The sequence below is a fragment of the Mytilus trossulus genome, chromosome 9, assembly GCF_036588685.1.
Source record: "Mytilus trossulus isolate FHL-02 chromosome 9, PNRI_Mtr1.1.1.hap1, whole genome shotgun sequence".
In the NCBI taxonomy this organism is placed as follows: domain Eukaryota; kingdom Metazoa; phylum Mollusca; class Bivalvia; order Mytilida; family Mytilidae; genus Mytilus; species Mytilus trossulus.
Window position 1 is genome coordinate 53,452,066 of NC_086381.1, and position 72,089 is coordinate 53,524,154.

At 32.5% G+C, this 72,089-nt stretch overlaps 1 protein-coding gene and 1 long non-coding RNA gene across 4 annotated transcripts; one reads left to right on the forward strand and one right to left on the reverse strand.

Moving 5' to 3' along the window:
- Nucleotides 1-1,962: 1,962 nt before the first annotated feature.
- On the reverse strand, nt 1,963-4,610 carry LOC134683123 (uncharacterized). Its single transcript, XR_010100953.1, has 2 exons — nt 4,239-4,610; nt 1,963-2,792 (listed from the first exon to the last, which is right to left on the reverse strand). It is a non-coding gene; the product is annotated as an uncharacterized LOC134683123 (long non-coding RNA).
- Nucleotides 4,611-4,678: 68 nt separating this feature from the next.
- LOC134683122 (TNF receptor-associated factor 6-like) lies at nt 4,679-42,799 on the forward strand. Of its 3 annotated transcripts, none has more exons than XM_063542236.1 (7): nt 4,679-4,810; nt 28,174-28,484; nt 28,906-29,065; nt 29,379-29,540; nt 31,293-31,367; nt 34,793-34,870; nt 41,611-42,799. In XM_063542236.1, exons 2-7 carry the CDS (start codon nt 28,258-28,260, stop codon nt 42,712-42,714), a joined length of 1,806 nt encoding a protein of 601 aa, XP_063398306.1. In that variant the 5' UTR covers nt 4,679-4,810; nt 28,174-28,257; the 3' UTR covers nt 42,715-42,799. The 3 variants fall into 3 exon arrangements, with proteins under 3 accessions (XP_063398306.1, XP_063398308.1, XP_063398309.1); XM_063542238.1 differs by lacking the exon at nt 4,679-4,810 and adding an exon at nt 4,924-5,018; XM_063542239.1 differs by lacking the exon at nt 4,679-4,810 and adding an exon at nt 23,144-23,247.
- The last annotated feature ends 29,290 nt before the right edge of the window (nt 42,800-72,089 follow it).

The following is a 72,089-nucleotide window of genomic DNA, read 5'->3' on the forward strand; positions in this document are numbered from 1 at the left end:
TGATGATGATGGTTAAATAATAATAATAATAATAATAATAATAATAATAATAATAATAATAATAATAATAAAAATAGCAATAACAATAAAAGTAACTATTTACGTCTCGCGTACCAAATTCAAACCTGTTATTTTTGCTGATTTTTAATACAATATCAAACCATATGCATTGTAAAGCAAAGCCATCGTCTATTCAAGAAGGTTGTAACCGAAAATGTCACCTAATGATCGGACAGAAACCATAATTGAAGAGCAAAATAAATTTAGCATTCAATAGAAAAATGATGCATAAATTACACGTCGCCTTTGAAGCCAACAGCAATGCCAGAGTATTGCAGATCTTTTAATATTTACCAAGAGATTTCTGAGCTAAAGTTCGTTCGATACTGATAGCTACCAAGAGTGCAACGAAAGCTGTTGAATAGTCATGGCCGAGATGCCAAGTGGTGACGTCATTTCTCTATATTTGTGTATAAGGACGAGATTTGATTGGGTAACTTTGACATTCCAGTGAAACGTGTTACAACACAAGTCCAGTACGAAAAAACACCGTAGGCAATGTTAAAGGCCTGGACCTTTGTATCGATTAGGTACAGTTGTATTCATGTACTTAATAACGACTTTAATATATGGATGCAGTTTTTCAACCGATTTACTAAGCCTCTCATTCTACGATATCGATGTCAATTGGATTATCAGTGTTGCTTTTTAAATGGTTTATAAAAACAAGTTTATTTGTAAGAATGGGCGTGAATGAATGACCAACAACAACAAAGACTTCCATTGCACAGTCTCGTCTCCTATTAGCAAAGGAATCCAAAAACAAAAAAATGTATGGATATATTTGATGAGGAGGAACTTAATCGGAAGATCGAAAGTTTGGCTTCAGTCAAGTCCGTAAATAAAGGAATTGAGCAATCAACAGAGACAGGTTGTGTTAAAATCCAACTGACATCACAATGAACGCAAAATATTGTGGTCTGAACATTTAAACACAATTTGGGAAATTGTATGCAATGTTTTACATTCAAAGATGATGGTGATATCGTGATGAATATATTTAGCATCACTTTGCAGATATCACATGAAACTTGCATCGACAAGATAGTTCCATGTTTTAGTTGTTTACATTTTTGACAACTCAATACTACAATATGTGTTATTTTCTATATCAACTTACTGAATCCATTTATTATGGTAAAATTATTGAAATATATGGAACTGAATATTACAATGGTTTGGCACCATCAACAATCAGAGTTATAGCCTAAACTAAAATCAAATTTGGTGTTAGTTACTAGAGCACACCATCATCAATTAAAGTTGCTATTTGGCATTTTTAAATAATAAAGCAAACAGACAACTCAATTCAGATGAAGGAGAATGCAGAGAAATGTGATAAAATGATATCTCATATAAAAATGGATGTAATGGAAGTTTACACAAAAGAGGCTGCCGGGTAAAGTAAATCAATTAAGTTTAATTTCCTCTTTTTACATTTTTATCCAAACATGCTTTACTAGTACTTCTACTACTTGGATGAAAAACATAAAGCAGTTTTGATGTGTACATAAATATCATTGTTAACAAAATTATATACTACTTCCAAAACTTTATCATAAAAAGGAATATCCTCTTGTTGTGCTAACTGTTTAACTTGAAATATATTTTTTGAAAAAGAACATCATATTTGATTAAACTTGGTAGGACAACAATATTGATCCATGAATCAAAGCAAAAGTTCCTCAGAGAATATAAAAGTTTTTTTTATTTACTAATCATCATCATTTTTATTATCCTAATTATATTGAATTTGTAAATTAGAAATGTGACATGAATAAATTATAATCAGAAAGAATAAAGTTAAAAAAGTAATTGTGTAAAATATTTTCAAATTAAATAAGAAAACGAAGCTTTCATATTCAAAATTTTGAATTATAGTGACTTGTGATTATTCATTAAAAAAAATATTTTTTTTCAGTAAATGCTTGATATTATTGGCAAATTAAGACATAAAGACATTAAAATAGAATAAGTATAATATCAAGTCTTACCTGAAAACAGGTTTGACAAATTTGTTACCTTTGGTTACCGTTAAGTTCATACTAATAAAGAGGGACAGCTCTTTTCATAATAAAACATCATTACCTAGTTATTGAGTCACACAAAAACAGTATTCTGAATAAAAACATTAATAAATATAAAATGTATTCAAAGGGAACTTTCCTGTTTATCTAGGTTTATCCTCTCTAAAAAGTTGTCATTTAAAGATGTTTGTTTTCCCTTTTTTATTAGTCAGATCATGAACACGAAGCATTTTCTCTTTTTTTTCGTTGGTAAATGTTATACTAAGCCACGCACGTTCAATAAACTAGTAATTGTTATTCATCAAGACTTTATCAATATTGTGTTCATAATTGTTATGATCTCTCTCGGCTAAAAAGAAAGCATATCTGCAAGACATGCAGTCTATCTCATATTTGAATGTATTGAACACTAGCTTTGTTAATGAATCCTGTTTCCGGTGCTCTTTCGTGAAGTCACTGAGAAAGCTGTAGTATGCTTTGAAATTGTTGGCTCAAGAAGTCCGCCATGTTTGTTTGTCATCAAAAAGGTTGTTTGACGTGACCTGGAAAATTCCCACTCAAAAAAACAAAAAACACCTTCTTCGTATGCATGTTCCTTCTAAATTTTCTTTTTGTTTCATGGCAATTTTCTTCGCTCTTGTTGTTTGCACTTCGCAAAACTGTATGCAATCCAGCTCTTCACAGAAACGATGATACAGGTCTTTTCTGAAGAAGAAGGAGGGCTAAATATGAAAACTAAAATTATTTTTTGCGATATTCTAAACGTAAGGTAATGTTGCATGTGTATGGTGTGAGCACCAAACGTAAACATATTTTGCATGTGTATGGTGTAAGCACCAAAAAAAAAAGTAAAAAAAAAAAGGTAAACATCACGCACGTGTCAGGAAAGGAAGGTGTTTTCCAAAATTTATTTAAAAACAGATCTAAATTTGGAATTTGGAGCAGGTAAAGTTTGTTATCACAGTGCATACTTATTTCCAGCAAAAGAATCGTGGATTGTCGTGATGTTTTTGTTTATGTCATGTTATTTCATTATTTATATAACGTTCAAATACAATATAAAAATATTTTATGTCATATAAGTGAGAGATTTAGCTAGCTATAACACCTGTTTAATCCACAATTTTCTACGTAGGCAAATGTCTATTCCAAAGTCAGGAACATATGAGTTGCTTTCCATGCATTCGTTTGATCTTTTGATTTTGTCATGCATTTGATATTGGACTTTCTTTTTTTTTAAATTTTCCTTGGATCTCAATATTTTGGTTATTTTACTTTTCAGTCTATAATGATATGGAATGGTGGCAGGAATGATAAGTCATTAATGATATTGGTAACTTATGCATCAAAATTATGGATCTAGTTAACAGAAGATTGATTAAGATTGATCATTTTGAAAAAATATAAATCATCGAAAGTGTAAAATTTCAAGTCTAACTCGCCTTTTAAAGTAATGTATATGTACAAATGTAATCTAAATTAATTTTGTGCAAATGCAACTAAAAAGCACGTAGCTTCTTTATTCTGAAATTAATGAAAAGACTGACCAGAATATATGTCACGTGAAAGAGTCATACAAGGGGAAGGATATCATGGTGATGTGTAATGAGCCGATACCACGAGTGGACCAGCAAAGAAATGAATTGATTAAATTGCTTGCCTAGCACCAAGTGATAAATATTAAATCGGCACACCAATTTAGAATCATATAGCATCATGCAATAACACTATTTTGCTGTGAGCGGTATGATCAGCGTACTCTCACAGACAGTATTTTGTCACATATTATAAAACATGGCACGAAAACAAGATATGAATTTAGTGTAAAAAACTAGACAACGGTGTTTGTCTGAGTGAAGCAGGAAAAATAGTAGCTCTATAAGGAGGGCGGTCACTCTGTCCCCCTAAATTCCGCCTCTAAAAAAAACCAACAGTCGATTAGTAAAACGAAGAATCTCATCAGTAGCCTCCTTACATCAAAGTTGAAAGAAAAATACCTTTGAAAGTTTCCAAACTTGAGAAAAAAGGCAGCAATAGACTGACCGTCATGACGTCCAGTGCCGAGTCTTGTCAAACATTGTATAACAGTGTCTTGACTTTAATCATTGTTTACGTTCTAACTTCACATACGACTGAATTTAAAATACATACCTAGACAAACTGAACAACAGATAAGCAGTTACTGTATTTTTCCTATGTGAAACGGATTTAAAACTGTTACTTTTGTTCAAAACATATTCCCGGAATGAAAAGACACAATACAATCTGCTATAGTAGTCTCAGTTACAATGCATTAAAATAATTACCTTTTCTGGTACATCCTGAATAACTCTGTCCAATTTTAGCGTTGGTATTTCCTATATTGCATTTCTGGTCAGTCGGCCGGTTGATGTGTATAAATCAAAAAAGCTTTAATAAAGGGGAATTTTTTGATGACGTAGGTTTTAATTTTTGAGTCATTTCATCGATTTACAAATAGAAAAAAATATTTATGACAGCATAAACTGAGGCGTCATTTCAACTGTTCATGTCCAACTGTTGTAGAGCCCGCCTGTACTCAAGAAATTCCGGAGTGCATTTGGTGACATAGTCCGGGAATTGTTTTTAATTTAGAACTTGGGAATTTCCCTTAGTAAAGCTTATTGGATAAACTGTGACTTGAAGAAGGAAGTAGCCTGTAGCAGCCGATTTCCAAGTAATTTAGCAGAAATTTTCAAATTAAGGTGAGGCCTTTAAATAAAATTTACAAATATCAAAACATGTTTGATCTGCCAATCTCGACTGAGCTTTGGTAAAGTTTGAATAACGTGTTTAACCCAAGCATGACGTAAAAATGAGGAGTGGGTTCATTGCACTTATCCATATGCAGTGTGCAAAACTAGATGACAGCCTTTAAAACATTACATTTTATAACAATATTTCTTAAAGCAGGTTAACTGTAATATGTTATACCACTTTATTTACTTAAATATATAATAGTGCAAGGTCATGTCTATTCATTGCTATTGTTTCTTTAAAAAAAAACTTGCTTGGAAATTGATAATATATGCAGAAATCCTAGAAATTCCCATTATTTTAACCACTTGATCAGTTTCACTGTCATAACAGTAATGTTTCCCAGAAAAGACAAATTATACTTGTGTATAATTAAAGAGTAAATATAACATTGAAATATTTAATAGCTGGATTTAATTTTAACCATTGTTAACTATTAAAAGGAGCAGGTGACCCACCACCACCACCTTTTGAAGAAGAAAACATGGTTAATGCAAAGACTGCTCCTTTTATCCACGTTCAGCATGATAGATTATGTTTGTTTCAAAAATTCAGTTAGTCCCCAGTTTTTGATGGGCTTCATGTTCATGGTGTTGCTAATTACTTCTCTAGTTTTCCTATAACAGTTGTGCATTTTTTGTGCTTTGGTTTGTCATTTTTCATTTTTAGCCATGCATGAAGACATTGACCTTTTCATTTTGGAATGGAATTACTAATATGATTGTATTGTTTTAACATGTTTTATTTTTATTGCATCCAGAGTTTAAATTTAGAAATGGATTTTTAAAAACATTTTTTAATGAGCATACAACCATGACAAAAGTTTTTAGTTTGCCATTGGAAAATGAAACTCCAAGGAAGGATATGACTTTATTATTAAAATAAATTTCATGGTAATTGAAACTGGAACTTACACATGTTTCATTGTTACATGTATATTTAACTCATCTAAAACAACCTTATAAAGCCATTTTATTACATGTATAATGTAAAATTTAATATTAATATGAATTGTTCTCCATGGAGGTAATTTTAAAGTAAACATCTGTTTGTTTACATCAGAAAATAGTGATACCTAAAGTAATAAACATTGGTCAGGAAGTTTAAAAATGGTGAATTTGCAATTTAAAATTTGACAAGTACAATGTAAGATTGTCTTAAAAGCAAAGATTAAGGAACAACATTCAGATTGCAATCTTGTAATTAACTGATCCATTGATCTGTCTATAGGCTTAAATGCTCAACAGCTGATCTTTGAAATTTTAAAAAAACTCAAAAGATGCAAGATGCTCAGAAACAATGCACAAATTTATTTCACTCCATATGCATGTTTTGACATTCTGCTGAAACTGGAGTTGTAATACAATACTGATTCTTTCATTCTGTTACTTCAGTCTGTGGTAAGACATCAATCATTGTCAATATTAATAGATATGAAAACTTTGTCCAACCTTCAACAATGTTCCAGAAATTTAACCAAACCAAACTTCAACATGCTTCCTTCTTTTCATAAGAAGACAGTATCAGTACAATCTACATGTAGATCAAGATTTTGAAAATTTATTGTTCTCCCCAGGGCATTTAGGCATCATGGTAATGTGATGCTATGATAACTATATTGCTTGAATGTGTCACTTTCTGAAATTAACCTCTTATTATATAGATAATGTTTTGAACACAGGGGGTAATTTTGATATTTTATTGGTAAGGGTGTGCCATTTTTGCCTCAAAAAACGTACCCATTTTAATGTAACATTCACTGAAATTCAGTACCTACAGTTATATAAATATTTAAGAAAGAATGACCTATACTTATATACAATATTTAAAATATGACCCATGCATATATAAGCACTAACTCAGCATCACTCATAATTCAAAAATATACCAGCTAAAATGATTTGATTTAATTTAATATAATAATTGACCATTAATAATGTAAGATTCACAATAGCATATTTATATATGATATGTAGATCATACCCCAAATCAATATACAGTTATCAAATGTAATTTGTAAATGCATTTAAATATAGGATGTCAGTAAAAAGGAAGGTAATTTTTATATAATATCTTGCAAAATTATCAATAATAGGAAGTTACCCCTGTGGTTATGAATGTGCTGCTATTTCTTCTAGAAACGAGAAGGTTATGAAGGTATTTCATAATTCCATATTTACCAGAAATAATCAGAAATATCTGACACTGTAATATTTTTTTCTACATTTTTTCTATATTTTCCTACATTGTACATTAGGATTCATTATTGCTTTTTTGCAGTTTTCATTTCTGGATTTATCTTCACCAGGATTTCTCAAAGCTTTCATCTACTCACATAATTTTAAAGTGAGAGACAATGAAAGGTGGCTGACTATTAATAATTAAGTTATTTAAAAAAAACCATACAATCTTGTCATGCTTGTGGACAGTTGTCTCATTGGCAATCATACCACATCTTCTTTTTGTCGAGCCTTCGACTTTAGTCGAAAAAGCGAGACTAAGCGATCCTACTTTCCGTCGTCGTCGGCGGCGGCGTCCACAAATATTCACTCTGTGGTTAAAGTTTTTGAAATTTTAATAACTTTCTTAAACTATACTGGATTTCTACCAAACTTGGACAGAAGCTTCTTTATGATCATATGATACATGTAGTATCAAGAAGTAAATTTTGTAAAAATAAAATTCCATTTTTTCCGTATTTTACTTATAAATGGACTTAGTTTTTCTGCAGGGAAACATTACATTCACTCTGTGGTTAAAGTTTTTAGAATTTTAATAACTTTCTTAAACTATCCTTGGTTTGTACCAAACTTAGACAGAAGCTTGTTTATGATGATAAGATAGTATCCAGAAGTAAATTTTGTAAAAATAAAATTCCATTTTTTCTATATTTTACTTATAAATGGACTTAGTATTTTTCTGCGGGGAAACATAATATTCACTCTGTGGTTAAAGTTTTTTAGAATTTTAATTTCTTTCTTAAACTATCCTTTGTTTGTACCAAACTTGGACAGAAGCTTGTTTATGATCATAAGATAGTATCCAGAAGTAAATTTTGTAAAAATAAAATTCCATTTTTTCTGAATTTTACTTTTAAATTGACTTAGTTTTTCTGCGGGGAAACATTACATTCACTCTGTGGTTAAAGTTTTTAAAATTTTAATAACTTTCTTTTACTATCCTGGGTTTGTACCATACTTGGACAGAAGCTTATTTATGATCATAAGATTGTTTCCAGAAGTAAATTTTGTAAAAAGATAACTCCATTTTTCTGTATTTTACTTTTTAAATGGACTTAGATTTTCTTCCAGTTAACATTACATACAGTCTGCAGTTCAAGTTTTCAAAACATTTATTAGATTCAATAACTATCCTAGATTTTTACCAAATTTGGACAGAAGCTTCTTACAATCAAAAGATAGTATCAAGAGGAATATTTTTATTGATTTTTTTCCTCATTTTTGTTGAGCCTGTGATTTACAGCAATAGTAGGCGAGACACTGGGTTCCGCGGAACTCTTACAAATTTTTTATATGAAACATATGATATTAAAGAACTGTTAATAGGTGAGCACTTATAAAAGGGTAGGTGGGGAATCCCTATAAAACCTAATGGTCTTTTTATCTTATCATGCTTATCTAGTATTCTATTCAATTTCATTTTGTTCGAACATTTATTGTATATATGTACATGTATAATACATGTTAAATTTGATTGACAAAATAACCATTTAAATTGAAACTTTTAAAAACACTTAACAACTCAAATCATTTTTCATTCAGACAGTTGCATGTTTTTTAAGTGTAGATCAGATCTGCTTACCCTTCCAGAGCACCTGAGACCACCCCTAGTTTTTGGTGGGGTTCGTGTTGTTTATTCTTTAGTTTTCTATGTTGTGTCATGTGTACTATTGTTTTTCTGTTTGTCTTTTTCATTTTTAGCCATGGCGTTGTCAGTTTGTTTTAGATTTATGAGTTTGACTGTCCCTTTGGTATCTTTCGTCCCTCTTTTAAATGTATCATATGAAAGTGCAAATTATCACCAAATTATAAACTTCCTTTTATGCCCCACCACAAATATACATTTACTATAATTTGTTCAAACTACTGTAACTATTGTTCCATTATATTAATTTTTACATATAGAAACAGTACATCATGGTACATAGAGGGGTTTTGGTATAAATTATGATTTGGTCTTATTCATTTGAAGGTACATGTACATATTTATTAGAAACTTAAGTGAACTCTCACTTGTTCAGTTCTCTTGTGTTGTTTAAGTTTTTCAGCAGCATATTGGTACTGTAACCTGCATTTTACACTCAACTGATAGGGTTAAAACCTTTGGTACATGTACTTTTTTTTTATTTTACATGTTATACATACAACCATTGATGGCCTCTTGTTGGGTTGTTTTCTCTTTGAGACATAATCCCTTTTCCCTTCTCTATTCTATACAATGTGGTATTCATAAACAATATATGCATGACATCACATATATATGTATAAGAACGTCTGAGCCAGTGACAACTCTACAACAGATTTATCCATTGGATCACCAGCAGTGATGGTGATACATGGCTGTGTACATTATGTATATACAACTCGTCTAAACATCAACCCAACAATGTTATATCTGTTAATATGCTTTTGCAAATTTTTTGTTCTTCCCATCGCCGGGATTCAAACCCATGCTACTGAGATATCATGACATTAAATCGCCTGCACTGTAGCCGTCCCGCTAGACCACACGACCACCTGGGCTTGAAATGAAATGAAGCTTTTGGTGGCCGGGTGTTTCCTTTCAACGTCAGTTTTAATCTAGCGTCGTACTACAGTACATGATATATAAGGCATGGAGATGTTATTTTTTCAGATCAGCTAAATTATCTATATAACATGTATATATATATGTTCCAGACCATTTGACCGTATGCGTATTTTGAATAAGTACGCATACGGTCCAAATACTCATACGGTCAAATGGTCTGGAACATATATACATGATATATAGATAATGGGTAAGTAGGTAGGCATTTTCTTTTTTTTTTTCAAAAAAAGAAATTGAAGTATCAGATGTTTATGAGTCTTCATGCCTATTTGATTAAAAAAAAACTTCTTCAAATCAGGACAATAAAAGAATTTGAGTAGGCAGCTTTTTTCTCGGTAGGTAGCGTTTGGGCAAACAAACCTATTATTTATTATGGCCTTGTCAGATCCTTGTAATCAAAGTGTGGACACAGGATATGTATTTCATTTAGAATAGATTTTACTGACCAGGTTCTTAAGACAGGCATTGAAATGTCAATTTTTTTTTTTAGATCTAAACATTCATTCTTGATTAGTGCTGATGTGAAATCATACCACCTTAATCCTTGAACTTTATTTTGTTAACTTTAAATAACTTTAATTCCTTCTTCATTAAACCTTTACACTGTTTTTGATAATTATCTTATGATCATCATCAATTCATTGATCAAAAACAACTGTAACCTGATTTAAAGCTCTATGTATTGTGGCCAATGTTCACACATGCCAAGAACTTTTTTGCACTAAGCATTTTTCTATTGTGACTCATGAACTCTTTGTTTGGATATGTAAACTTTCTGAGAGATCTATGTCAACACTGAATATAAATGGTCTGGTAACAGTTTGTTAGTATGAAAGTAATGTATTTTCTCGTTTGAATTGTTTTACATTGTCTTATCTGGGCCTTTTATAGCTGACTATATGTGGTATGGGCTTTGCTCATTGTTGAAGGCCGTACGGTGACCTATAATTGTCAATGTTTGTGTCATTTTGGTCGTTGGTGGATAGTTGTCTCATTAGCAATCATACCACATCTTCTTTTATATATGTAATTTTCCATATATAATCTATATTTCTACTGGTTATTAATCTAACATTGTTGGGTTGATGTTTAGACGAGTTGTATGTACTGGTTATTAATCTATTCATTTGTATGTGTCAGGTTTTGGGTTGTCTTAGTTTATCCAGAGAATGGCAAAGTCGCTATTATGGCCATGAAGGCCATCTGCCAGATCTGGTGATCTCTAGATGTTGTATCTTTGTTATCTTGTATTGTTGGACTGCTGTCATGTTGAAATTTACAGCACTTAACATTGTAATACGATTTTTATTTTGAAATGAAATGTTCTCCAGATTTCTTGATAAATGATATTGGTACTTTCTATATACATGTACAAGTTGATAGGATGTGTCGCTGGAATAGGTCACCTTTTTAAGCTTAAAAATATGTAAATACATACATGTATGTAGGTGGGGAAAACTATCAGAAATATATGATAAAGTTTTGTCTGTCATCTTTATATGGTGTTCCTGGCTGTTTTTATCAACCCTTTTTAGCTCACCTGGCCCGAAGGGCCAAGTGAGCTTTTCTCATCACTTGGCCTCGGGCGTCCGTCGTCGTCCGTCGTCCTGCGTCCGTCGTCGTTAACTTTTACAAAAATCTTCTCCTCTGAAACTGCTGGGCCAAATTAATCCAAACTTGGCCATAATCATCATTTGGGTATCTAGTTTAAAAATTGTGTGACGTGACCCCGCCAACCAACCAAGATGGCCGCCACGGCTAAAAATAGAACATGGGGGTAAAATGCAGTTTTTGGCTTATAACTCAAAAACCAAAGCATTTAGAGCAAATCTGACAGGGGTAAAAATGTTCATCAGGTCAAGATCTATCTGCCCTGAAATTTTCAGATGAATCAGACAACCTGTTGTTGGGTTGCTGCCCCTGAATTGGTAATTTTAGGGAAATTTTGCTGTTTTTGGTTATTATCTTGAATATTATTATAGATAGAGATAAACTGTTAACAACAATAATGTTCAGCAAAGTAAGATCTACAAATAAGTCACATAATCAAAGTGGTCAGTTGACCCCTTTAGGAGTTATTGCCCTTTATAGTCAATTTTTAACCATTTTTCGTAAATCTTAGTAGTCTTTTACAAAAATCTTCTTCTCTGAAACTACCAGGCCAAATTTAAACAAACTTGTTCGCAATCATCATTGGGTTATCTAGTTTAAAAAATGTGTGGCGTGACCCGGCCAACCAACCAAGATGGCCACCATGGCTAAAAATAGAACATAGGGGTAAAATGCAGTTTTTGGCTTATAACTCAAAAACCAAAGCATTTAGAGCAAATCTAACAGGGAGTAAAACTGTTTATCAGATCAAGATCTATCTGCCATGAAATTTTCAGATGGATCAGACAAACCGCTGTTTGGTTGATGCCCCTGAATTAGTCATTTTAAGGAAATTTCGCCGTTTTTTGTTATTATCTTGAATATTATTATAGATAGAGATAAACTGTAAAGAGCAACAATGTACAGCAAAGTAAGACTTAAAAATAAGTCAACATGACCTAAATGGTCAATTGACCCCATAGGGAGTTATTGCCCTTTAAAGTCAATTTTTAACAATTTTCATAAAATTTGTAAATTTTAATTAACATTTTCGACTGAAACTCTTAGGCCAAGTTCAATATAGATAGAATGTTTGTAAGCAGCAAGAATGTTCAGTAAAGTAAGATGTACAAACACATCACCATCACCAAAACACAATTTTGTCATGAATTCAAATGCGTCCTTTGTTTAATATTCACATAGACCAAGGTGAGCGACACAGGCTCTTTGGAGCCTCTAGTTTTTCTTTTGGCTTTTTGGTATTCCACTCTTACATTACATACCATTACCTACCACATAACCCAAACAGTATTGGAAAAGGTTTTATTTTCACCTGCACAATATATGCAAATGTAAACATTTTAAACATCTAAATTATATGAAAAGATTGGGGTAACAGAACCCCAGTAGCACCCAGCACCCCTATCAATTAATATAAGTATTGAAGTAGCCCTCCCCCTTGAGGTCTCATTGACAGCAATTCTGAAATGTATTATATTTTAAACAATTGTAGTATGTTGTACATGTACGTATACATATTTTTTTAAGAACATGTATTTAAGAGATATTAATCGCTTGCAGTTAAATTTATAAATGACGCTCTACTAACAGTAAAACTGTAACACGGTCAGTGTGTCATATAGCAATGTGTTACATATAATATACATGTACATGTATGTGTATTGTTTCACCTCAGATATGTGTCAGTGGAATGTGTCATTCCTTGTGTATGTTTGTGAAATACCACCACCTTTTAAAGGATGTTCATGGACAGATTAAGTTCGGTAAGGGTTAAATGCATATGAAAAACTCAGGAAATTTATTTGAAAGTTTTTTACAAAGAGATATTTAAGAATAAATGACCCCCAATCTCCACTCCAGTTGTTGTCTGCTCTATTGGTGGGTTGTTGTCTCTGACACATCACCCATTTTCATTCTCAATTTTACTTGTAAAAATACCAGCAAATCACCTTGTGTGTACTGTAAAAAGTGTTGTTTGACAAGAATAGTTAGGCCTAATGCAAGTGATGCACTTTTATGTATTTGCATTAAACATGGCAGATATACCTTTCTGGTCAAAAACTTGCAAATAGGCTAGTATATACTTCGTTAGTGAAACAGCATTTACATTGTAGATCTTAAGCTGTGGTTCCTTATGTCGTGACATCTCTGTTTTTCAGAATGATCAATTTATAAGTTAAATTAGAGTTGATTAAACTATCTACAAAAATGTTAATTGTAACCTTGATGAACTTGTATGAAACTTTATAATGATTAGTACCGGAAGGCAGTCATTTAGCTTATGGCTTCCCTTGATAAAGTACAATGAGTGAAGTAAGTGGAACTTTATCGATCTATGCTACAGACTATGGAGTTCATTAAATATAGGTTATTGGTCAAAGAACATGTGACTTTGTTTATATGGATAATGATTTTAATAGACAAGACCAGACAATATTTTATTTAAGTCTCACCTCTTCATTATATAAAACATACAAACAGTTGATAAAACAACATCATAAAAACATACAAGAGCCACTCTAAAAAGAATTATGGGAGACTATCTAAAAAGTATATCCAGTATTTACACTAAAATTAGCTATATAGAATACATTTTATAATATACATGTACATATACCTACAAAAAAATGTGGAATCATATTGTGAATTCCTTATTATTCTGACATGGGACATCAATTATTATTTTGGTTCTAGATGAACCACAAAATAACATGTTTAACTAAGTCCATATTTTTATGTAGGTTTTTGATGCTGACTTGAGAAAAACCATATAAAACCAATCAGGTATCTTCGAAAAATACAATTGTTCCTCAATCCACAAAAATTGGTACCCATGAAAATAAGGGATGACATCAAAAGATCGATGTAGGATAAAAAAACTTAAATCAAATAGTTTGGGGGTGGGGGGTGGGGGTCAACATTGCGGTAAGCTTTGTTAATCTAAAATCAAATTTACATGTATCCCTATTGGGCAATAAGTTTTTCCCAAATTAAGTTAAGAGGGGGGTGTGGGGGTCAGTGAAAAAACTATGTGAATTAAGTTTTTTATCCTTCATTGAACTTTTGATGTCATTCCTTAATGAAATTACAGTCAATGACAGTGAGTAGAGCATTTGCTATTATCTTTCTATTCTTGCATCAGACCACCCAGTGATCTATAAAGCATTTGAGGAAGAGTCTGGTCATATATGTACAAAGTCGAAGTACATGTCATTGCCTGACAACTGTTAAAGTATAATAGTACTGAATATTGATTGAAAGTTACTTTTATGAATTATCACAAATGTTATATAATATGTATAAATTGATAGTCATTTATTTGGTCGCTATTCATTGATTTTATACACAAGTTTTCAATTGAGTCTAAAAACTGTTTGACATTATAGAAACCTATACATTAGTGATAGTATACACTGATATGATATGTATAGATTTAGTTATTCAAATTACATGTAGTTTTTAAATTTTTAGGTGTTTTTTTCTGTTGTGTTACTTCCTAGTTGAGGATAATGGACAAATTTACTCCTTTTAATTCATGATATAACAGATGTCTCTGAGAATAATTTGTCTCCTGGACAATAGGTTACTGCTACGATTCTGACACAATGTATAGAAATATGGTCTGCATTATAATCCACTTTTCAAACTTAAGAAACAATTGATAGTTTTGTTATAGAAAACAATTTAAACATGACTTTTGTAAATTATCAAGATTTTCATTAAGATTTTTCATACCGACAATAAACTAGGTTATCTAGATCTGTATACTTTATCTTAGTTAACATGGTAAAATGGTAGGGAAACATCATCTGATTTTAAATTTAATGACCTTCTATTAAAAACATGTTATCAAAAACATTTTGAGGACTTCAAATGAATAAGAGTTCTGTTATAAAGGAAGATAACTCTTGAAGAAGCAAGAACATTATATTTTAACAGACAAATACTCTGAGAATTCAAAGTTACATGTATAACTCTAGAGTGATGGCATTATAAATGTATATTGAATATGGTTTAGGATGACCATGATTTAACATTAGGGCTGATTCATTCGCTGCATCCCTATTGACCTGTCCTTTATAAATATAAGTCCAGTTTATTTGTGGAGAAAACATCTTATTTTTATCTCTACATGTACTTCCTGGTTAAGTACAAAAGGTAGACAACCAATAAGATAGACTTCCTCATTGCAAAGTAAATATATACTTCATTCAATAACGTAAAATATATTACAATGACGTGTATAGCCAAAACCAGAATGTTTAAAGTCAATTTTATTAAAAATGAAGAAAATGGTTAAAAATTAATATGGATTTTTATTTGTATGTTTATTAAATTTAAGGTTTGGCAGAATTGTATATTAGCAGAAATTAAGCATGGAGATTTTTTTCAACATGTATATTATTATAAAATTATCAGTATAAATACATGTGATACAATTTGCAAGAGATCTGATTTCAAATCTAGTTATTGTAGCAATTAATTGAGAGTTTTATCATCATGATCATGTTTTGAATTTGGTAAGGAGGGAATATTGATTTAGAACAAATGGGGAATGCAATGAAGGAGTTTTGTATAAGGGTAATGCTACGTTTTTTATCATTTTTGTCAGTTTCTCAACAAATTAAAACCATGTGGATTTAATAAAGAGTTTTATATAAAGAGTATGGAAGGGACAGGAAGACTCGTCTTTCCTCCAGAATAATGCAATAACAGACAGTTTTCTATTTAGTACATCAGTTTTCTAGCATGTGAAGTTCTTAAGCAGTATGAAACTGCGTTCCTTTAAGCTAATTGATTGTTTCTTAGTTTTAATTTGATAAAGTCATTTGTTACATAATAAATCACATGAAGAAGTGTCAAATGCATCCTCAAGATTAAAGTATAAAAGGAGAGGATGTGTATTTAAATTTTTTTATAAATAACAATGTTAAAGGAAGAATGCATGTGACTTTCTGTTTTTCAATCGAACATTGATTGGTCATTTATTTGGCCAATCAAATTGTGAGTTAGATTTGTACAGGGAACTCAAAACTTCTGTTCACCTCTAGTGTTTCCTGTATTTTTTAATCAATGGATATAATACTGAATCTGCAGTATTGTATTTGTGTAAATTGCAATGAAATACAAATCACTGAAGGGGGAATTTCCTTTTAGAAATGAAATACAAATCACTGAAGGGGGAATTTCCTTTTAGAAATGAAATAATAACAATATGATAATCAGAGAGATCTTTTTCTAGCAGAAATACTTTCTTTTGTCCCCCCTGTTGACAGAATTGATATTCAGGGTCATATTGGAAGTTTTCTTGCAAAAAATAGAGATGAAAGTTCAGACTGACATACGTCAAGGCTGTTTTATAAAATTGTAGATTTTTTACAAATATTTGGAAAAGTAGGTTGTAGTGATCCGATTCCTGTTAAATTAGTTGGCTATTTAAATCACCTTTAAATGAAATATTTATTTGATTGTTTCTTTATGAGTATTTATTATGTAAAAATTGCATCACATGGCCACATTATATGGTATGATAATATCTGTCATCTGTTAGGATTTATAATGGTTACTTTCATAACTGAGTCAAGCATCTGCTACAAACAGTACAAACATTATTTTTTTTTACCAGGGTGATTCACATATATCTGTCAGTCAACAAAAATCTTTAGGATTTAAGATTCTGAAGACATTCTTGAGAGGGGGGAAAAGTGTAATTTTGTCTTTATATGTGTCTAATGACTTTTGTTGTTGTGTGTTACTTAGTGTGTCATAGTGTGTGGGCTTTATCCAGTAGTATTATCTGTTAAAGATGTTGGTGACATATTTGGGTACAATTTGTATTGTACAATGTACTGTCCAACCTTTGAAGAAAAATTCAGTCTTCTGGACCCTACTTACTGTTAGAATATTTATAAGTGCAATGACTTTTTTGGGATTGACTATACTTATTGATAACCAAAACCATTACTATGACTATTCATATATTTTTAACACTAAACCTTCCTGTAAACATAAAATTGGGAATTACCTACTGAATTTTTTTTGAGTGTAGAAACCAACTTTCTGCATGTAGCTTTAGCATTAACAAATTGATCTAAGACAGAATTGATAGTATGCAGTTGAACTGTTGAAGCTAACCTAAATTAAGGTAAACATTATCACTGTACTAGTATACATATTTTAAGGGGCCAGCTGAAGGACGCCTACAGGTGCGGGAGTTTCTTGTTACATTGAAGACCCATGCCTTGGTGGCCTTTGGCTGTAGTCTGCTATATGGTCAGGTTGTTGTCGCTTTGAAACATTCGCCATTTCTATTCTCAATTTTTTTGCAATTGTTATGGAATTTTACGTCTTTTTGAACTTTTAATGTGCATGCCTGCAATGCCACCACTGAAAAAAACTAACTACTTGTTAATGTCCAGTGTCAAATATTAGAGGCATATCAGGATAAGAACATGTAAGTTTGATATAAGTAGAAACCCTGCTTTGTACAAGACGGACATGCTGAGCCTCATTTTCAAAGTACTAGGTCACAGCCCTTAGAAAGCAGTTGTTCATTAAATATTATTTTGATTCAGAGCAGACCATGCAATCTTTTCTCATACTCCTGTATGATATTCTTTGAGTTCCCTGTTATTATTATACCTTCATGACATGTCTGCGCACTGACTAGTCTAGTGCATGGGTCGATGAAATAAATTAATCACGTTGCCTTAAAAATACACAATACATGTGCATGTAAGATGAAAATTATAATTTTGAATCAGTTCTTGGAATTAGTTTATCAATGCCACCACTAAAAGAAAACTAATTGATTTTTTAATGCCCAGTGGCAAATATTCTAGATGAAGATGTAAGTTTGATATAACTAGAAACCCTGCTTTGTACAAGACCAACATGCTGAGCCTCATTTTCAAAGTACTAGGTCACAGCCCTTAGGAAGCAGTTGTTAATTTAACATTATTTTGATTCAGAGCAGACCATGCAGTCTTTTCTTATACTCCTGTATCTGTATGATATTCTTTGAGTTCCCTGTTATTATTACCTCCATGACATGTCTGTGCACTCTGACTAGTTAAGTACATGGGTCTATGAAATAAATTCATCACATTGCCTTAAAAATACACAATGTGCATGTATGTGCACTTGTATTTACATGTATTAAAGATGAAAATTATAATTTTGAATCAGTTAATTCTTGGAATTAATTTATGAATTTCAATATTACTTGGTATTGTAATTATATGGCTGAAGATTATATGATAACATTTGACCTTTATACAGATTGTGATAAACTATCACAAATTTTGAAAAAATGTATCCTTAAACAAGGTTTATATTTGTGAATAATTGTTTTAATCTTAATAAGATTAAATTAAAATGGACATATTAAATAAGTATTTTTTTTTTATCAATAATTAAGTTATGATTTATATCCTTACAAAAAGGATAATTCAAAAGTGTTGATTTTCTCATTCTTATATCAGATTGAATGGACTGACTTTGCTTTAAATAAATGTTGAAAGTGGAAATTGTATGCTTAGAAGTCTTGAAGTTGTATTGTTTTGTATATGGATACATTGAAAGTGGATGTGAATGTTATTAAATGTAAGTTACAAGTATTTTGAATTTTAAGTGATCAAAATATAATTTCTAAGTAATTTTCACACGGTGAGCTTTTATTTGGATACTGGACTGTAATGTTTATTTCTATTTAGAGTTAATATATATATTTATCATATACTTATAGAAAAAAATGGTATAATTGTACCCCACGATAACACTTATTTGAACATATATTTATCATGTTTATTCATTAAAGTCATAAGAAACCTCAAATTAAAAAAAAATATGCATATGTTATTTTATAACTAAATGGACAGTTTTCATTATACAACTTATGTACATATACTTTTTTCTGAGGAAAGTTCTTTAATTTGTCCACATTTAGAAGAAGTTTACTTATTTTTAATTGCTTGCTTCCAGGAAGCAATTCGCCGACATATTTTCCGTATGCATAGTGACCCGAGCGTAACCCTCCTCGTAAAAATCCGGTGACCACAATATGCATGGATCTGTCGTTGAAATAAACAAATATATGATTATACATGTTAAACACGTGCTCAATACCCATGCTTATTGTGATTTGTTTACTATAAGGTGACAATCGGTAAAACTCGGCTTCAAAATATGGCATTTAATGAGCAGCCATATTTGTTAAATCATAACAAAAAGAGAGAAAAAAAATTGACGATTATATGATATATTTAATAATTTGCGAAAATAATGATAAAATCCTGCACAGAGGACTAAGTTTATGATGTATTCATGCATTGGTTCAAGAATTGGACAAACATTATTTTTCACCACTCACTCGTTTCATATGACTTTAAATTTGAAGAATTGCCTTAGCCAGCCCGTGTGATAATGACTTCAGTTATCAACTGCTTCCATTTCATATCAACTGTTTTCCTGTAATATTAGCGGCTGACTTTTTGATGTCATTCAGCCAATTCCTGAAAATATACCCCACTGGTACGTTTCTTTGTGTAAAACTTAACAAAGTCGGATACAAAAAAATGTAAGAATCAGGAAATTATATTATTAAAAAATGCAAACCAAATAGTACAACCAAACCATTTTTTTTAAAAAGTTTTGAATATAGTTTTTTGTCTGTATGTCTTGAAACAAATGATAAAAAGAATATAACATGTAATTTTTCATATCAGACCCCTTTTCAGACCATGGTCAAAAGTGTCCCTCGAGCCTGTCGGCTCTTGGGCTGATATCCTGACGTAGGGATGGTAAGGGGTCTGATATGAAAAATTATATATGTTATAATCATAAACAGTACTAGTATGTACTGTAAACCAATTTGTGGGGTGGTTGAAGTAATTATGCTTTTGAAGTTTTTGGCTATTTTAATGGTGAAATGTTTATCAGATATAAAACATGTGCTCACTGCCTTTAACTGTGTCATGTACGTGAGACTAAAGTGATGTAATGCTGAAAGTCTTTCACCCATATAGTGATCATATCAGAGACATGTATACTAAATTATATATGTCTCTAAAAATATTTTCTGAGATGAGTAAATTTTTAGCATTGAAAAAGAAAAACGTTAGGTGAACTATTATGTTTTGATATTTATACAAGTCAGTGGTCAACTTAAAAAAGAATTAAATGAAAAGAGATGCAGGGTAATATTCAAATGTGTTTTTAAATTTTGTGCACAAATAGAACTTTAATAACATTGTATGCAATATAGATTCATCCCGCTTTGCTCAAAATATGAAGTTAAGGGGGCTCCTGGGTATAAATGAATTTTTTTTTCTAATATAGGATTTCGCTATATTTTTTCATATATGAACTTTATCATATACTTAAAAGAAAAATGAAATAAAAAAATGGGGTCACCGTTCATTTAAGCTAAAATCTGCCTCTGGAAGAAGCATACATTTTTGTTCATGTCCTTTTTAGCTCACCTGGCCCGAAGGGCCAAGTGAGCTTTTCTCATCACTTGTCGTCCGTCGTCGTCCGTCGTCGTCCGTCGTCGTCCGTCGTCCTGCGTCGTTAACTTTTACAAAAATCTTCTCCTCTGAAACTGCTGGGCCAAATTAATCCAAACTTGGCCATAATCATCATTGGGGTATCTATTTTAAAAATTGTGTGGCGTGACCCTGCCAACCAACCAAGATGGCTGCCACAGCTAAAAATAGAACATAGGGGTAAAATGCAGTTTTTGGCTTATAACTCAAAAACCAAAGCATTTAGAGCAAATCTGACATGGGTAAAAATGTTCATCAGGTCAACATCTATCTGCCCTGAAATTTTCAGATGAATCGGACAATCTGTTGTTGGGTTGCTGCCCCTGAATTGGTAATTTTAGGGAAATTTTGCTGTTTTTGGTTATTATCTTGAATATTATTATAGATAGAGACAAACTGTTAACAACAATAATGTTCAGCAAAGTAAGATCTACAAATAAGTCAACATAATCAAAGTGGTCAGTTGACCCCTTTAGAAGTTATTGCCCTTTATAGTCAATTTTTAACCATTTTTCGTAAATCTTAGTAATCTTTTACAAAAATCTTCTTCTCTGAAACTACCGGGCCAAATTTAAACAAACTTGGCCGCAATCATCATTGGGGTATCTAGTTTAAAAAATGTGTGGCGTGACCTGGCCAACCAACCAAGATGGCTGCCATGGCTAAAAATAGAACATAGGGTAAAATACAGTTTTTGGCTTATAACTCAAAAACAAAAGCATTTAGAGCAAATCTAACAGGGAGTAAAATTGTTTATCAGGTCAAGATCTATCTGCCATGAAATTTTCAGATGGATCGGACAAACCACTGTTTGGTTGATGCCCCTGAATTAGTCATTTTAAGGAAATTTCGCCGTTTTTTGTTATTATCTTGAATATTGTTATAGATAAAGATAAACTGTAAAGAGCAACAATGTACAGCAAAGTAAGACTTAAAAATAAGTCAACATGACCTAAATGGTCAATTGACCCCATAAGGAGTTATTGCCCTTTAAAGTCAATTTTTAACAATTTTCATAAAATTTGTAAATTTTAATTAACATTTTCGACTGAAACTCTTAGGCCAAGTTCAATATAGATAGAATGTTTGTAAGCAGCAAGAATGTTCAGTAAAGTAAGATGTACAAACACATCACCATCACCAAAACACAATTTTGTCATGAATTCAAATGCGTCCTTTGTTTAATATTCACATAGACCAAGGTGAGCGACACAGGCTCTTTGGAGCCTCTAGTTTTCTGTTGAACTAATAGGAAAAAAGAGGAAATATCGAAATAAAAAAATAACCTAATATAAGAAATCGCTTAAATTTTACAATTATTTAGTTTATGTACAGCTTATTTGAAAACAATAATAAAAAATATAGGTCACCGATGAGTTAGAAAAGATATTTCAAATTTAAGGCCAAAAAATGGCATTTTTGCACTAAAGGGAGATAATTTGGAGCTTTTTCAATTTTTAAAGTCATCTGGGGCCAAACCAAATCATTTTTTGGGGTTGTTTTTTGTATCATATCATAAAGTAACAACTAATAGTGTAATAAACAAAATTTGTAATGAAAAAATAAAGGTTTAATTTTTTGCTAAAATTTTTGTACCCACAAGCCACCTTAAGAAGTTGTTTTATGAGAAATTTTTTATGAAAGCTTATAAAACGAAAAGAAAAAAAAAATGCCCCATTGAAATTTTCTGTGTCAGAAAAATAAAATGTCTTATTTTGCCTGCTTCAGATTCTGACAGTGCCATGAATGCACAGACACATTACTTTTAAAAAAGATGCTGCTACAAAAGTCAACAAAATGTTACTGCAATGTAATGAATAAATGTGAGATACATTTGATTGAAAACCACAAGTTCCAAAAATATTTTAAAGTGATTTAATGTAAAGTTTTTTTTTTATGGTTTCAGGACTGCCATATTTGTATAGCTTATGATCTTATTATACCTATAAATATTTTTAGAAAAGCAGATTTTTTTTTAAATTTCTTTTTTTCTGAACTAAAACAGTATAAACAAAAGAAAATATAAGTAATTATTGAATAGCATTAAAACTTACAACATTGAATGTTACATGGATGATTACTGTTATTGTTATGTTAAATTTCCTAATAGGAAGATATCTTTAAGGTCATGTTAAATGAAATTCCTCAAACTTGAATCAAATACGTAGAAGGATCCTGATATCTCCTTTTTTGTTTGAATGCACTTTTTCTGAATTCTAATGCATTTTCATAAACTGAGATTCTGGTTGCAAAAGCAATGTTTAAGTTGTACTGTAAATCAGTGAAATAAGTGCGTTATATTTAATACAAGCTATGATTAGCTCGACCTGATTGAAATTGACAACTAGGAAGTACAAATATATTATTAAACTGATGTTGGAATTTGTACAATCAATAAGGTAGTATAATATTCATTGCAATATTTCTTTTCATTTTAGCGTAATGGTGCTGTGAACAAAATATTTTTTGTCTTTGCATAAGCAATGATAAGTATTTATTGTTTTCTACAAGTTCATTAAATTAAAAAAAAAAAAAATAGAAAAAGAGGTTAATTTTATATTTTCAATATCTATCAGGAAAGTATGTATTGACATACTTTTTGCGTACATGTCCATTATTTCCGAAGTAGCCAACTGATAGATATACATAGGAATGCGATTTTAATGTGCACAACACTTGTTTTCGGGAAAAACATAAAAAAACCACAACAACATTTGTATGCTTTAGTCTGCCAAAACTGGTTACTGCAACCCTAATTTAGTACAGTTATATAAATTGGAGAGTTAATTTTTATATATAAATCTTTAATCATGATGTTTTTTTTATCAAAGAATCTTTTTTAGAATGTAATATGATTGCATAAACATGCAAATATCTTTAATTAAAAGTTATTGCATTGTACATGTTCTATGGAATGCAGATAAAAATAAAAACATGCAATGACATAATTTATAATTTTTATTTACAATGTTTTAAATGTCTTTCTTTGATTAAATGCATCTAATGTTGCATAATAAGAGAGAAAAATTTATGTAAAACAGAGCGCTTTGACATTACCCAGTCCGTTATACAGATCACTTCCTTGTTCAGCTGAAAATGATCAAACATCACAATTTGTAAGTAAAAATTTGTTACGAAACATCTTCACATAAATTGTCTTTGTTTGTAAGTAATAGCGACATGATTTCCAATGTCTTCACTCGGCATCGTCAGAGATATAGTCCAACTTAGCATGAATTAACATGTCAATATTATACACATATATATGAATATATACTTGATAAGCAGTTATACTTATAGGAACAGAATTTCCAAAATATGTATTTAGATTAAGTGGGCACTGTTGAAATTATTTTTATGCCAACACTCAAATTAAGGTTATTGAGATTGACCCCAAAATGTCATGTAACAAGTTGAGGGTGATAAATTAACTTTGTTTGGTATCATTAAAACTTTAAATTTGATAGATGAACTGACTCAGCATATTGGTTCTAATGGTGTAAACCTATTTATATAAAGCTTAGTATTTCAGACAGTTATGGGGATACTTTGTATCTTGTAAACAAATGCATGTCTCATGGTATCTGTATGAAGATTCCATTTGCCTATGTGGATTGTTTTTAACCTCATTTTCATAGTTCAGCAACTGCTTAAGAAACTTACATATAATAGTCTTTTGATACCATGATTTTCTCTAAAAAAAAAAAGCCCGCCTCTGGTGTGGCATTGTCTCGGTGTATTAAAGACTAATTGGCAGCCTTGGACTGTTTTCTGCTCTTTGGTTGGGTTGTTGTCTCTTTGACCCATTCCCCATTTCCATTCTCAATGTTAAATATATTTGGGATAAAGAATCATTACAATTTCTACATGTCTGTCAGTCAGCATTCACCTAACCTTGACCTTATTGTTATAGATCAGGTTAAGTTTCAATGGTTATGTCTGTATATAAGCAGCTTTTCAATAATGATTTGCAACATTTAACCACTTTTCTGATCTGTCAGTAACCTACTTTATGTTTGCTGATACTAATAATTTCTAATTCTTCTACATATTCTTATTATTAAATGTACTTAACTATTTTCATCACACATTTTCCCAGTACTTCAGAACAGAAAATGATTTTGTATTTGGTCAGCAACAGACAGTGATAAGTTGTAACTTATGGGCATTTTTCAGATCTCTCAGACACATACTTCCTGATTGCCAAATACTTTAATATTTCAATAAATAAATGGACTTTAAATTTTAAACCACACATTTCTCTTGTACTATTGAACAGAATAACTTCATATTCATACATGTACTTGCACCACATCTTCCTATATCTATGTGATGAGTTGTTATTTGTGGTTGCTTTTCTTATTTGTAAAATAACACACCTACTTCCTCTTTTCTACTGATACCTCAATACAAACAACTATACATGGCTTTCATTCTTGTTTGGTGTATATAATATGCCCATTTGGAAGGGTTTATTTGACCTTGACCTGTATCTCATGGTTCCATGTTCAATGCTAGGTTTTCATGATTTGATCTTTTTCTCAGATACTACAAGATTACATTATTTGGTGTATGGAATGAATGTAATGTGTACATGTCATTCTGTCAGATAGGTTTACTTTGACCTTGAACATTTTCATGGCTCATGGGGCAACCTCAAGTTTTCATGATTAGTTCAGTTTCTTGCATACAGATACTATAAGCTATGGTCAGCATCAAGTTTTCATGATTAGGTGTTTTTCTTGCATACAGATACTATAAGCTATGGTCAGCATCAAGTTTTCATGATTAGGTCTGTTTCTTGCATACAGATACTATAAGCTATGGTCAGCATCAAGTTTTCATGATTAGGTCAGTTTCTTGCAAACAGATACTATAAGGTCAGCATCAAGTTTTTATGATTAGGTGTGTTTCTTGCATACAGATACTATAAGCTATGGTCAGCATCAAGTTTTCATGATTACGTCTGTTTCTTGCATACAGATACTATAAGCTATGGTCAGCATCAAGTTTTCATGATTACGTCTATTTCTTGCATACAGCTAATATAAGCTATGGTCAGCATCAAGTTTTCATGATTAGGTGTGTTTCTTGCATACAGATACTATAAGCTATGGTCAGCATCATGTTTTCATGATTAGGTCTGTTTCTTGCATACAGATACTATAAGCTATGGTCAGCATCAAGTTTTCATGATTAGGTCTATTTCTTGCATACAGATACTATAAGCTATGGTCAGCATCAAGTTTTCATGATTAGGTCAGTTTCTTGCATACAGATACTATAAGCTATGGTCAGCATCAAGTTTTCATGATTAGGTCTGTTTCTTGCATACAGATACTATAAGCTATGGTCAGCATCAAGTTTTCATGATTAGGTCTGTTTCTTGCATACAGATACTATAAGCTATGGTCAGCATCAAGTTTTCATGATTAGGTCTGTTTCTTGCATACAGATACTATAAGCTATGGTCAGCATCAAGTTTTCATGATTAGGTCAGTTTCTTGCATACAGATACTATAAGCTATGGTCAGCATCAAGTTTTCATGATTAGGTCTGTTTCTTGCATACAGATACTATAAGCTATGGTCAGCATCAAGTTTTCATGATTAGGTCTGTTTCTTGCATACTTATAATAAGCTACACATGGTCATTTAAAATAAATGACATTTTTATTTTGCATAATATGCTGCAATTTTTTTAACATCTACAAGTCAAAACTTTTTAAATTTTTGCACTGACCTTTAATTTATATTTATAAGAAAAATTACAATGTGATGCATTTCCAAATTTGCACTTATTTCTTTTCTCAGCTAAAACATTTGGTACAAAGTCTACTATTGGTAAGCTTAACTATTTGCTTATCTTCTTCTTATACTGTTGATTTATTTATTTTAGTGGGTACCAATTTTCGTGGTTTGAGGAAAACTTGCATATTGGTGGACATTTAATTTTGTGGTTTTGGCAAAGTCTGCATACATTTCTTTAGAAAATTTATAATCCCTTCAACATGTAAATTCAGGGTTCTCGGCTGTACCCATGAAATAAAAAAAAATGGTATCCAACAAATATTAATGAATCCACAGTATTTCGTTTGTTTTAAACAATGCATGATACTTGTTATTTTCTCTCATTCAAAATCTAGAATGATGTATAATTTAGTGAGCAATCTTCTTGTAAAATTTAGTCATATCTTTAAAGGACCAAACCCGTATCATTATCAACTTCAATCAGGTTTTACTACATCATATTCCTTTTATTGAAACTTAACACGACACGGAATGAATAGTAAAGTATTCTATTTTTATATTATATAAAAAATTACAATAATTCACTGTAAATTAAGATTACTTTTTAATTGAGAACATAGTATTAGATGTATGGTAAAAGGTATTTAAGTTTTAACATGAGTAGATGAGTAGATTTGATTATTCATGCGAAAACATTGGAAGTAGTGTTATAACCCCTTTATGTACTAAGATACCTGTATTGAAAAAGGTTACAATGAGCAATGTAGTGTCGAAATCTTCAATTGGATCAAAATCAGTAGGTAGCTTTTGTGTGGTTTTATTTACAAGGGTGTGGTGTGTAAAAAAACTAGTACAAGGACGAGTACTATATATAGATATTATTAAAGAAGATGTTGTATGAGTACCAATGAGACAACTCTCAGAGGCAGATTTAGAGGTTTTTTTCAGGGGGTCCTGCCACACCCCCTTTTGTAGGAAAAATTTAGTTGATCATTATTTATGGAATCACTGAAGCATTACTGGAACTGACTCTACATACATAGTACTTGCCAGGATTTTTTTTGACTTGTCCCTACTGATTGTTCCATTACAAGTAGTTTGAACATTTTTCTTTGTCCAAGAAGTTTTTGAACAAGTCAGAAAAGTTGCTCATGAAATTTTCATGTCCCTTATTTGAATATGTAAGTAATGGGGAAAAAGAAAAAAAGCATGTTTTGATATATTAATCAAGTAAATCACTAAATGTATATTGTATCTTCAGTGTTGTCTCTTATTCATATACTATAAACCAACTTATTTTCGCGGATACTTTAATTCGCGTTTTACCCTTTCTTGACCACTTCACGGTTATTTAATTTCACGATTTTCTGAATTACTTGATGAAGTTTTATAAGGAAAAATCTAAGTTTTACATATTCGCAACGATTTAGTTTTCGCGTTATTTTTCTACTCGCGAAAGTGGCGAAAATAAATAGCTCGCGAAAATAAGTTGGTTTACAGTATATTGAAATGTTTTATATTAACATGTATACATACAGTTTAGTATCAACACTATAAGTATTTTTTATTTTTCAGAAACATCATTAAAAGAAAAGGAGTATTATGTCCCTGTGTAACCATACCTATGATTCCTAACGTAAATATGATGATCAAGGTCAGATGGCCAGTGTGTTCGACACATTAGAACCAAAGAACAACGGAGATTCTGGAAGTTACTCGTCAAATGTTAATTTTCTTACTGAACCGGAAGACGGTTATGACTTTGAATTTGTGAACTTAAAAGATGACAAATATGACTGTCCAATTTGTTTACTTATTTTACGTGACCCAGTTCAAACACCTTGTGGACACAGATTTTGTCATAAATGTATACACAGGTGGTTAAGGTAATTTTCATTTTCCACAATATACTTTTCTGTTTATAATTTGAAAGGAGTTGTCTTTCTTACATTTATTATTTTACATTATGTATAAAAAAAAATGTTATCTTTTTTTATTTTGGTAAAAAGATGTTTCTAGGCACAACATGAATTTATCCTATCTATTTATATATAAATTTTCAAATCACTTTTTGTCCCGCGTGCAATGCGTTGCAGGGGACATGGAAATTCTAGTTGTCTGTCCAGATAAGATTTGAATTTTTACCATTTTATTTTTAAATTTACTGACATTATATGACTATGCCACACTGAAATGAAATATTTTAGACCAAACCTGTAGTGTTTTATAAAAGTGTAAGGGGAAAAAAATTTAATTTGGAAAACTTCCAAATATTCTCTTGTTGCACATTTTCAATAATATTTTCAGTGAGTCTGGTGAACAACGTTGTCCTGTAGATAATACAACTGTGATAAGAGACCAAGTGTTTCCAGATAATTTTGCCAAACGTGAAATCCTAAGTTTACAAGTTAAATGTCCCAAATCCAAAGAAGGCTGTAAAGTGATAGAAGTTCTTAAGCAGTTACCTGTAAGTACAATTGTTTAAGATTAGTGTTTCAGTTATTTTATAGTTTCAATCTGAGAAGGTTTTTTTTTACATGCCAAATTTTCCTGATTTTTTGATTTTGAAAAATTTATGATTTTGGTATTTTGTTCATTTCCGTTACCAGTAACCGTCAATAATTTCAATTCATTCAAACTTCCAGTTTCGAATTTCGGTTTTCATATTTCTTGTTTCTTCAGTTTTTCCTTAGATTTGTTATATGTGAAAATTTACATTGCAATATAAAGTGTTGTTTGTTACCTCTTGAAGTCATGTTTTTTTTTATCTTTTTCTACAGAAACATTTAGAAGTGTGTGGTTATGTGCCAATTCCATGTCCTAATGAATGTAGTGATATATTACTACGTAAAGACTTACCTCATCATCTATCTCAGATCTGTACAAAACGGAAAATTGTCTGTTGTAAATGTGGTGAACAGGTGACAGCAGAAAGAGAACAGGTAATTGATAGAACAGGTGACAGAAGGGAAACATTAGTAATTGATTGAACTGGTCATGTGACAGCTGAAAGGAAACAGGTAATTGATAGAATAAGTGACAGAAGGGAAACATTAGTAATTGATTGAACAGGTCATGTGACAGCTGAAAGGGAGCAGGTAATTGATAGAACAGCTTATAGAAGGGAAACAATAAGTAATTGATTGAACAGGTCATGTGACAGCTGAAAGGGAGCAGGAAATTGAAAGAACAGCTTACAAAAGGGAAACAATAAGTAATTGATTGAACTGGTCATGTGACAGCTGAAAGGGAGCAGGTAATTGATAGAACAGGCGACAGAAGGGAAACAATAAAAAATTGATAGAACAGGTCATGTGACAGCTGAAAGGGAACAGGTAATTGATAGAACAGGTGACAACAGGGAAACAACAAGTAATTGATTGAACAGGTCATGTGACAGCTGAAAGGGAACTTGTAATTGATAGAACAGGTGCCAACAGGGAAACAACAAGTAATTGATTGAACAGGTCATGTGACAGCTGAAAGGGAACAGGTAATTGATAGAACAGGTGCCAACAGGGAAACAACAAGTAATTGATTGAACAGGTCATGTGACAGCTGAAAGGGAACAGGTAATTGATAGAACAGGTGCCAAAAGGGAAACAACAAGTAATTGATTGAACAGGTCATGTGACAGCTGAAAGGGAACAGGTAATTGATAGAACAGGTGCCAACAGGGAAACAACAAGTAATTGATTGAACAGGTCATGTGACAGCGGAAAGGGAACATGTAATTGATAGAACAGGTGACAACAGGTAAACAACAAGTAATTGATTGAACAGTTCATGTGACAGCCGAAAGGGAACATGTAATTGATACAACAGCTGAACAGGTGACAGAAGGGAAACAATAAGTAATCCAATAAATTGGAACCCACAAAAATGAATGAATCCACAGTTATGATTATGTGTCAGACATTTCCTAAAAAACGCTTCAACCAATTTGCATGAAACTATAGTGAATTCTTTATATATATTGACATGAGCTCCCTTTCCATTTTTATTAATTTTAGATTTCATGTTTCAGAGTTATTGGGTTTTATTCTTTTCAAAAAGGGGATTTTCCAGTTTTGGACAATAAATTAAAAATGCTTTGAGCAGTTTTTCTGACATTTTGGTGAATTGTTTATATTTATTATTGTATGCTCTCATTTGATTTTTATAAATTTTAGATTTGATGTTTACAAGTTATGGGATTTTATTCACAAAAAAAAGGGTTGATTTTCAAGTTTTCAACAATATCCTTAAAGTGCTTTGAGCAGTTTTTATTAAACTTTGGTGACTGATTTATATCTATTAAGATAAACTTTCTTTGGATATTCATAAATTTCTGATATGACATTGAGAAGAAGTGAAGTTTAATCTTTGAAAACATGATGTGTATATCATGCTCTCACTGTTTATTTTATTGTCATGTGGACTCAATCTACTTTTATTTAAAAAAAATATTTTCTCAAAAAGGTTGAAGGCTTAGCCAAGGCCCTCAATTTGCTGTATATATTTGTTTAACTAACTGCCATGAAAATATTAGTAATGTTGCAGTATCCATCATAAATATCAGCCGTAAAAAAAAGGATGATTTTGATTTTGGTAGCATGAAGGTTCAATGGAATTTCTGACAGTTAAAAGATATACAGACTTTTCACCCACAATTTTTTAGTTTTCTAATGAGGTTTTGTTTTTTGACTTTTTAGGAACACCTGCATAAAGAGTGTCCTATGGTGACAGTTGTATGTCAATACTGCCAGATTGAACTCTTGAGAAATCAGGCAAGTTGATCTATAGTTAGCCCATTATTTAGGAACTGATAAGTCGATCTATAATTAGCCTATTATTTGGGAACTATATTTAGCCCATCATTTGAGAACTGACAAGTTGATCTATAATTAGCCCATCATTTGGGAACTGACAAGTTGATCTTTAATTAGCCCATCATTCTGGAACTGACAAGTTGATCTATAATAAACCCATTATTTGGGAACTGACAAGTTGATCTATAATAAACCCATTATTTGGGAAATGACAAGTTGATCTATACTTAGCCCATTATTTGGGAACTGACAAGTTGATATTTTTGGGAACTGAGAAGATGGTCTTTAATTAGCACATTATTTAGGAACTGACAAGTTGATATTTTTGGGAACTGACAAGTTGATCTATAATAAACCCATTATTTGGGAACTGACAAGTTGATCTATAATAAACCCATTATTTGGGAACTGACAAGTTGATCTATAATTAGCCCATTATTTGGGAACTGACAAGTTGATCTATAATTAGCCCATTATTTGGGAACTGACAAGTTGATCTATAATTAGCCCATTATTTTGGAACTAACAAGTTGATCTAAAATTAACCCATTATTTGGGAACTGGCAAGTTGATCTATAATAAACCCATTATTTTGGGAACTGACAAGTTGATCTATAATTAGCCCATTATTTGGGAACTGACAAGTCGATCTATAATTAGCCCATTATTTGGGAACTGACAAGTTGATCTATAATTAGCCTATTATTTGGGAACTGACAAGAAAGTCTTGTTGTAGCATACTCATCTCTAGAGATGTGTCAAAAATGTGTATACTATAGTGATCCTTGGATGAATTTGGTGAAGGCAATGGGAAGGAATGGTGTTCATAAGCAGGGTTAAATGTACCTTGTAGACAATAATTCTCAGGTTTATCTAACAGAAAGGGATTTGTTCATCATTCAAGACCGTATAGTGACCTGTACAAATAAATTATAAAGCATGGTTGAAATTTTCAGTTGACTCTAATAGTGTTATTGTCCTTTGACAATGATTTTTACTGAGTTTTTGCTTTTTTATGCCCCTTGGTGTAAAGTTTTTTATCCTACATTGAACTTTTGATGTCTTCCCTTAGAGAGTTCTCTTTGTTGAATATGCACATATTTAGTCATAAAATATTGCAAAAAACAAAATGTCACCATCACACTTCAGAGTTAAACCAACACACTTCAGTGTGGACCATCACACTTTTAAGCGTGACCATCACAGTTCTAAGTACCATTGCAGTTCTGAGTACCATTGCGGTTCTTAGTCCTAAATATATACATCTCCTTTTGAGTTTGGGATTCATTTATGTTAATGGGTACTAGTTTTCCTTGATTGTGGAAACCTTGCATTTTCCTTGATGTGTGTTCTCGTGGTTCTGCCAAGAAGTCTAGACTCAGCATTATAGAAATATATCTTATATGAAACATTTAAATTTGTGATTCAACTGTACCAATTAAACCCACGAAAATGAGTTTCCAGAGAATAATAATGAATCAACAGTATCATATATAATATCTACATTTATTCAATCCAGTGTTTTAATCATACTTTTTTTGATTGAGTTAAGTCTGCCAATTGATATTTTATCGTGTGTTTTTCTGTGTTGTGATGTTATGCTATTGTTTCAGAAAAAGGGAGAAGGTTCAGATCCATTAAAACGTTTAATCCCGCTGCAAATGTTTGCATCTGTCCTAAGTCAGGAATCTGATGTAAAGAAGTTGTCGTTTGTTTATGTAATATATATACGTGCTTCTCGTTTCTCGTTTCTTGTTTTGTTTATATAGATTAGACCTTTGGTTTTCCCGTTTGAATGGTTTTACACTAGTAATTTTGGGGCCCTTTATAACTTGCTGTTCGGTGTGAGCCAAGGCTCCGTGTTGAAGGCCGTACTTTAACCTATAATGGTTTACTTTTTAAATTGTTATTTGGATGAAGAGTTGTCTCATTGGCACTCACACCACATCTTCCTATATCTATTATATCCAAATATTCAACTGATATGACTTGATTGGAGTTTAATATATATGAATAAAACCACGACACACAGGACGATCTTATATATCATATTGACAAATTGTAATAATAAGTTAATGTACAAAAGTGCATTCTTTTATAGGTCATATCACAACCTAACATCTCTCACAATTTTAACAACCAATTAGATTTTTAATGACCATTAAAGTCTATTCAAATAATGTGAATCTAACTGTGATATAATACGTTGTTGATATCGTAAAAACACTTCCTGAATTTTTAATAAACAGAAACTTTACCTAAATTTGATCTTCCTATTATATGTTAGAAATACGAGTCATATGAAACTAAATTGAAAGGTGTGCTTTCTTGATATATGATCGCTGAAAGCAAAATGTGCATTTAATGTAAATATTTGAACAATTTATGATTTAAATGAAAATATTCTAAATACAGGTAGGTAGTTTGTTTTTATATCAATAAAAAAAATCTTTTTTCATTTTTTTTGGAAATAATTTCTCATTGAAATATTTATCAATGCTTATGGCTGTTCCAGATTATATGCATTGGAAGAGGGGAGGCATTCAAATTAATTAATTGAGGGTGGTAGTATTTTCTTGAGAATTGCTATGATTGTAAAAAAAATGATTTTTAAACCCTGAGACCCCGCCCCCTCAAGTTACAGGACATTAGTTTTGGTAAATATATACAATTTTACAAAATTGTGCCACTTGTTCTTTGATCTGTTTTTTATCAAACTTTTCTTGACAGCATAAGCTATGTGTATAATGCCTTTTACTTCAGAAGGTAGAAGACCTGGATGCATTTTGACTAAAATTAATACAGACACCTTATGATAATAAGTTTCTCTGTCATATGTCCATTGTCCTTGACTTCATTGTAATGGTGAAGTGACTGCTTGGTTGAGTTTTTGGTTAAACAAAATATTCACTTATTATGAGAAACAGGATAACTCATTTTGATATATAGGTTCCTTGCAGCGTCTTCTTGTCTGTCAGGTTGGCTCACCTGACCCCAGCCTCACTTCATGCATAAACAGACTTAAAACACCTGTTTCATTGTTTTACACATGTCATTTTTGGGGCCCTTTTTATATAGTTTGCTGTTAAGTGTGAGACGCCAAGGTTCCTTGTTGTAGACCATATTTGACCTATAATTGTTAACTTTAAATGTATTGTGACTTAGATGGAGAGTTGTCTCATTGGCACTCATGCCACATCTTATTTTTATAAAGGTTAAAGTTATGTAGTCAACTCTAGTTCGGATACTAAGATATAAATTGCTGTCTAACATGTTTTGAAAACATTTCCATGGTTCAGAGGACACTGTCAATACTTTCAAGAATAATATATACCTTTTTTTAAATTAACTTGAGTTAATAATTTGAATTAATTCTATTACAGATAAATAGCCATGAAGAATTTGACTGTCAGAGAGTAATAGTTCCCTGTCAGTATCAACCCATGGGTTGCACCACAAGGGTAAGTTATAAACAGAGTTTTACTGTGTATTGCTGTGTGTTTCTTCATTCTATATTGGTTAGAGGTAAAGGAGGAGGGTTGAAATCTCACATGAAATGTTTAACCCCATCACATTTTTGCACCTGTTCTTCTGGCCTTTGTTAGTCTTGTACAATTTTAGTTCAGTTGTTTTGTAGCCTACATTTGCAGCTTTATCTGAGACATTCATTATCACTGAACTATAAAAAAGAAGATGTGGTATATGATTGCCAATGAGACAAATCTCCACAAGAGACCAAATGACACGGAAATCAACAACCATAGTCAACATACATGTTTCAGCAATGAGCAAAGCCTATACCACATGGTCAGCTATAAAAGGCCTGACATGACAATGTAAAACTAATCAAAGGAGAAAACTAATGGCCTAATTTATAAACAAAAAATGAATGAAAAACCAATATGTAACACATAAACAAAAGACAAGCACTGAATTACAGGCTCCAGACATGGAACAGGCACATACATACAGAATGGGACGGGGTTAAACATGTTAGCGGGATCCCAACCCTCCCCTAACCTGGACAGTGCTGTTACAGTACAACATAAGAACGAACTATAAAAAGCAGTTGAAAAAGGATTAACTCATCAGATAATAAAAACTACCAATGATTTCTCATCATTATGAATGTGTCTATAAGTATATTTACATAATATATATGGATACAAAAAATAGAGGGAGGTTCTCGGCAAAAGTCTCATTTTCTTAGGCAACATCAATGATATTGACTTATATCATGTCATTTAATATGTTCTCATTCTAACCAGCTGAGTCAATTGAGATGGAAAATAATCACACAAAAAGATCAATACAAAATTAAAGAAAATTGGATTAAAAAAATTATTAAATATTTAGCCCTGGGTATAAAAAAGATTTTTGTTAGGTAATACAAATTTTTAGGTTTTGATAAATTGAAATTGTCAATAACTGGAAAATAAGTAGATTTATCTTTCACTGTAAGTAAATAGACAACAGGTTGTGTTTTTTTTTATATTATCACAGCTGAATCCAGAGAATGATATATATCAAACCAACAAGGAAGTAAAATACTTCTCATTATGCTGTCATCCTTATGTCTCATCTTAATCACATTATAATTTGGAGTCTTCCTAGCGTATATCCCCATTGGGTACTAATGTTCATTGTTTTGATCAAACTGTGAAATAAAGTAATTGATACAAGAATCCAGAAACAAGGTTTTATCACTTAAAAGTAATTTCATTAGTCGTCAAATCAATGGAAAGGTACATTTCTTTCCTTGCATCAATGCTTGAAAAATTAACAGCATGGTACTGTAACTTTGAGTTGGCTATATATATTATGATTAAGGTCTTTTTAAAACTTGCAGAAATTATGAGGATGTTCAAAGGCTATGACTGCTCATGCAAGACTAAAGCCTATATTTTATGCTTTAATATTTTGTAGTACATATTTTAAAAGATAGGACAGTTTTATTTTAATTAATTGAAGACTGTTTGAGTTTGATAAAATAACAATTTGTAATGCGCTTTTTGTTTTCATAACTTGATTCATTATATGGCATGTTACAATACTAAAACATACATATATATTTCAATTTATCAGACAGAAATTTAAGATATTTTAAACATGTTAAAAGCAAAAGATATATAGAATGATAAGGTGAGATCTCATGTTCTTGTGACAATGGTCAGTTAACATTATCAAATCTCATGATGTTGTAACAATAATCTGTTTTTTTTGTGTTTTTTTTGGTCAGATGTCATGGTCTTGTAACAATGTTCTGTTTTTTTTTGGTCAGATGTCATGGTCTTGTAACAATAATCTGTTTTTTTTGGTCAGATGTCATGGTCTTGTAACAATAATCTGTTTTTTTGGTCAGATGTCATGGTCTTGTAACAATGATCTGTTTTTTTGTTTTTTTTTGGGGTCAGATGTCATGGTCTTGTAACAATGATCAGATTTTTTTTGTCAGATCTCATGGTGATGTAACAATGATCTGTTTTTTTTGGTCAGATCTCATGGTGTTGTAACAATGATCTGTTTTTTTGGGTCAGATCTCATGTGTTGTAACAATGATCTGGTTTTTTTTGTTAGATCTCATGGTGTTGTAACAGTCTTGTTACAATGATCAGGGTATTTTTTGTCAGATCTCATGGTGTTGTAACAATGATCTGGGTTTTTTTTGTCAGATCTCAGTGTTGTAACAATGATCTGGGTTTTTTTTTTGTCAGATCTCATGGTGTTGTAACAATGATCTGTTTTTTTTTTGGTCAGATCTCATGGTGTTGTAACAATGATCTGGTTTTTTTTTTGGTCAGATCTCATGGTGTTGTAACAATTATCTGGGTTTTTTTGGTCAGATCTCATGGTGTAACAATGATCTGTTTTTTTTTTGGTCAGATCTCACGGTGTTGTAACAATGATCTGTTTTTTTTGGTCAGATCTCATGGTGTTGTAACAATGATCTGGTTTTTTTTGGTCAGATCTCATGGTGTTGTAACAATGATCTGGTTTTTTTTGGTCAGATCTCATGGTGTTGTAACAATGATCTGGTTTTTTTTGGTCAGATCTCATGGTGTTGTAACAATGATCAGGTTTTATTTTGGTCAGATCTCATGGTCTTGAAACAATGATCTGTTTTTTTTGGTCAGATCTCATGGTGTTGTAACAATGATCTGGTTTTTTTTTGGTCAGATCTCATGGTGTTGTAACAATGATCTGGTTTTTTTTGGTCAGATCTCATGGTGTAACTATGATCTGGGTTTTTTTGGTCAGATCTCATGGTGTTGTAACAATGATCTGGTTTTTTTTTGGTCAGATCTCATGGTGTTTTAACAATGATCTGTTGTTTTTTTTTCAGATCTCATGGTGTTGTAACAATGATCTGGTTTTTTTTGGTCAGATCTCATGGTGTTGTAACAATGATCTGGTTTTTTGTGGTCAGATCTCATGGTGTAACTATGATCTGGTTTTTTTTGGTCAGATCTCATGGTGTTGTAACAATGATCTGGTTTTTAGCTCACCTGGCCTAAAAGGCCATGTGAGCTTTTCTCATCACTTGGCGTCCGTCGTCGTCGTCGTCCTCGTCTGTCGTTGTTAACAATTTTTCAAACATCTTCTCCTCTGAAACTACTGAATGGATTTGAATGAAACTTAGCATGATTGTTTCTTAGTATATCCTGCACAAAATGTACGCTTCGATTTTTGATCCGTCAAAAAACATGGCCGCTGTTACTTAAAATAGAACATAGGGGTCAAATGCAGTTTTTGGCTTATATCTCAAAAACGAAAGCATTTAAAGCAAATCTGACATGGGGGTAAAAATATTCATTAGGTCAATATCTATCAGCCCTGAAATTTTCAGATGAATCAAACAACCAATTGTTGGGTTGCTGCCACTTAATTGGTAATTTTAAGGAAATTTTGCAGTTTTTGGTCATTATCTTGAATATTATTATAGATAAAGATAAACTGTAAACAGCAAAAATGATCAGCAAAGTAAGATCTACAAATAAGTTAATATGACCAAAATTGTCAATTGACCCCTTAAGGGGTTATTGTCCTTTAATGACAATTTTTCACAATTTGTTCATCATATTTGCTAACTTTAAAAAAATCTTCTCCTCTGAAACTACTGAATGGATTTGGTTAAAACTTAGCATGATTGTTCCTTAGATTATCCTGCACAAAGTGTGTGCTTTGATTTTTGATCCGTCAAAGAACATGGCCGCCGTTACTTAAAATAGAACATAGGGGTCAAATGCAGTTTTTGGCTTATATCTCAAAAACGAAAGCATTTAGAGCAAATCTGACATGTGTTAAAAATGTTCATTAGGTCAATATCTACCAGCCCTGAAATTTTCAGATGAATCAAACAACTAATTGTTGGGTTGCTGCCACTTAATTGGTAATTTTAAGGAAATTTTGCAGTTTTTGGTCATTATCTTGAATATTATTATAGATAAAGATAAACTGTAAACAGCAAAAATGATCAGCTAAGTAAGATCTACAAATAAGTTAATATGACCAAAATTGTCAATTGACCCCTTAAGGGGTTATTGTCCTTTAATGACAATTTTTCACAATTTGTTCATCATATTTGCTAACTTTAAAAAATCTTCTCCTCTAAAACTACTCAACTAAATTCAACCAAACTTCAACTGAATGATCAGTAGGGTGTATAAAATAAAGTTTGTGCTTTATTTTCTATTTCGTCAAAAAACATGGCCGTCATGGCTAAAAATAGATCACAGGGTAAAATGCAGTTTTTGGCTTATATCTCAAAAACTCCACCATTTAGAGCAAATAAGACAATATGTTAAAGTATTTATTAGCTCAAGGTCTACCTGTCCTGTAATTTTCAGCCGAATTGGGTAACTGGTTTTTCAGGTATAATGCCCCTGAATTGATGATTTTAAAGAAATTTTGCAGTTTTTGGTCATTATCTTGAATACTATTATAGATACAGATCAACTGAACATTTAAATGAATTGAAAAGCCAAAATAATCATTGGTGAGAGATTTAACCAAAAAAATTAAGGTGAGCGATTCAGGCTCTTGAGAGCCTCTTGTTTTTTGTCAGATCTCATGGTGTTGTAACAATGATCTGTTTTTTTTTGGTCAGATCTCATGGTGTTGTAACAATGATCAGGTTTTTTTTTGGTCAGATCTCATGGTCTTGAAACAATGATCTGTTTTTTTTGGGTCAGATCTCATGGTATTATAACTGTTAACTTTGTCAGATCTCATGTTCTGTTGACTTTTCAAAGACCTTTGAATTTGACATAAATAACACTTAAATATGTTTATTGTTTGATGTAAAGGTCCAATCACTTTAATTCAGGAAGTAAATAGAATACATGTATTGTATTGAATGGATTACCCTTACGACTCTATCAATTTCTAATTGGCATTGTTTATCATGATATATTACAACACAATTTAAGCTGTAAGTTGACTTTTATTTTGCAATTTTAAACTCTTAGTTAATTTTGATCTAGAGTATAATGAAAGCATAATGTGCATCTGTACATTAATGCTATAGATTTTAATGCAGTTAGAAAATGTAAAGGGAGGTTGAACAGTGCTATTATTTAAAACTATTTTTAATGCATCCTTTCCCATTTTTTCAGTGGATGCTTACACGGATACAGTTTTGGTTTTGATTAAAAAAAAAAAAAACATTTATTTTGATTGTTTATATTCAGGTATCTTTGAAAATTTTGAAAACGTTTTGTATTTGAAAGTTAAAAATACTATAGTTATAATAGTTTAAAATGAATGAGGAAATTTTTCTTTAAAAGTTGATGTTTTTTTATGATCAAAGCAGAATTTTGTTTTACACATACTGTTAAAAAAAGGTCTTGTTATGGAACCTTTTGCAATGCATTGCAGTTTTAATTTTATTTAGCTTTATATAATTAATTTTTGAAAATTAAATACTATATCAGATATATAAAAAAATTAAACTTAACCTGTACTCTGATTTATGGTTGATGACCTTATGTTAACCCAAAGTTAAATATGACATTTATAACACAGGATTATAACTCTTGAACTGTAATTGTCAAATCAGCCATTGAAAATAATGTAAACTTGATAACCAGTTAACACTGGAGAAACAAAAATAAAATACATAAATAGACCTCAGGTAATGCAGTTAAATACAGTGCAAAAGTATCATCCACAAAAAATAGCAACTGATCTGTAATATTTTTTAAAAACCTGCATTTTGTTGAAGGAAGATGTGGTATAAGTGCCAATGAGACAACTCTCTATTCAAGTCACAATTTATAAAAGTAAATCAATATAGATTAAAGCATGGTCTTCAAAACAGAGCCTTTACAGAAAGCTACAAAAGACCCCAAAATAATTAGTATAAAACCATTCAAACAGGAAAATTAATGGTCTAAACAATATAAAAAAAAAACAGAAACACTTATGAACCACATCAACATACGACAACCGTTGATTTTCAGGTTCCTGACTTGATAGGACAGGTACATTTCAGAGGCAGATTAGGGGGGGGGGGGGAGGGCCCCCCTTTTTGGGAAAAAAATTGGTTGCTTATATAGGGAATCACTGAAGCTTGAATGGAGCGGGCCCCCTCTTAGGTCAGTCAATGGGCCCCCACTTATGAAAATTTCTGGATCTGCCACTGCATTTTGTACAAACAAATGCAGCATTTCAATAGGTATCAAGTTTTACCCTTACCTGAAACAATAGTGAAATATCATAACATCAGAACGACACATTATAAATCCTTGTTTTTCAAAATCCCAATAGGGAACATACTCTTTATAATTGTATCAATAAATTTATTGATACAATTTATACACTATAAATCATCAATTGAAATGGCTTAACTCAATCGAAAGTCATATAACATAACAAGTGAACATACAAGACCATACCAACTACCTACTCTAGACTCCTGTGAAAAGAAGGCACACACACAATAACAAATAATAACAAACAACATATGGTCAAGAAAGCCTGACTTGGTACAGGGCTACAGGCACATATATGGTTGGGTAAACCAGATTTAGCTGTATACAATATTCCCAAAATTTGAATAAAACAAGGGTTCAAAAGTACCCAGTGATTTTTTTTCTTCATATTTTGACTTTCAACTACTATCTTAAGAAATAAAATTGAATATAACCATTTGAAAACAAAAAATAAAATGATTATTGAATGTTATTATCTTCTTTTTTAGCTGGAGAGATGTGAAATGTCACAACATTTACAAGAATCCATACAACAGCATATGAATTTGATGTTCAACATTTTAATGCAGCTGAGCTCAGCTGTACAAAATATAGCCCCTGGAGCATTACAACATTTTACTGCAGTCCCACAATCTCATAGTTTACCTGTCACGTCATCAGAACAATCAATCACAAACTTACTAGAAACTTTACGTATAGGTGTACAGCATATAGGTGTACAGCAAGGAATGAATGTCTTATCAAACCCGACTCCAATTCCTTATTCACCTGATTCTAATGTCTCCTCCGTCGAGGGTTTCCCAGAACCTGTAGCTAGTAGTCATAGTCATGGTCTGATAGAGAGGAATATAAGTGAGCAAACACAAATTGCTCCGAGTATAAGTTATTCTTCTCAGCAATCCAATAAGGATGTAGAAGGTGGGGCTTATGTCTCTGTCCAACAAGGATATGAATTAAAGTCTCTGAAAGATCAGAATGTTACACAGGACGAAAGTTTAGCTAGACACGAACATCAAATCGATGAAATTCGTGGTAGAAATGATAATCATGAAAAAATTGTCAAGGATTTAAATAAACGGCTTAAAATGTTAGAAAGTACTATTAATGAATTTGAAGGAAGGACTTGCAGTGGAACTTATGTTTGGAAAATAAGAAATTACCGCAAATACAGGAGAGAAGCGGAAATTGGTGATACAACAGCAATTCACAGTCCACCATTTTATTCTCATTTCTATGGGTACAAGTTATGTATAAGAGCCAATTTAAATGGTGTAGATTCTGCCCGAGGAACTCATCTTTCTATTTTTATTCATTTTATGCAGGGAGATTATGACGACATTTTAGACTGGCCTTTTAATGGCAGAATAATATTGACCGTGATTGATCAAAATCCTGTATGTGAATTACGGCATCATGTTGTTGAAACTTTAATCTCTAAACCAAATTTAGCTGCATTTCAAAGACCAAATACACCTCGCAATCATAAAGGCTTTGGGTATATGGAATTTTTGCCAATTGGAATTCTGGATAATTCTACATATGTTAGAAATGATACATTGATAATCAAAGCATGTATTTTGCCAAATGGATAGTATATATAGTGTGGTTTTAGTATATTTTTAAATAAATTAAAGATCATTGATGTTTATATAAAGAGGTACACTAGCGTAAATCAAATTTATTATGTTTTTATTGTATGTTTAAATGAACATTGCCCCGGTATATTTTTATGCCCCCTGCTGCTGGGTGACAAGAGCAAAATGTTCTCCCTTGCTTGTCTGTATGTCCATTCCCTCCTACAGAACTTTAAACATTATGTATGTTACTAATCAAACACAGATCAAGCTTGAATTTGGATGGTGTCCCTTTAATCACTCTCAAGTAATTTCCCTTTATAAATGGAAAAAATGCTTCATTAGCTTTTACAAGGCTTAAAGCAGAGGCATCTGTCACAAGAACATATTTTTTTTATGTCCCGCCATAGCTTGAGGGGCAGTAAGTTTTGCCCTGGTCCAAATGTACCCAAAATTGGTTTCCCTTCTCTAACTTCAGTTTGCTTCCACCAAATTCTATGAAACTTATACACAATGCTTATAACCCCAAAATACGGATCAAGTTTGAATTTTGTTAGTTTCACTTTGACCATTCTAGAGTTATCATGAGTTATGCCTCTTAATAAAAAGAAAAATTGTAAAATATTTTTTTTCCCGTTCTATTTTAACTTAAGTTTGCCTCAACCAAATGTTATGAAACTTATGAACAATGCTTATAACCACATCACACAAATTAAGTTGAATTTTGGTGGTGTCACTTTACCATTATCAAGTAAAAAGGGGGAATCATCTGCGTCCATGGGTACACATTCTCCATTTTTATACGACCACAAAAATTACAAAAATTTTGGTCGTATATTGGTATCATGTCATCATCGTACCAACAGATGTTTTCCAGATAATAACAAAAGATGGTTTACGGATAATAACAAAAGATGGTTTACGGATAATAACAAAAGATGGTTTCCGGATAATAACAAAAGATGGTTTGGATTGATTTTGGGGATTATGGTCCCAAAAGTTTAGGAATTTAAGGCTCAAAGGGGCCCAAAACAAGAGATTATCTAGTTTCAGGACATTCAATAAGTTGTGTATCAGTATTTCAATTGCTCTGAAATTGTACCACAATGTTTAATACCATAATTAGAAGGTGAGGATTTATTTTAAGGGTTATAGGGCAAACGGCCAATTTTTCTTATTCAGATTTCAGAAAATAAAAATTTTTTTTTTTTTTTTGAGGGGACTAATATTCAACAGCATAGTGAATACTAGTACTCAAAGGCAAAAAAAAAAAAGTTTATCCTAGACTACAATAATTCTGTGTCAAAAACCTATGCTGTGTCAACTATTCAATTAATAATCCAAATTCAGAGCTGTATCTGGCATACTTGTCGCAACTGTTCAGGGTTTGACCTCTGTGGTTGTATAAAGTTGTGCCCTGTGGAGCATCTGGTTGAAATATATCTTTTGATATTTCTTGAGCCATATATCAACACAATTTGATCTGAACTTTCCTGGGGTATACATGTACATCATTGCTGTATCTATATTTTGTTTGGATGAATCGTAATCACTGTCTAGGTACCTACATGTCATCATCTTCGTCTTATCTTATCATCACAACATAAATGTAGCAAGAGGTGAATATTGTTTAAATTTATCCATGTCCTAATCAAGCATTTTATTGATAATATATACTCAGATATTCAATTCTGCAGATTGATGTATATGAGAATTAACAAACGTGTTTATTAAAAATTACACAATATACAGAAAATCAAGTGCATGGCATGAGAATCTATCTGTAAGATCCAGGTGAAGATTCACAGGTAGCAATCCGACAATACAATTACCACAAAAATGTCAGAAACTTATTTAGGGATCTATTCATATTGAGCCTTTATTTGGTTTATGCTTTTGACAATTTAGGAATTGTTTTGTCAGTTCCTCTGTCCTTGTATCTGAAACAAAGCATTTGCAGATGATAACTTGATTATCCCTTGCTTGATTGAAACAAAATTTAAACAGAGAAGATACAAGGAAGTAAAATTATGCTATGTTGTGTTGGGTAAAGGTCACTTGCTAAATTGTTAATGCTCTGTTGTGTTTGATAAATATTAAAGGTAAAGGTCACTTGCTTAATTGTTTCCATGTGGTAACTTGAAAATGTGTTCCCTTGCTTACTTGAATTTGAAACTTAAAAGGAAGGAAGATATGGAGAAAGGGCGCAATTCTATTGAGTTTGAGATCAAAGGTTAAGGTCACTTTTGCTTAGAAAAGAACATATTTGGAAAATGTGTTTCTTTGATGGTAGCTTTACCTTGCTTGGTCAGAATGAAACCTAATCAGACTGAAGATAAAGGAAAGGAAAGGCCATTTTTTTGGGGTCACCATGTTAATTGTCAAGATCACTGTACCGAAAATATTAATTACAAAAAAAATGGTTTCTGTATTGTATGCAAATATGAAGTTGTATAAAACAATTTATATAGGTGAAAAATCATCAATTTTTTTCTCTCTCATGGGCCAGTTGTTCAAAAGTGTCGCTAGCCTAACGATGTCGTTAAAGTGTCGTTAACGTGTCATTATAAAACTTTCGAGCACGATTTTTGTACTCAGACTCAAGAATCCACCACAGGCACTAGACGTTCTGTCAATTGCCAATATTTTTATACTATTGACAGAACGTCTAGTGCTCTATATTATATATATGGACACTATTTTCTTCCAATTGCCAATATTTTTATACTATTGGCAGAACGTCTAGTGCTCTATATTATATATATGGACACTATTTTCTTCCACTTGCCAATATTTTTATACTATTGACAAAACGTCTAGTGCCTATGAATTAACATACTTGATTTTGTGTTTCGAGCACTTATTTTGTACTCGGTGTACTTAGTAAATTTTTATGATCGAGAGCCCTGATATTCTCAATACATCCATGGTTTTTGATGGGGTTCATGTTCAGCTGCTCTTCTTTACAGTGTTTTGTGTACTTTTGTTTGTCTTTTGGGTTGTGAATTATCTTTTATCCCTTGAACTTACCAATATTGATTCAGTTGAACCCCATTTTTTGGACGATCAATGCATTTGAATGGGAGCATATGTGAGCCAAAATTTGTTCCTGTGAAAAAAGTTCCAGTGGAACTAATTTCACAGGAAATATGTTCTGGGAGAACTTTTTTCACAGACATTTTTTATATAATTTGTTCCATCTCTATGAAATAAGTTCCACACTTTACCTGGTGAAATAAGTTCTGGGTTGGTGAAATTTGTTCCTTACCTAGTGAAATAAGTACCATGTTTGTGAGATTTGTTCCTTACCTGGTGAAATAAGTTCTGGATTTGTGAGATTTGTTCCTCACCTGGCGAAATAAGTTCCTTGTCTGTGAAATATGTTCCACTGGTTAAACAAGTTATCTTATATATACTGATCACTTGTCATCAGTGAGTTTAAAGTCATAATAAAAAAAATGTATTATACTGATTTATGTAATAAATAAAAAGTGTAAACATCCAATTTTGATCATGTGGAGTAAAGCAAAAGTTTAATCATGTTATTTAATCAATAACATACTCAATTAATGATACTAAAAATGGCACTTACATGACTTATGGACCAGGAAAGAGTAGAAAAAGAAATAATAATAAAAGTCATTCCAAAAAAAAGTATGATATATAGTTAAAGATGAACATTAGTACTTTTTTGAAAAGGACTAAGTAACTGATCAAGTATATTAAAAGAAAATAGAAACAAAAGACACACTCTTTTAAAACTGTGCAATGACCAAAGCTAAGTACATGTATGATTAGAAACCCATATCAGATCAAAAGGAAACAAGGAGGTTGAAAACCAAATAAACGATAAAACATAAATACAAATTATGAAACATTATCATCGCTTTTTTCTTATCTTCATCCTACAGTCATGCCTTCAATTGCAAATGTATCCCATGCAAGCACAGTACAGCATCCAGTTTGCATTATAATTTTGTGTAACAAGAAATATTTCGCTGTGCAATGTATATATGTTAAAGGTACTTATTTTCTGTGAAATAAGTTCGAGCAGAACATTTTCATTGATTTCTATAAAATACCTTCGTTCAAAACTAATATCACAGAAACTTATTACACTTTTTTTTTTTAATTTTAATATTGGAACAAAACTTATGCAGCTGTGATTTTTGTTCCGGAACTTTTTTCACACTTGGTTGAAAAATTAGTTCCGGAACAAATTTTATAGTGCTGGAACATATTTTCTGTGACATAAGTTCCAGTGGAACATATTTCCTATGAAATTTGTTCCGGCGGAACAAATGTCACGCCGGAACAAATTTTTTGTTAAACATATAGTTGAACCACCTTTTTTACTCTGGGTTGGGAACCCACCTTTTTAAAATGTCTCGATCCGCCCCTGTGATTGCTCCCTTGTGGTATTTCCCTCTACAAGTAACAAATAAATAAGTTAGTACATCCAACGCAACCTCTCAAAACTGCACATTAATCAATCTAAAGTCTGCTTCAAAGGTGTATACTTCCTGCCTAAGGCAACTATTGGAATAATCATGCCAAGTAAAATTGGAAGTCCCTCCATGAATGTCACAGATGAAACAAAAGGAAGATAACTCAATTCAAGATATTCGAAATAATACAGTTCAATGTTATACCAGAGACATCAGAGTGGGAACTACATGTATGATATTATTATCACATTATGTACTGTTTCATGTAATGCACTGGCTACGGTTACACAGAATGTAACAATATATATATATTGATAAAATTATTGTCACATTGGAGACTAATTGCCGGAATGCAGGATTGGGTAAGGAACCGATTAATTAAGAAATCAATGTAAAAATAATAATTGAGTCTACGGTTACATTATGTTACTGTTACATTACATCACTTCAATATGCGATGTGACTAGTAATATGAATAAAACTTGAACACTTTTGTTTGAATTTTACAATATTGCAACCTTAATGATTTTTATTTTTTATTAACAATGACAGTTCAGGCTACAAATCCACTGAGTATAAGTTTTGTTTTACCGGGGAGCATGTTTTAATCCGACGCATTTTGGCGAACTACCACTAACTCTAAACGAGTGATGCAACAATGTGCACTTCTGACGATCTGTATTGTATACTGTTACAACTCCATTCTGGACTATCCCTTGTTGAAGTTAAAGAAACTTTTTTTTTTGCCGTTCATTACTGAGTTTTTCATGTTCACCTACGATTTTAATATCCAACTTAGCATAGCCGAAAAACTCTAGAAAGCTTTAAGTCAGTTGTAAATGCACTTGATGTCAACATTTGCCGTCAGTGTTTTCATGTTTAGATTCCATATATAATATGTTGTGATCGTTATTTATGACTTATTGACGAAAAAATCAGCAACAAAACTTTTATACATTGGGTTAAAGTTTAATAAATCTATCGTACATCGAGTGCACTAATGTAACAACAAAGCAATGGTACTGTAGACTCAATTATTATTATTACTTTCGTAATTAATCGATTCCCTGCCCAACCCTGCATGCATTCTGGCAATTAGTCTTCAATGTAACAATAATTATTTCCACGTTCAACAGTGAAAAAGTCTGAAAGATTCCCTCCCTGAATGACTGCTGAATTAATGTTTTGATAGAGCACTTTCACCCAATTAATAATAGAATCGCCAAAATTTAAAAAAATCAATACATTTAAAACAAATTCCCATGAAATAGAATCAAAGGCTTTTTCAAAATATATCAACAATAAAAGGCCTGGTATATCATTATCTTCAGTATATTCCATGATATCATAGATCAATCTTAGATTTCCCCCAATATATCTTCCACTCATAAAACCTGTCTGATCAGTATCAATAAGTTTAGTCAAAACTGTTCTAAATATTCTTGCTTTAACCCCAAAGCCAATTTTATAAACAGTATTAAGCAAAGATATAAGGCGCCAGTTTAAAAAAAATAATTCTAGGTTTGTTACCCTTTGGAAGACATGTAAATTATCCCCTGTTTTTGAATAACAGAAAGTTCCCGTTTATCATTCCCTGCATTGAAAGTTCTTATAACAAAATTTTTTAAGTCAGACCAGAAAAATTTAAAAAAAATCACTTGAAAAACCATCTGACCCATGTATCAATGATTTTAGTTAATATTTTTTTGGTACGGTAGGAATACTGAATGCATGGTTTCCAAATTAAGGTTAATATTGTGCTAGTCCACAACGTGGGAGATTTATTATATATATATATACATATCTTATTTACGCTAAAATTAAGAGTACTAACATCCAATATTAGTAGACTGGAGCCATTTAAAGATGAGTTAATTAAACAAACAACTACACAAGATATGCGACCCATTCGAAACTCCCTTTTCTACCTTTTACGTATGAGAGAACTGACTTTAAAAGACGCAAAGCTTGTTGACAAAGCACAGCGAGACAATATCGGTGAAATACTTGCAGATGACATTTATATTATTTTCCAGTTTCTCGAAGGAGAGCTAATAATATTTCAGAATTAAAGCAATGTATATCTAAAAGTCCGCGACGTATGACTACGGGAGGCGATGATAGTGACTCGAAAATTACAGATATATGTGTAAAACTAACAAACAGAACAAAAACTAAACAAACAAATAATGCAGTTATTATAGCGTTGATTTTAGAACTCAAACAAAGTTTCGATGAACATGTAAAGAAAACAGAAGCGAAAATTGACAAAATGGTTACGAAGTATGATGAAGAAATTAAGAATTTACGAAATAAAATTGATGTAAAAGACATTGAACTAATGAACCAAAAATCACAACTAGCTGAATTACGTGATACAAATACGAAGTTACAGTCAGAATAAAAAATGAAATCACAACACTTACGAGAATCAGAAGATGAAAACAGACAAAACGAAGAACAAAAAGAAACAAATTTAAAGATTTTTAATCGTTTAGAAGCAATCGATGGAAAATGTAAACAGATGTCTATGGTGTCGAAAAAACAATTTTCTGACGTTGTTAAAGATTCAAAATTATCATCAAAACCTAATACCGAATTTATAACACGAGAAAATGACACAGACCAGTTTGGAAATGAAGCACACATTGAAAGCGTGAGCATGGTGACGCCTGAACAGCGACATTACCCAACGTACACGGAAAATGATAGTGAAATCACAAACGACCGTTTTAATCAAACTCTAAAACCTACATTGTAATCACGTTCTGTCAAACCTAGTTGTATTATCAGGTAATGACCAAATACCAAAAGGGAACAAAGGACAGCCAATTGAACCATTAGTTTCAGACAGCGATACTTCAGTATTTAGGGGAGTAGTTCGAAAAAGGACTAAACGTATTGTACTTTATAATGTTCGAGCTGACAAACCATATAAACTTGTAAATGGAGCCGTAAAATCGTTTTCAGAAAAAAAAGGTGTGAAAATAACTTTTTTAAAACTACTTAAGAAGCGTGAAGGGAGAGGATAATAAAAATTATTCTAATCTACATATATAATGTGTGTAAACATTGTTGAGAGTAACTTTGAGATCGTAGAGTTGAACGAAAACTTCTGGCCAGCGGGTGTATACTGGAGAGAATACGTACCCTACAATAGTAACTTTAACAATAACAACCAAACAGAACAATTAATCATGGAATTAAAACCTATATTATATTTTGTATATTTTATATTTTTGTCATGATAAGGCTATTATGTTGGAACATGAGGGGTGCAATGTACGGTGTGTCGTACTTTCAAACTTTACTTAAGCAATCAGATATATGTTTTTTAACTGAACATTGGTTGAATGAAACTAATGTATGTTTTCTTCATAATATTGCTGACGAATTTCGTGTTGTTTATAGTATTAGAAGCTCTTGCATGAATAGTTCAAGGGGCTCGGGTGGGACAGCAATATTGATTAGAAAATCATCAGGTTTTAAAATTAAGCCCGTAGAAATTCAAAATGACAGAATATGTGGTGCGATATTGTCAATCGATGGTTTTCAAGATATATGTGTAATTTGCACTCTATTACCGTCTACTAATTATTCTCAAGATGTATATCTAGATTATTTCGATGTTTTATCGTGTTATTAAGATAGAATGAGTGAAGACTATATTACAATTATAGGTGGTGATTTTAATGTTGACATATCTTGTGAAAATGTTAGCACAAAAAGTAATGCTTTGAAATGTTTTTTTGATAGTCGTAATATAAAAGTTCCCCACTTGTTGAATGAAGTAACTGAGCCTAATTATACTTTCAGAAATAAAGATAAAAGACAAAAATCGTTAATAGACTATATATGTATACCAGAAATTTTAGAACATGATATTTCAAACTTAGGGATAAAAGATGACGGTCCATATGATTTTTCTGATCATTACCCTATATATGTCTCTAAACATTGATCTGCTATGTTGGTCGTCAGGTAGCTCCAAATTGGGCCGTCATGTTTTAAAATGGACGAAGGCTGATGAATTTGAAATAAAGATGTATCAAACAGAAATTGATAAAATTTTGGACATTATCAAACCTAAAATCGATAATTGTACCATTAATGATCTGGAACATTATAATACAGTTTTAACTAATGCACTACACATGTCGGCGAATGCATATATTCCGTGTGAAAGTTTCGTCACTACCTCAAACCATACTGGAAATCTAATGATTTGAATACAGTGCATTACGAACAGCACCAAGCTCGTCGTGAATGGAAAAATAACAACAAGCCTCGTAACAAATCTAACCGCCTTTACAAAGAATATAAAGATAAAAAAAAGAATTTTCAGGAAACGTAAACGTCAGGCCGAAAAACTATGGCGAGAGGAAAAGTATGAGGACATTAAAAATGCGGCAGAAGTTGACATCGGAGAATTTTTCAGAACTGCACGTGAAATCAGGAAACGGACCGACAACAGATAAACTTGTTTATGACGATACCGAAGCAAAGACACCTGGGGATATATGTATGTTATGGGGGAAATATTTTGAAAAACTATACTCTATAAAAGAAGAGAACTGCTTTGACAAACAATTTTACGGGAAAATTTCCAAAAAAGTCCATGATCTATTCAACAATAATTACAAAGGTTATATTGATACTCTCGACAAACCGATTACTGTAGATGAAATCAAGGATCAGGTACGAACTTTGAAAGCCGGTAAATCGCCAGGACAAGATTATATATCAAATGAACACATACTATATGGTGGTGAAAACTTATTAAAACATCTGAGTGTATTATAGAATTTAATTCTCGAACAAGAATACAAGTTTACCTTTATCATTTAGACATGGAATAATTATAACCGGGCTGAAGTACGTCCATTATTCATAGTTCATTATTAATTATTCAATAATGAATAATGAAATAGTTCATTATTCACTATTCAATATTATAAAATGAATAATGAATAATGGAAATGGTTTATGTTTCATTATTCAAATTGAAGCGGTGAATAGTGAAAAAAATACAAACAAAATTGACTGTGACACTATAGCTATATTTTGATTCGCAATGACCATAAGAGGGTTTACGGAGGACCTAAATTCCACAATATGCATAAAAATGAGGAAATATAAAAAAAAGAAGATGTGGTATTATTGTCAATGAGACAAACATCCACAAAAGACCAAAATGACACAGACATCAACAACTATAGCTCACCGTACAGTCTTCCACAATTAGCAAAGCCCATACCGCATAGTCAGCTATAACAGGCCCCAATAAGACAATTTAAAACAATTTAAACAAGACAACTAACGGCCTAATTTATTTAAAAAAAAAATTATACCTCTTTATAAAGGAAATAATAAAGACAAAACAAATCCAAAAAGTTATCGTGCAGTTACTTTAACTTCTTCATTAGGAAAACTGTTTGATCAAATAATTTTGAATCGTATTCATAAACTCCTTGTTGATATCAATAGTGTGATGCCACATACACTCCAGTTTGGATTTATAAAAGAACATGGTGCGATACCAGCTATTTACACCTTGAAAGAAGCAATTCATTATTATCTTGAACGTAATTCGATTGTTTATGCCATTTTTCTTGACAACGAAAATGCCTTTGACCGAGTGTGGCAAGATGGCCTACTTAACAAACTGAACCAAATTGGAATTCAAGGTAAATTGTGGAATCTGATATATATGTCGTATAGGACTGCAACAGCACATGTGCAGCATAGTGGACTAACAAGTCAAGTGTTTTGGATTGAACAAGGAGTAGGTCAAGGACGTGTGTTGTCTGCCTGGTTATTTTCCTTATTTATCAATGACTTGATTTGTGAACTCTTATCGACACATTGTGGACTACTAGTAGGCCCGATAAGCATACCAAAAATCTTGTTAGCTGATGACACAACTTTATTAAGCGCAACTGTAAATGGTGCTCAGACATTATTAAACGTTGTTAACAGCTATGCCCTCAAATGGCGGCTAAAATATAATGCATCGAAAAGCAGTGTTTTGACTTTTACACCACCAAAAAAAAAGACTCGCAACAATTATGACTCTGCAGCATGTCTTGATTTAGGTAATGTTGTACTCGAAAGAAAACGTACATGTACTTACGCTGGAACACTTATTAGCTCAGATGGAAAACTTTCGATAGATCAGATAAACCCAGTAAAAAGTTAAAACAGACTCTTCACTCACTATATACTGTTGGTGTTAATCCACGAGGGATGAGTGCCTTAACTAATCACTTGATATTGAAAAGAGTTATTCTTACAACTGCACTTTATGGATGCGAAACTTGGGGTCAGCTACCCTACCGTGAAACTGAAATGTTGGAAATAACTCAAAGATTTATACTAATGATGGATAAACGTAGTCCGACTGACTCTTGTATTAGTAATGTTGGTTTGTGGTCTGTCGAAGGATATACTGATAAAATAAAACTTTTGTTTTTTGGGAGACTGTATCGTGCAAAATCGACAACAATACATAAACGGATGTTTAATTTTCGTATGGGACAAATATTAACCGGTGAGGCCAGTCAAATATCATTGACTTATGATTATATCAAAATTTTGATAAAATATGAATTTGATGTTTTTGTTGAAAACTTTGTGGCTGAAATTTTTTTTCCAGACAAGCTACTGTGGAGCAAAATTGCAAAACAGACTTTAGACATATACGAAGAAAACAAATGGAAACACTCAGTTAAACGGCGACCAGAACTTAAGCGGTACCATAAATTACATACATTGGCGTTAATATTGAGTCACTGATAAGGTCTTTGCGTCGGAACTAAAGACATTTATTCTAAAAACAGTTGTTGGCATGACACGGGTTATGTTCTTCTCATATATGTTATGATGGTATGATACTAAACCCCTAACGGGAAGGATTGTGCCTGAGGTTCATATGATGAAATCATAATCTTTCAGTCAGTTTAATTGAAGTCTGGAGCTGGCATGTCAGTTAACTGCTAGTAGTCTTGTTATTTATGTATTATTGTCATTTTGTTTATTTTCTTTGGTTACATCTTCTGACATCAGACTCGGACTTCTCTTGAACTGGATTTTAATGTGCGTATTGTTGTGCGTTTATTTTTCTACATTGGTTAGAGGTATAGGGGGAGGGTTGAGATCTCACAAACATGTTTAACCCCGCCGCATTTTTGCGCCTGTCCCAAGTCAGGAGCCTCTGGCCTTTGTTAGTCTTTTATTATTTTTATATTAGTTTCTTGTGTACAATTTGGAAATTAGTATGGCGTTCATTATCACTGAACTAGTATATATTTGTTTAGGGGCCAGCTGAAGGACGCCTCCGGGTGCGGGAATTTCTCGCTACATTGAAGACCTGTTGGTGACCTTTTGCTGTTGTTTTTTATTTTGGTCGGGTTGTTGTCCCTTTGACACATTCCCCATTTCCATTCTCAATTTTATGTTTGACGGAGCATCGTTTGTTACGACTAGCGGTAACTTATCCATCTCTAAATTCAAAATTTATGACGCTTGTGAAATTAGGAGCCATAGCTATTCAAACAGGCAAATGCTCCTCGTGTAACTTATATAATACGGATATACTTATGCATTATATACTTTGCTGTACATCTCTTTTACAAATTCGGACAGAAATGTTCTACAAAATTGTTGATATTCTTGACGTAGAAGATTCCGTTCGTTTCTTTAATCAAGATGATGACGAAATTGTCGAGTCGTTACTTGGAAGTATGAATCATACCATGCAAACTATAAATGCTGATGTATAGAGCCTCTTGATGTGTCACATAGCAGATTATATGTATAAACTATATCAGGTCTTCAATTATGATCTTTATATTCACATATTTGATCTTAACTAATGTTGTTCTTGTATGAAATTGGTGAATTATTAATAGACGTTTTGTTTTCGACTCTATTTCATATTAGTGGAGCGGCGAATGTTGAAAAAGTCGCTTAAGCTGGGGTCACACATTCACGATTTTTACTACCGTTCTTGACAGGACCATTCCCGATTAAAATTTATTAAAAGTCTGATCAAGATCCTGTGAATCGTGGATGGAAATTCAAACATAAATTAAAATTTGTAAAAAAAATAATTTGATCACGACAACAATCAGATAGTGTTCAGGAAGCACCGATATTCAACCGTTTCTAAGCGAATAAGTCCCGATAATCCCGTTCTGAATCCGCTTCTAATCCGATTTGTATTTTTCGCCAGGTAAAATTCGACCGAGTCTGTCACGACTGCGTCCCGACTCTACCGAATGTAATCCGACTGACATCAGACAGTGACCAGACTGTGAACCGACGCTGACGGAAGTTATTTGTTCGAAAAATGTCGGCATATTCGGGATGGTCAGGTACTGTCGGAACGTAATCCTATCACGGTCCGCTCTATCGCATTGCAAACGGCTTTGTCTGGTCTCAGTCGTATTGTATTCTGTAGTTGTCGGGACTCTGACGTGGGTATCGTTGACGAATTTCGTATTAATAACGGGACTGTTTCGGAACGGTTTCGGCAAAAAACGGTTCGCAATCGACAAGATCTGGATGCAATCTGGACTCAATCGGCAGAAAAACAGCTATGAAAAATTACTCCGGATCATTCCCGTTCCACAGGACACCGTCCAGAATACACAAGACATTGTTCGGAATTCGATCCGATACAGCAGAATTTGTCACGACATAGCCACGATTGTAATCCGATTAGACAAAATCGGCTGAGTTGCCCCGAATGTTACCGGACGCACCTAACTGTCGGGATGCTTTGCCGAACTATTCGGACCCTTCCCGATCCGTAGGAATCTGTTACGAACTAAAACGAATGCGTTCAGACAATGATAGGACAATCCAGATAATTGAGGATACCAATCCGACTTTTTCACTTTTCATATCGTATTGCTGTCTGATCTCAAACGGGAGCAATAATCGGCAATGTGTGAACCCCGCATTATGCGGGGTTCACACATTGCCGATTATTGCTCCCGATTGAGATCAGACAGCAATACGACACGAAAAGTGAAAAAGTCGGATTAGTATCCTCAATTATCTGGAATGTCCTATCATTGTCTGAACGCATTCGTTTTAGTTCGTAACAGATTCCTACGGATCGGGAAGGGTCCGAATAGTTCGGCAAAGCATCCCGACAGTTAGGTGCGTCCCGTAACATTCGGGGCAACTCAGCCGATTTTGTCTAGTCGGATTACAATCGTGGCTATGTCGTGACAGATTCTGCTGTATCGGATCGAATTCCGAACAATGTCGTGTGTATTCTGGACGGTGTCCTGTGGAACGGGAATGATCCGGAGTAATTTTTCATAGTTGTTTTTCTGCCGATTGAGTCCAGATTGCATCCAGATCTTGTCGATTGCGAACCGTTTTTTGCCGAAACCGTTACGAAACAGTCCCGTTATTAATACGAAATTCGTCAATGATACCCACGTCAGAGTCCCGACAATTACAGAATACAATACGACTGAGACCAGACAAAGCCGTTTGCAATGCGATAGAGCGGACTATGATAGGATTACGTTCCGACAGTACTTGATCATCCCGAATATGCCGACAGTTTTCGAACGGATAACTTCCGTCAGCGTCGGTTCACTGTCCGGTCACTGTCTGATCTCAGTCGGATAACATTCGGTAGAGTCGGGACGCAGTCGTGACAGACTCGGTCGAATTTTACCTGGCGAAAAATACAAATCGGATTAGAAGCGGATTCAGAACGGTATTATCGGGACTAATTCGCTTAGAAACGGTTGAATATCGGTGCTTCCTGAATACTATCTGATTGTTGTCGTGATCAAATTATTTTTTTTACAAATTTTAATTTAAGTTTGAATTTCCATCCACGATTCACAGGATCTTGATCAGACTTTTAATAAATTTTAATCGGGAATGGTCCTATCAAGAACGGTAGTAAAAATCGTGAATGTGTGACCCCAGCTTAAGTTAACGATTTTAAATTACCTAAATACCTCATGGAATTTGAAGGTTCTTAAATGTTTATCGATTATTCAGCTTTAGAAAAATATTTGTCGTCAATATCAAATGTGGTACAAATGACGTTAAAAATAGCCTTTACTGACGTTACCCAACTTGCATGGAATACCCCACTGCCGATTCGGTAGTCAAATTTCACAACCAACCCGTTCTAAAAAATAATTTTTGAATGAAATTGGTAAATAAAGTTTTTCGTGAACTTCATACAATGTAAGGGCAGTTCCAAATAGTCCTAAATTAAATGCTTAATGCATCTGAAATTGGATGAAAATAACACTGTAAAAATCATCGTTTTTCATCTAGCATTATTTGCACGTGCAGTATAGGTATGTTTTAAAGGCACAACAATGAAGCCGCCGTATAATACTTCAATCGACCCGATTTACTTTTTGAAGTTTATTCCTAAAAATATAAATATTTGACTAAATATCTGCTTTTTATCCAGATTTCAAGTCCGAATATTTGTCACAGATTTACCGACATTGTTGTGGTTTCTAGTTATAGTCACACATTCAGCGATTTAGCGAAGGTCATTTGTAGTCATTTTTAAGCATATTTCTTGTTCATTTTATAATTTCCAAAGCCTTGTGATTAATTTATGTTGTTTGGTATTGTTGTATACTCGTTTTTGTTGAATTAAACTGGGAAAGTGAATTTCATTTTAGGGTTCGTTTGGTTTTCAGGTGTGTTTGATTTGTTTTTTTATTCAATCACATGGACAATTTAACAATCTCGTTTAAACGGGTCCCGCTAGATGCCAAAAAAACCCTTATTCTTGACAAACAGTCTCTTGTTTAATCATCACTCTTGACAAGGTATCAGTCTTTTTTACCTGATAAAATAAGTAAGACATACTGTAATTCCTCTAAACATAAGGCTAAACTTGAGAGGTACTACAGGGATGCCATTGCATTTTTTGCTCAACAAGGACAATATAAATCTAGCATTGTATTTTCTAGCGATATTTTCATTGGTAACGCTGTTAAGACAGCGAATAACATCAAAGCATAATTAAAAGTGGCTGAGATGAAAGCCGACTTAAGTACATGTAGCTCCACCAAACCCAACGACAAATCGGGATGCATGTACTTTATGAAGCAGTCTCAATTTTATGACAAAAAATGGAAAATGTTTATATATCTAGGGATTATTATCGTGCAAATAACCAAGTACAAATGCATATCGTTGGAAATGTCAGAAGCAATGTTGTCAACCTATTTGATAAGTTTTGTTACTTGTCTCTTGACAAAGTCTTTTGAAACATTTTCTTCAGTATCAATGAATATTTCGCATGACATTCGGAGAAAATGTGCTACTCTCGCAGAGTGACTGGTGTCAAATTGTAATAACATAATTACTCCATTTAAAGTCTTATTATGCCGGTCGTTCATGCTCTGGGTTGGTGTGACTTCACTTCAAGTTTTTTTTTGAATCGGTTAAAATTCGGTATTCAACCGCTTTTGGACAAAACCAAGCCGTTACGGTAATCATGTAGCCTTAGGTCACCTTACGGCCTTCAACAATGAGCAAAACCCAAATGGCCATACCGCAGTCAGCTATTAAAGGCCCCGATAAGACTGTAAAACAATTCAACCGAAAAGCTTTTGGCATGTGGATTCGTATCTAAGCATCACGTACTACGTACAATGTGGCAAAGCAAACTTTGGTTGTCGGCAAATCTAACCAACCGAAGTAATGGCTCCCCGTGTGCCTTTTTTGGAAAACTGCGCAACATGACAAGTTAGAGCCAGTTTTCTTTGAGGGACAAATGGCATCGGACTTTCTACAGGATCTAATTAGTTCAGGTAAGGGGGAAAACATGCTAGGCAGCACGTGTTTGCAAGGAGCAGGGTCTTCCTTGCACTGATTTATGTTTTTTTGTCAAAATGTAGGTAGTTGTAATGAAATACCATGAAAATAGTTCTTGTAATATTTGGTAACTTTATTTTAATTTGCTATAATGTTTTCGACGTTTAATTTGGTATGAAAATAAACTCATCATAGATACCATGACGGTCATGTCTCAATTTAAGGAATTTGTTCTACAACACGCTTGCACTAATTGAGTAATATATCAAACTCCATCAACTATATTTAATAAAAAAAGGTATCTTGTATTGAGATAGTTTGAATTCATTTTAAGAAAACTCAGTGACACGTCGAATCCTTGAAAACTGAAACGAATGTTTTCATGGCTGCATATTTGGTTTGATTTATTAGCTATGCATTTCAGATACTCTTTGAAAACTTTTCAACTATTAAAGTATTCAAGAAATGCTATTTGTCGATGTCAATTATCAATGTCAATCTGTGCCTGTTTTCCAGTAGGCATTACAATTTGTATGTACCATGGACTACCTTTAAAAAAGTTAAATAAAACGTTGTTCTGACGTCATGTGCAAATATGAAAAAGATTTTGTATGAACTAAGATCAACTAACGTTTTTCTACATAATACTACTCGTATAATTTATTGAATAGATTATTAATTTTGAAAAATATCAATGGTATTGTTTCTCTAGATGAAAGTAGATTTTTTTTAAGTGATGACCTTTGACCTTGATTTTCGATATTATTGTACCAGATTTGATATTGACGACACATATTTTCAAAAAGTACAGGAATTCAGCTTTCCAATGAGCTATTAAAATCCCATGAGGTATTTAGGTAATTTAAATTTCTAAAATTGTCCTCTCCGCCGCTCCACTATATGTATTTATGTAACTACGTATAGACTTTTTTTTATTGCTGTTTATATACTTTGATGTTGTTTAGAATATGTAAATATGTTAAGTGTTATGTTCTTGATAATATAAATTGTAAAATCTTCAAATATGGAGGAAATAAAGATAATCAATCAATCATGTAAACATGTACAGTGGAGATCACTTCTAACCTCTCATTAAATCTGTCAGAATCTGTCAGGAGAACTGTTCTAGGACAGTACGTAGAACTGTCAGCCTGACACCTTTTAGTCAGTTCTAGGTTAGAACTGTTCTAGCTAGAACTGATTTGGTCAGTTCTACCTAGAACTGATTTGGACAGTTCTACCTAGAACTGATCCTGACAGTTCTACCCTAGAACTGATTTGGACAGTTCTACCTAGAACTGATCCTGACAGTTCTACTCTAGAACAGTTTTAGTCAGTTCTACTTCTAGAACAGTTCTGATTACAAATTCTACGGCTAGAATTGATTTATAAAGTCTACGGCTAGAATTGATTTATAAATTCTACGGCTAGAATTGATTTATAAATTCTACGGCTAGAATTGATTTTTAAATCGGACGGCAAATATTGATTTATAAATTCTACGTCTAGAATTGATTTATATGTTTTAAGAACTCTTTGTCTAAATATAAAGGCTTCGGCAAAATAGCGATTAATATTATAAAGAGTTCTGCTATTTTGCCGGTTTTATTTCAAATTTTTCGTCGGCAAGAGAACATGTTTAACCCCGTCATATTTTGCATGTATGTGACTGTTCCAAGTCTGGAGCCTGTTATTCAGTGATTTTCTTTTGTTGATGTGTTACATAAATTATTTGTTTTTCTTTAATTTTTGAACATAGATCAAGCCGTTAATATTGGGAAAAGGGGGGGGGCATTTTTATTTCAATTGTTTTACATTTTTCATTTGGGGAGTCAGGATGGCTCATTTTACATAAACAATTTATCTGACCTTAATCTTTGTGTAAAATGTTATTCTGGCCCAAACCACCAGGGACGGATCCAGCAGTTTTAAAAGGGGGGGGGGTCCAACTAAATGTCCTCATTCAAATGCATTGATCGTCAAAAAGGGGTCCCCCCACCGCTCTGGATCTGCCATTGAGCCACTATCAACTTAAACTGATCATATTTGATTTCATCATATAAATCTGTATACATTTAGCTGCAAACTGTAGGAATCCAGTTTATCTTTAGGCAAGGATACCAATTATATTGGAAAACATTAATGATTTCAAAATTTTATTTGCACTCAATTTATGATAGTACTAGCAAGTCCTCTTTTTATTTAAAATATTGAATTGTAAACAAATGTGATATCTTTTTACAAGTAGTTTTCATACCTTAGACGGACCTGTTATACGAAAATCTTTTGACCGCATCAATCTAAACTGACCTTATTTGCTCTTTCTTCCTGCAAATCTATATAGCTGCACAGTAATTCAGTTATAAATTTAGGTCAAGAGGGACTATAATATACAAGTTACAGCAATATTGGAAAACAATGACCTCAAAATTTTGTTCACATGAATTTAAAGTGCTAGCATGACCTCTTTTTATTCAAAGTATTGAATCGTAAACAAATATCAGTAGTTTTCATACTTCAGACTGAGTCATGTAATAAAACATTTTGACCGCACCAATCTAAACTGACCTTATTTGCTCTTTCTTTCTACAAATCTGCTTAGTATATAGCTGCACAGTAATTCAGTTATAATTTTAGGTCAAGAGGGACTATAATATACAAGTTACAGCAATATTGGAAAACAATGACCTCAAAATTTTGTTCGCATGAATTTATAGTGCCAGCATATCCTCTTTTTATTCAAAGTATTGAATCGTAAACAAATATCAGTAGTTTTCATACTTCAGACTGAGTCGTGTAATAAATTGTTTGACCGCCTCAACCAAAAATTACCATATTTTCTTTTTTTTTATGCAAGTCTATATAGTTGGACAGTACATCAGTTATAATTTTAGGTCCAGAAGGATTGTAGTTTATAAATAACTGCAATATATTGGAAATCAACAACCACAAAAAAAATTCGCATTGATTGAGAGTGCCATCATTTCCTACTTTTATTCAAAATATCGCATCAGAAACAAACATCAGCTAGTTTTCATAGCTCAGACTGACTCATGGAACAAAAATATGTGTCTGGGCAACAACAACCCAACCATAGAGCAGACAACAACCGATCACGATGGATTGTATAATTCAAATGACAGTGTGTCCTCTTTTTATTCAAAATATTGAATTGTTAACAAATTTCAGAAGTTTCGATATATCAGACTGAGTTGTTTTAATAACAAAATTATTTGACCGCATCAACCAACACTGAACATATGGGACCTTTTATAGCTTGTTGTTTGGTGTGAGCCAAGGCTCAGTGTTGAAGGGCGTACATTGACCTATAATGGTTTACTTATTTTTAAATTGTTATTTGGATGGATAGTTTTCTCATTGGCACTCACACCACATCTTCATGATCTTCCTATAGCTATATATTCTTTTTCATGTAAATGTATATGGCTTCATTGTAAACCAATAATATTTCTAAGTCAGGACAGATATTGAATGATAAAGAGGACACCAAATTTTATCCACATCATTTTAGAGCGCCATTATTTCCTCTCTGTATCGATAATATTACTATTTAAGGAATGACTGTAATATTTTTTCTGTCTATGAAGAAATAACATAAAAAATTTGGTGCACACTGATAAATGTGCGTAGCGGGTTTTTATACAGTGTGCACCACATTTTTTACGTTATTTCGAATAGACAGAAAAAATATTACAGTCATTTCTTATAATTTAATTCTAAATTTCATTTTAACAAAATGTTTAAACCTTGGCGAACCATAAAAAAACGTTGATGATGTTACGTTCACATGACTAACTTATGTCTATGGGTGTTGATAACAAAATAACGTCAGAAGACCCGTTACATCCAAACTTATATTATTAAATATTGAACCGTCACAAAAGTGACTTTTTAAGTCAGTATAGTTCATGATGCTTTTTTTAAACAAAACTATTTAACGGCATAATCCAACACTCACATGACTGATTCATATACTTTATTTTAAAATGAAAAGTACATGTATGAGAAGTTCTCTTCTTGGAATAGTATACTGACTATACTGTTAATATATAATTTGAAGAAGGACAATGATTGGTTTTGTTTGTAGCCTAACGTCCAGTGGCAAATATTTCATTTATGTTCAGATCGAGTATATTTTTCAGACTTTCAGGACTTCCAAATATTATTCATAATCGTTATGGATAAGTTTGGCAACGAGCTAATGCAAATGTACATACACAATGACATGTAGTTTTTTTTACGTTTAACAACACTGATTTCATTAATCCCATAATCCATCCACTGTACAATTTTCGTTTGAACATTTGTCAAAACAGAATCCTAAATCATGAATGTAAATCCAAGGCAAACAAGGTAAATTAAGATTAAATTTCCATGAATTAAATGCCGAGTTATATTTATGAAGAGACTGTTAAAAACGGGGAACGAAGAAACGTAAATAATGATGTTTCATTTGCAATCTTATAAAAATATTTCTCCGATGAGTTGGATAACCTCCTATCCACTTCGATATTTGTACATGTAAATTTTGATCAGTAAAAATATAGAAAAATCCGCTATTATATATAGTTAAGTAATTGGAACTGATTCTTTCTTCTAAATTCTAAAGTGCCCTTCCTGAAGTGACGTCATTTAGAACTGTTCTTCAGTCCTGACTGATTTGGTCAGTTCTGCTGACAGTTCTACAGTTAGAACTGATTTGGTCAGTTCTACCTAGAACAGTTTTAGACAGTTCTACCCTAGAACTGATCCTGACAGTTCTACCTAGAACTGATTTAGTCAGTTCTACCTAGAACTGATCCTGACAGTTCTACCTAGAACAGTTCTACCTAGAACAGTTCTAGGGTAGAACTGTTCTAGCTAGAACTGTTCTAGGACAGGTTAGAACAGTTCTATGACAGATTATTCTGACAGTTCTAATGAGAGGTTAGAACTGATCTCCACTGTACGTGTAGTTACATGTACATGCAACTGTAAATTCCATTTTTTTTTATTCCTTTATGCACATTATGCTTATCAAAACAATACATACAAATACATTTTAATAACACAGTACATAATACATCAGAGAAGCAAATACATATCAAGTATTGACCACTTCATGTACATTGGTAACAGTTTTGTCCTAATATGATTAAGTGCATTAAATAAGAATTTACACAAATTACGCAAATCTAATTTGAACGACGATGGACGTCTATAATAATAAGGTTTATGAAACTGTCTCCTTATGTCTCTATAGCATTCACATTGTTAAACAAAATTGAATTTATCTTCAGTGGTATTCAAAGTACAAAGAGTACAGAGAGTACACTATCTGCCTAACCTATTTACTCCATGATAACGGCCTACTTCAACAAATGAATTATGTGAAGACAATCTAAGCCGAGTTAAATACATAAATTGCATATGTTTAGTTAGATAATTCTGTAAACATACATTATTGACAATATATTCATATAAATAACACTTAGATGAAATGTTCATTTGATCATTCAATGTCTATTTTGCTTGATCATATATCCTTGTTTTTACAAGTAATGATAAATTTGCATCAATAATCAAATTGGCTTGGTTATACCGATTCTCATTAAAATCTAAGTTAAATAAGAAATGTTGTAATTGATAAATCCAACTGCTACTAATATTACAGAAGTTATATAGTTGTTCCCTGTAGCAGTTTTTAAGAATATTTGCTGGTGTCCCGCTTGACACTCTCCCTAATTATCAGAAATTTTAGAAAACACGTACAGTTTCGTTCCAACACTGTATATACATGATTCTGTTTATTAATTGTAATTGGTATTTAACTAATTGCCAGTTACTGCTAGTTCTCTCAGATCTGTACTTCATGTTTTATTTTGTAGGGATGTATAAATACCCTGCCACATCCGGTTTGTATTTTTGTTACTTGTTTTTCTGATTTGTATCGATCTAATAAGTTTTAATAACTTTTCAGCTAATCTCACAGTTTATTTATATGTTGTACTGTCCTTTGTTAGGAACATGGTTTGGCGCCCGTATATATGTTTTATCACTCCAAATTATGTATGTGGCTGTCCTTATGCAGGTGCCTGCACTTCAGTGGTTATTGTAAATACATGTTCACAGTAGGGAAGCAAAGTTTGGAAACAAGACTTATCTTGCATTAACCTGAATAATACAGTCGTTATATTCCGCTTACTACATTAACCTCGCAAGTAGGAGAGACCGATAACGGGGAGGGACTGAATTATTTGGGTTAATCTTGCATTAGAAAATTCAGTCCTAAGGGAACTAACTGTGATATACTTTAAAAAAAAAAGAAAGAAGATACCAATATGAGCAATAGTGAATACAATGATTAATATAGACCGCTGTTTTCTTTGCGTTATAACAATAAATTGTTCAGGGCGAAGTCGCAATAAGTTGTTTCTGGAAAAAAAGTGGTCGTCTGGAATAAAGGGGAAAAATTTGGACTGCAAGTTAGGTGTTTTTTCCAAATTTTGTTTCCGTACTGTGATAATAACGATTTTTTTTTATACATACAAAGGCATAGCAGATACTTTTATAATAATTGTTTTTGATAATATATCAAAAATATTACCACCGACGTTGATGTACAATGTAGGTGTTAAATCACTCTTTTTCTGGGTAAATATACATTGCGGCGGGTGCCACATGTGAAGTAGGATCTGATTACCCTTCCGGAACACCTGAGATCATCCCCAGTTTTGGTGGAGTCCGTGTTTCTTAGTCTTTAGTTTTCTGTGTTGTGTCTTGTATATTATTAGTTGTCTGTTTGTCTTTTTCTTTGTTAGCCTTGGTGTTGTTTGTTAATTTTCAATGTATGAGTCTGACTGTGCCTCTTGTATCTTTCGCCCGTCCCCTTTGACTTCGGGGTTTACGAGAAGTTTAGTCCATGTGATAGTAAAGAGGTACATGTAAGTTATGTCGGACCCCAACATTAGAACACTGACAGTTGAGTTCAAAAACCTCGGGCTGTTGGTTCAGGAAACCTTAAGCAACTGACTTTATTTTTAATTAGTGCGAATACAAGTATTCAGTATTGCCGTAGAATATGTTTTATGTATTAATCCCAATATTGCCTTATTATACATTGGAAGACCGTATATGTCTTAAATTGTGCAGCACGATGTTTATGTATAGGTAAATCATAATTATTTATTAATACTATCATCTATGAATTTTAACAGGAAATGAATTTGTAAAAGTCATGGCATTGGTTATCGACTTTAAATAATAAGTTTGATAAAAGATAGGAACAGAAACATATTTCTTCAAGAGTTATTGTTCTTTCGCCGCTACTATGAATTTTGAATTTACCTACAATTTAATATTAACAAGTTGTTTGCTTAACGTCAATCTTTCATCGCTGCTGTATTTTTCAATGTATACTTAAAATTTATATGAACAAGTGTTATTATAAAATAGAAGATGTGGTATTATTGCCAATGAAACAACTTTCAACAAGAGACAGAATGACACATATATTAACAACTAATAGGTCACCCGGTATTCGACAATGAGCAAAGCCCATACCACATAGTCAGCTATAAAAAGACCTCGAAATGACAGTGTAAAACAATCCAAACGAGAAAACTAACGGCCAAATTTAACGTTCAGTAGCAAATATTTTATACATTTTAGATCGAGAACTAGGTAGGTTGCAAGGATTCTTCGATGTCAGAGAGCGTAAAAAGAGAAGACCACGCATTTATACGCATTTGCATCAGACGTGGTAAGATCAAGATAATCTGCCTAATTTGTAAAATCAAGTGATACCATATTTCCATACACAAGTCAGCACTAAGGGTACTTAAATAAAAAAGGAAATGTGCAAATATTAGATGTAAGGGAATAAATTTCCAAATACGTTTAACGCTAAAATGTACACAGTAGGTAGGGCGTCCAGTTGTTTAATTCGTAGTGTTTTCGAATGGAACCTCATTTTTCACATGGATATGATTATTTTTTTTCAAAACCTCAAACTGTTTTTTTAAAGCTTGTAATAGCTAGCATTTGTGATAAAAAGTAAATACTACGGATATACATTCTTTTAGCTCTAATACTGTAATATGTCTTTGGGCAATTTTTTTCAACTTTATTGAAAGGTCATGTAAGAGAAGATCCATGTTTCATGTATAAGCTTGTACTAGCAAAGATTACGTTTGGTTTACAGTTTTTAGATATGTGTCACCACCATGTGTTCCATCTGAAAAATCGTATCTTACCTTAATCCAGTAAAATTTCTCTTCTACCCCTTTTTTGCTCAAAAGAAAGCTATTAAACCAACAGTTCCAAATTTCGAAGTTGAAATCATTCCTACGTAAATGTTACGGATGTCATCACGAATTGGTTTACCGTTATGGAATATCCGTCGTACAGATGATAGCGGATATATTACTTATGCCTTGGATACAGTCCTGTTACTTGTTCATGCATGTGACCTACCGATTAGATTTATTACCGGGATCGTACTAACGTGAGCAATACGACGGGTGCCACATGTAAAGCAGGATTGGCTTACTCTTCCGAAGCACCCGAAATCACCCCTAGATTTTGGTGGGGTTCATGTTGCTTAAAGTCTTCATCATGTGTTGTGTTTTGTGTACTTATGCATGTCTGTATGTCTTTTTCTTTTTAGCCAAAGTGTTGTCAATTGATTTTTGATTTATGAGTTTGAATGTCCCTCCTGTATCTTTCGCACCTCTTTTACCGGTAAAAGTTTATATATAATGTTAACGATTATGTTTAAGAGGCTTTCATGGCTTTCAATTGATCTTTTATACTTTAAACTTGGAAGTATTAAAAATCTAACATGTAAACTTCATTTACAGACAGACAGTTCATTCCTTTTCTATTCAACTAACAACACAAGGCCTTATACTTATTCAAGTATATCAAAGACAAATAGAACAGATATGCTGTCAAATATAATTTTGAATGCAAACATTACAACGATACTTTTCGATGTGCAGTTCGTGGTTGTGACTGGTTACACTTTGTTTTGTGTAAATAGTTAAATATTCTAAAAGCGGACCTTATTGCCATAAAAGACCCCGAAACATATATATTATGCATATACACACGAATCAACGTAAATGAAATGTCCTCTGTTCTGGGTTTAAAATTATTCGGAACTTGAAGAATAACGTTATTCGGAGCTTGTAGATTATTTTATTCGTTTCATTTTTTTGTTAAAAAATTTGGGAATTTAAATGTACATACAAGTCATAAAAACAAAAAAAATGAAATATCTTGGAGTAATGACTCTTTCTTTTCTAGAGTTATGGTTCTTTCACCGCTGCATCGATTATTAGATTTACTTATTTGAACATGTAGTATGGACAAATGTTGTTTACTTAACGTCCAGTAGCAAATATTTCAGACATATCTATTTTAAGAACGAGGTAAATGTGTATGTTCTGTTCAGTGAGTGGATCTTCATTATAAGCAACTATTTCAACTGCTACTCGGAATATCTTTTACGTTTGTAAGAAGAAATATGGTATTGCAGAAAGGCATAAATTAGGCCCTTTAAAGAATTGTTTCAATGGTTCTTTAATGTACGAAGGGCGTGGCAGAGGGCAGACCAAGCATTTGCATTGTACTTTTTCTTATTCCAATCGCATGTGATTGTGATTGTTCGCTCAGCAAAGCCATCCTTTGAATTAAAAAAAAAAATCAAGAATTGTGAATTCAAGTGGTCACGTATTTTAATAATCCCATCAACTCGAGTATTATTCAAGAAATTGTTCGGGAATTTCGTTTTCCAAATATAATCATAACTAAAATTTAAACAGTACGTAAAGTCTCCGGTTAAAGTCGTATTTCTTCGAGTGAAACCACATTTTTACTGTTAAAAAATGTGAACAATTTCCTTTGTTTACTAAACATGTCAGAAGCCTGTAATTCAGTGGTTGTCGTTTGTGGATGTGTAACATATAGTTGTTCATTTCAGTGTTATTCGGTCTATTGTGGTGAGTTGTCTTCGAAACTGAACTATGAAATACATTTGTTTATATAATCAACGCTTTCATATCTGATCGAAAATTAGCTTTTAACCCATGCACACACCATTTTGTAATGGTAAAATAGAATAAAACGTTTTAATAGATATAGGAAGATGTGGTATGAGTGCCAATGAGACAACTCTCCATCCAAGTAACAATTTATAAAATTAAATCATTACAGGTCAAGATAAGGCCTGCATCACGGAGCCTTAGCTCACACCGAACAATAAGCTATAAAGGGCCTTAAAAAATACTAGTATAAAACAAATCAAATAGGGAAAAAAACAGTCTTACCTATATAAAAACGAAAAACGAAAACCTTTGTCAAAATCAAGGCGTGGTTGTAATAAGTAAGACAATAAAAAGATTTCAAAACCGGGACCAATTTCCTACACCTATACTTAACAGGAAACCCCGAAACATTTTGATTTTAGATTTAAATACAAGTGTACGGATGCAAGTGTCTTTTTTTTGTCCCAACGATTTTGTCTGGGTTCAACATTATTTGATACTTTTACATGATGTATTAATTTCCATAATTAGTTCATTAAATTTGAGAAGATCAGTGAACATACAACTCTTATAAAAAAATCAAAAAATCTCGTCTTTCTTTTTCAGAGTTGTGGTTCTTTCACCGATGCTGCGAATCTTAATATTTTCTTAACCTTTCGTATGAACAAGAGTTGTATATTTAACGTCCAGTAGCAAATATTTCATACATTTTCTGTCAGTTTTTGTGAAACTGCCTATATTCTAGAGGTGGCGTGAATCGGATATGGATACTAAAAAATTCCAAAAATCTTTTGGAGTACATAAACTCTAAGACTCTTTCATCATGCAATTATAGTATTAACACGTTTGACTTTTCTACACTTTACACACGTATTTCCTGTTCCAAACTAAATTATAAATTGAAAGAGTTGTTATTACTTTGTTTCATTAAAAAGAATAGCGAACGTAGATACAATGTACATGTATCTTGTCTTGTAGAGGAATAAATCCTACTTTGTAAACATTCACTCTGATTCAAACAATAAAATCTCTGAAACTGACATTATGATAGATATAGGAAGATGTGGTGTGAGTGCCAATGAGACAACTCTCCATCCAAACAACAATTCAAAAATTAAACCATTATAGGTTAAAGTACGGCCTTCAACACGGAGCCTTGGCTCACACCGAACAACAAGCTATAAAGGGCCCCAAAATAACTAGTGTAAAACCATTCAAACGGGAAAACCAACGGTCTAATCTATATAAACAAAACGAGAAACGAGAAACACGTATATATTACATAAACAAACGACAACTACTGTGCATCAGATTCCTGACTTAGGACAGGTGCAAACATTTGCAGCGGGATTAAACGTTTCAATGGGCCCAAACCTTCTCCCTTTTTCTGAAACAATAGCATAACATCACAACATATAAAAACATGCGATAAAATATCAATTGGCAGACTTAACTCAATCAAAAAACGTATGATTACACAATGAACGAATAAATTTGATCTGCGATATCTGAATACAAATGCACAGTTAATTAAATATTATAGAGACAAACATTCATGACCAAAAGGCTAACAAACAAATTCAAACACACTGAGAAATATTTAACCAATAGCTGCTTGATTTATTGACGGACAACATATTTTTAACGTTTGGAGGATGTATGTTTTTCAACAGACTGTCGGATTTTCAATGAAACCAATTGTGCATCTCTTCTTGTCGAATTGTTTCTTTATTATTATGAGGCTGACTCCATACAGGAACTTCTTCGGAAGAAAGATAAGAAGTTATCAGTAACCTCTAACCTCTTCCGCTATATAGATGATGCTCTCTCCTTAAATAATACAACAGTTAGTGACTATGTTGAACGATCTTTCCCACCGAACTAGAGATAAAGGATACTGCAGATACAGTTAAGTCTACCTCATATCTTGACTTACATCTAGAACTTTACAATGAAAAGTGGTTGAAAACAAATTTTACGACAAAAGAGATGATGTCAGCTTCCCAATTGTGAACTGTCCGTTTCTATGTAGAAACATTCCAGCAGCGAACGCATACGGATTATATATCTCCCAATTGATACTATATACCCGGGCTTGTATTTCCTATCATGATTTCATGTTTAGAGGATTGATGCGCACAAAGGAGGTATTAAACCAAGAATTCCAAATGGTGATGTTGAAATCATCCCTTCGTAAATTTAACGGACGCCATCACGAATTGGTTAACCGTTATGGTAACCGTTTTACTGATGATATCGGATATGTTCCTTACATGTCGTAACTACAATACCCTTCCCTTTTCACAAATTTGAACTACCGAATTAGATTGCTAGCAGGAGCACTTGAGACCACCACCATTTTTTGATGGGGTTCGTGTTGCTTATTCTTTAGTTTTCTTTGTTGTGTCTTCTGTACTATTATTTGTTTGTTTGTCTTTTTGTTTTTAGCCACGGCGTTGTCAGTTTATTTTCAATCTATGAGTTTGACTGTTCCTCTTTTAGAGAGATAGAGAGAATAAACGAATTTTTTTTTTTATTCGTTAAATAAAAGAAATATATATGGTAAACAGACAGCTAGTGGATCAGGTCACAAGTTTTATTTTCCTTTATACATTAGGCTTACAATCTTTCACCAGATTCTCAATTTACAACTGACATGATGTTCTGGACATTCAATATAAATGTTTGTCAAAATCAATACATTTGATAATATACATTTAACTGTAGCATTACTTGGCACACATCACATTTAAAAAACACATAATTTCAAGGTGACAACACAAATGGTATGAATGAATAAATATCAACTACATTGTCTGAACCTTTTTGTTCAGAATTTTAACTTTATATTTTTTATTCAAAATCATATAAAAGACTGCAAGTATATTTTTTTTATTGCATACATAACACTATTTTCTTAAGGATATGCACAAACTCATCACTTCTCCAAAAAAAACAAACTTCTAAGTACTCTGTAATGAAAGGAGAAGTCACTTCACCCTCTCCGAAATCTCGATTCTTGCCTGGCTTAGAGAAAGATTAGGGTAAATATTTAAGTCGATTAGTGTTG

Coding starts and splice junctions, on each gene's coding strand:
- LOC134683122 (XM_063542236.1), top strand. CDS start 28,258: ATGGCCAGTGTGTTCGACACATTAGAACCAAAGAACAACGGAGATTCT. Junction 31,368..34,792: donor TTGAACTCTTGAGAAATCAG/GCAAGTTGATCT, acceptor ATTCTATTACAG/ATAAATAGCCATGAAGAATT. Junction 34,871..41,610: donor CCATGGGTTGCACCACAAGG/GTAAGTTATAAA, acceptor CTTCTTTTTTAG/CTGGAGAGATGTGAAATGTC.